The sequence below is a fragment of the Sceloporus occidentalis genome, unplaced genomic scaffold (assembly GCF_023333645.1).
Source record: "Sceloporus occidentalis isolate IW3139 unplaced genomic scaffold, rSceOcc1.0.p SCAF_18, whole genome shotgun sequence".
Lineage (NCBI taxonomy): Eukaryota > Metazoa > Chordata > Lepidosauria > Squamata > Phrynosomatidae > Sceloporus > Sceloporus occidentalis.
In genome coordinates this window covers 16,197,203-16,269,291 of record NW_028316998.1, presented here as the reverse complement: position 1 = coordinate 16,269,291, position 72,089 = coordinate 16,197,203, and the positions used below count along the sequence as shown (strand labels likewise).

Sequence of the window (72,089 nt, the reverse complement as noted above, 5' to 3'; positions counted from 1 at the left end):
AGAGTTCCCCGCACTGGTGCCGCACTGGTGCGGGGAACTCTGATCTCTGACAGCCGGGGAAGGTATGCGCGACGGACGCAGACAAACCCCCGCTGCCAACTCCACCTCCTTCCAGCTGCAGCGGAAGGAGACGTCAACCCGCTGCCCCGGCAATACAGCACCGGTAAGTGTGTGTGTGTGTATGTTAAATGGGGGCATAGGGCATTTCTGGAATGCCTTATACCCCTATATGCCACTCTGGCACTTAGGGGGTTAAAAGGCATATTATGGGGCAGAGTGGCATATAGGGAGGTATAAGGCATTTCAGGAGTGGCGTTAAGGGAGCATTTAATAGAGCACTCTGCCTCCCTATATGCCACTCTGCCCCATAATATGCATTTTAACCCCCTAAATGCCAGAATGGGATAAAGGGGTATAAGGCATTTCTGGAGGCAGAGTGGCACATAGGGGTCAAAAGGCATACCATGGGGCACAGTGGCATATAGAGGGTTAAAAGGCATATCATGGGCCACAGTGCCATATTGGTCTGGCAAGCCTGGGGGCAGATGTGCGTAACTGGGGGGCAGGTTGGAAAATACAAGGAAATAAAAACAAAAAAAATATTTTTCTCAATCATAGCTTTTATTTAAAAAAATAGTTTACATGAATTAACATTTACTGGTAAAACTTTTTTCCTTTAGGGTCGTCTTATATTCAGGCTTTTTCTTTTTTTCCTAAGTTAATATTCAGATTTTGGGGGGGTGTCTTATAATCAGGGTCGTCTTATAATCGAGCAAATACGGTATTTGTCATTCCAGTACTTATAATTTGCCATAGATGTTATCATTCTCTAGCTTGGTTTGTATCAATCCCAATGTTAAAGGTACTCTTATCTAAGACATCTTCCAGGTCGATCTATGCATTGTTTAGCAAGTATATATTTACATATATATGTGTAAAAAAAAAGATTTCACCCGACTGCCATTTTGAATGTTTAGGCCCCATCCAGTAACTCAGAGCACTTCTACTTGCTGACAAGTAGACTATCGGCCTTAAAAATGGTACACAAAACCTAACAAACCAAAATCGGTCTTAAAAATGGTACACAAAACATGTGTGGTATATGCACTAAATTGTAGAGGTACCATCATGCCTTCAATGACCAGACCAAAAAAGTATGGAAAATAAGATAGAATTCTTCATCATGGACTTAACCTAAAGCACCTCAAAGTTAAGGGGAGAAGTCCCATGGAAAACAATCATGAGCTTAAAATGCAGTGTTATGTGCTGTATTACAGGTTAACATTGACAAAAACCTGTTTTTATCTTTTTGTTCCAATCAACCTCGTTTATTTGCAACTTTATAGATTGGAGAATGTATATTAAAGTACCTACAGAGTACTTTAATGTGGATTCTTTCTTAGTAAGACTGCATGGGGTCCTGGAATGCCCCTTTAACTGGAGAACTGTTAGCATTGGAGTATGGGGGATGGTGACTATCCAGTGCCACTGGGAGTATCCTGATCCTTGTTGAATATGTAATTTAAGTCTTGCTCTGCAAAGGAGTATCACTTAACAAAAGGCTTACATTTTTCCCAAGGGGAAGTGTTGAAAAATATACAGATCTGTTGCATGCAGGCAATGTATGTAAAGAATAGTGAATGGGTTATCTAATTAATTACCTACAGGCAGATATCAAGACAAAAGTATTGACTTGGTAACCAGCAGTGCTTGATAATGAGGAAGCCTATTGTCCTACCTATCAGTCATCGATGACTCATGTATGCTTTCCTGGTGCCTATTTATAAGCATGGATCAGAACTTTTGAAGTCCTGGAGAGCTTAATGATACTGTACGGTAATGTATGATTTCATATCCAAGCCTTTTGTGTTATTGGGCTCAACACCTGGACTGCGAGGAAGCACCCCATAGACATCTTGCACCTATTTTAATTGGTTCTTGGTATTGATTTATATCTAAGACAGAGACTTGTGCTGGCAACTCAATTGTTTTACTCTGTGGGCACCTGTTGATGAATGCTTCAGCAGGAACTTGGGTGCCCTTGTGTGATTTCAACTCAACAAACTGATTTTTATCAATAACTTTTAAGCTTTGTGATAAACATCTCACTAATAGCCCAATAGGTATAAATTACTTCAATAAGATTTGCCGCAGACACTGATGGAGTCTTACATCTAATGCTGTTACACTTGTGATTGGAGGTCTTCTTAATATATACAGTATCTCACAAAAGTGAGTACACCCCTCACATTTTTGTCAATATTTTTTTATATCTTTTCATGTGACAGCACTGAAGAAATGACACTGTGCTACAATGTAAAGTAGTGGGTGTGCAGCCTGTCTAACAGTGTAAATTTGCTGTCCCCTCAAAATAACACACAGCCATTAATGTCTAAACCTTGACAACAAAACCCCTAAGTGGAAATGTCCAAATTGGGCCCAATTTGCTATTTCCCCTCCCCGGTGTCATGTGACTCATTAGTGTTACAAGGTTCTAAGGTGTGAATGGGGAGCAGGTGTGTTAAAATTGGTGTTATCGCTCTCACATTCTCTCATACTGTTCACTGGAAGTTCAACATGGCACCTCATGGCAAAAAACTCTCTGAGGATCTAAAAAAAAGGATTGTTGCTCTACATAAAGATGGCCTAGGCTATAAGAAGACTGCCAAGACCCTGGAATTGAACTGCACCACAGTGGGCAGGACCATACAGCGATTTCACAGGACAGATTCCACTCAGAACAGCCCTCACCATGGTCGACCAAAGAAGTGCACGTGCTCAGCGTCATATCCAGAGGTTGTCTTTGGGAAATAGACGTATGAGTGCTGCCAGCATTGCTGCAGAGGTTGAAGAGGTGGGGGGTCAGTCCGTCAGTGGTCAGATCATACGCCGCACATTGCATCAAATTGGTCTCCATGGCTGTCGTCCCAGAAGGAAGGCTCTTCTAAAGATGACGCACAAGAAAGCCGACAAACAGTTTGCTGAAGACAAGCAGACTAAGGACAGGTGAAGAGTACAAAGACAATTGTGTCTTGCCTACAGTCAAGCATGGTGGTGGGAGTGTCATGGTCTGGGCCTGCATGAGTGCTGCCCAGCACTGGGGAGCTACAATTCATTGACGGACCCACGAATGCCAACATGTACTATGACATACTGAAGCAGAACATGATCCCCCTCCTTTCGGAGACTGAGCCACAGGGCAGTATTCCAACATGATAACGACCCCACACAAACACCCAAGACGACCACTGCCTTGCTAAAGAAGCTGAGGGTAAAGTAGATGGACTGGCCAAGCATTTCTCCAGACCTAAACCCTATTGAGCATCTGTGGGGCATCCTCAAACGGAAGGTGGGTAGGTCTCTAACATCCACCAGCTCTGTGATGTCTTCATGGAGGAGTGGAAGAGGACTCCAGTGGCAACCTGTGAAGCTCTGGTGAACTCCATGCCCAAGAGGGTTAAGGCAGTGCTGGAAAATAATGGTGGCCACACAAAATATTGACACTTTGGGCCCAATTTGGACATTTCTACTTAGGGGTGTACTTACTTTTGTTGCCAAGGTTTAGACATTAATGGCTGTGTGTTGAATTATTTTGAGGGGACAGCAAATTTACACTGTTATACAGGCTGTACACTCACTACTTTACATTGTAACAGAGTGTCATGTCTTCAGTGTTGTCACATGAAAAGATATAATAACATATTGACAAAAATGTGAGGGGTGTACTCACTTTTGTGAGATACTGTATATTAATAAAGTAATAAATACTTTTACGTTATGTGATGTCTGATACTCTTTCTAATCGTCCTCATGTTTTAATATATTACATTATACAATTGATCTGCCATATCACTCTTTACTGTCATATATATATATATATATATATATATATATATATATATATATATATATATATATATGTATATATGTAAAAATCCATTATGCATTTAACATGCTCATTGCATTTGACCCATTCATTATCATTTTATATAATATCTGCCGGGGGCTCTTCTATACATTCATCTGCATAATGTGGCTAATGAGGTAGTAATGCAAAGGTACTTGCTTTTCCCTATAATAATATGTCAGTGGTTTATTTTAATATTTTCTGTGACAATGCTTAAGGTGCTTTAGGGAAAAAGAAAAATCCCTATAGGGAAAGCCTTATTTTGACTTCTTCCGCACATCTGTGGAAACGGTCAATGAAATCTCTGCCAGTTCCTGTAAAAAACAAAACCTCTTCTGTTACATTTTTCACGTGCTACTTCCTGCTGCATTATGTGGTAGCTTCTAGAGGCCCATTCATTACATTTCAGCAAAGGATCTGAAAGAAAATATTCAAGATTTGCATTGAATCTGCACTGCATGTTTTAGGCATAAATACATCATTAGTATTCAAACTGTTATACATTTGAAAGCCTATTTCAGGTAGTTTTGAATTGAATTGCACAACTAAAGTTTTCTGATGGATAGGTTTTGAAATGCAGGCTTCAATGTACTCAGGAAGACACTAGCAGAGTTTAACAATTTCTAACAATAACCTGGGTCTGACCCGGCCATCACTCGGGAACGCCTGCTCTTTCACTTGACTCACCCAAGCTAACATATAACGTACGTCGTATCATTCATTCTGGAATTAGTCAATAAAAAAGTTAACAATGCTTTCTATTGAAATGTAATGCTCAGTATCATGAAACTTCAAGATGGTGTCATAATGGATACTATGATATCAAACTACAATACAGAATGGGTTAGATCTCACTATAACTAGCAGATGCAGACCTAAGAAAAATAGTTTGAGCAGCATATTCTAATAAGAAGGTGTGTGTGGGGGGGGGGGGACACACCATTCAAGGCAAAGCCTTCTGAACATCTAATCCACAATACTACTCAAAAAGTAACTTAACAACCCACAGCTCTAACAGCTGTCAATGTGGAGAAATAACTGATGCTCACTGTAATTAAATTGGATATTGCAAAATAAGTGAAACTAGGAATTGCTATTAATTTAAAAGGCCTTTAGCATGATACAATTCTACAATAAAATGGCACAGTATACTATTTTCTACTGGTCTAGACCAAGATGATAGATGCTTTTACAGCCCTTGTTCTTCAACTCCATGTATGTTTGGTCTTTATCAATAAAGCAGACAACAGGCGTAGTTTTGTGCCAATTTTAAATTTGCTAGAGTTTTTCTGTAACACATACATTACATGTACCCAATGCTAAGAACTTCCCTGGCAACTTCTCCCCCCCCAAATTAATAACAAAGTCAGGAAGGGTACAAGATGAAGGGAGATGGTAGGACCAGCATTAAGTGGATGTGGTGAAGATCATAAAAACACCCTGGAGGACTGATAATCTGTTGCAATCTGAAGCCTTGTTTATTATGAGCATGAGAATGTGGTAGGTAGCCCTTTTATCATGAAAATTATACAACCCGTGTTGCTCACTGTTAACCTTTCAGGTTTGTATTTCTGGCTCTGGTGGTTGCCCTTGTGGTACATTTCATTTCTCTTGCTCAGTGGCGTCTCCAGGTTTCATATTTAGGGGGGGCACATGGGGGGCCAGGGACCAAAGTAGGGGGGCCAATTATAAAACGGTACATATACACTATATATATATATATATATATATATATATATATACACACACACACACACACGTTAGACGTGCATTTTTAACTACATAATATGCACTTATCTCTTTGAAGTAAAGACTGTGATTAAAATATGATTTCAAAATAACAGCTAAAGTGACAGTTATTTTTCATTCTTTAATATTAGCCCCTGCTGACAATATATATAAATATTAGACCCTGCTGCAGATATATAGAAATATTAGACCCTGCTGCAGATATATATTAATATTAACCCCTGCTGCAGATATATATTAATATTAGCCCCTGCTGCGGATACATACTTATATTATACCCTGCTGCCGATATACATAGAAATTATACCCTGCTGCCAACATATATTAATATTAGCCCCTACTGCCGATATATATTATTAGTCCCTGCAGCCAATATATATAAATATTAGCCCCTGCAGCCAATATTTATTGATAATAGGCCCTGCAGCCGATATATATAAACATTAGTCCCAGCTTCCGATATATATTAATATTAGCCCCTGCAGCCAATATATATTAATATTAGACCCTGCTGCCAATATATTTGCCACACTGACTGCAGATCAGGGGAAGACAGTGAGAGTCAGTGCAGTGTTCCCTCCTTCTGACTGCACCGTGACATTGAGAGGTCCTCTCCCCTGTAATCATCCCCAGAGTCCCTTTGTCCCCTCATTCACTAAACCATAGCGCTCTTTTACTTACACCCTGTAGTTCAGGTATAGATCAAATAAACAACACATGGAAACAGCACATGCAACTGAATGAGATTAAAAAAAACCTTGTATTTGCAGGTATACATAAATAATGTATGGAAACATAGCATTGCAGGTATAAACCAACAGAACACACAAACCCAGCATTGCAGGTATATATCAACTGGAAATCACATGTACACTCAGCACTGAAGGTTTAGATCAAATAATCAACACATGGAAACAGCACTCCAGGTATTGATCAACTGAATAAGACATGCAAATCCTATATTTGCAGGTAAACATTAATAATGTATGGAAATATAGCCGATACAGATGAACAGAATGACACAAAACCCAGCTTTGCAGATATAAATCAATTGGAAATTACATATAAACTCTGCATTAAAGGTATAGATAAACCCCCCTAAATTACAGGCATAGATCACTGGTCACACACCCCAAAGCCAGCCCTGGTGTCCACACTGCCCATATAGAACCTGACCAGCACCTAAGTTACACATTATGTCAACTTTGTCCCCAAACAGCTGAACGTACGCCGTTTTTGTCCCATAAAGACCTCTCCCTCCCAATCTATCCTATCTACCCCCTCTCCCTCCCAATCTATCCTATCTACCCCCTCTCCCTCCCAATCTATCCTATCTACCACATCTCCCTCCCTATCTACCACATCTGCCTCTCTATCTACCACATCTGCCTCCCAATCTATCCTATATACCCCCCTCTCCCTCCCAATCTATCCTATGTACCCCCCTCTCCCTCCCAATCTATCCTATGTACCCCCCTCTCCCTCCCAATCTATCCTATCTACCCCCCTCTCCCTCCCAATCAATCCTATCTACCCCCTCTCCCTCCCAATCAATCCTAACTATCCCCTCTCCCTCCCAATGTATCCCATCCACCCCCATCTCCCTCCCAATCTACCCCCTCTCCCTCCCAATCTATCCTTATCTACCCCTTCTCACTTCCTATCTACCTCTTCTCTCTAACCCCCTCCTAACTTTCTAACCCCCCCTTTGAAGTTCACTTACCTTGGGCTTGTCCAGCGGTGAGATCGCGAGGTCTCTGTATCCCTGGTTCTGCCGGCTTCACTGCTGGGCGCCGGATATGACGACATATACCGGCGCTCGGCTTGAAATGCCGGCACTGCGAACCAGGAAGAGGCCTCGCGGTCGCGGAGAAGAGTGAGAGGCGCCGAACGGTTGCTCAGAACTTATTCCTCAGCAACCGCTCGGCGCCTCTCACTCTCTCCTCCGGGTCTATTAAAAAAAAAAAAAAAGCCGGCGTTTCAATTGGGGGGGCACACCGGGGGGCACAGCATGATGTAGGGGGGGCCATGGCCCCCTCTGCCCCCCCCCTGCCGACGCCACTGCTCTTGCTCTCTTCAAAGTTTGATGTTACAATGTTACTACCAAGATATTTCATACATAATTACAATAATGTGAAATAACGATAGCATTTCATAATGCAGGCATAATAAAAAATACTAGATTGCGTTAATATATTTATAGGGTAATAAGGTTTCATGTGGCAACGTGTCACACAAACTTCAAGGCAGCATGTTACAAAAGTCAAAATCTGTCACTTGCTGTGCTATTGCCTCAAGTCAAAATGATTCTTTTTAGATTTATTTTTACCAAGTCCACAGACGCTGCTCTTAATTTTTCAGTAATGTAATGTTGACACCTGAAGCTAAAGAGAAGTTCTTGCAATGTTTTGGATATATTTAAGTTAATCAGATTCAAAAATATGTAGCTCTTTCAAAACATAACACTGGAAGAAATGTTACAAGGTTCAAGCACTGGTTCTTATCTGATTGATCTAAAATACATTTTTGTACTTATTTTTTCTCCACAGTTTTTTTATGTGTTTCTGCTTGTTTTTTAAATTAGCAGATTCTAAATTATGAATAGGTTTTCTTGAAACATAAACAAAATCCCAAAGGTTCTGTTTATACATTACAGATGGAGATATTTAGAATTGTAACTTAAAAAGAGTTAATGGGGCAGCTTACTGTCCCTGAGGGAGAAGCTGAAGCTCTATATCTGCCCCCCCCATCTATGGTCCAATATTTTTGGTTAGTGATTAGCTGCTTGAAGTGTTTGAAGAGCCACAATTCTATCTGACTAACCATAAATATATCCTGTGCAAGAAGATGTGTTCGGCCAAACACATCACCTGCATGATATTTTGGGGGTGGGGAAAGGGGCAAATGCATATGGAGGATACTGCGGAATCCCCCATCCATTTGCAAAAGTGACCTCTCGGGCTATCATATGCATTAATGTGCATATAATGACTGGATTGTCTCTTTAAAGCTCTGAAGATTTCTATGCTGTGGACTCCCAAGTTTTCCATATAGTGTTACGTGTTCAGTAGTCTAGCGTTTATGCTATCTTGAAACGGAGCCACAAAGGAACACATTTCCTTCCTCAACTTAATTCCTCTTCTGGTGCAGAGGAAGTATGGATTGTCATTTCCTGCTATAACGCTAAAAGGTCACTGAACTGGATCTTAGACTTTCCGCTGTTACATCATTTTGTTTGAAAAGTGACCTTATTGCTGTCTTACCTCTTAATTGCAAACTGTCTGTTCTTTTGTTCCCACCGTTTCATGACTTGGAAATTCTGTATCCTTTTCCCTTTCAATTCTTTGAACTCTACGTACGGCACTTTTATTCAAAGACAAAAACTACCCCACTCGAGTCCAGCCTTAAAAAGTCAAGATAAGATGCCTCAGTAATGACATTTTTTGGTATTTTATTGCCTCTGTGATAAAGTTGAAATGTTCGTTATAAGTACTTTCTATTAATAAACTTTATAATGATGTATTGTACACAGAAGGCTTATGATTTTGTATCCATCCTCCAGCACTTTCCCCACCGAAATACCCTCAGTTTCTTTTTTATTTGATCTTTTTTTATTTTTTTCATGTTAATTGTTTTTTTGCTTTTGTCTTCTCACCAGTACCTCTCGTCCCTAAATCCTCCACAGTCCCCACCTCAAAACCTAGTTCCCCTGGTCCCTTTGTCTATACCTATTTCTCTCTTGTGTATCTTTATACTTCTGTTGCTATCACAGTCTCTCAGTGCATGCACCCTAACTAGAAGTTTTGAGAGTCATAAAAAGTGACAAATATGTGAGTTCCGAAGAAGGAATGTTTGGCAAATTATCCAAGCACCTTCTGCCTTTCACAATTTTCTGCAGTGGTTTTGGTGGGTGCTGATGTTACAAATACAACTTGTTGAGTTTGAGCATTTTTTAATTAAGTTGTCTCCATTGTACATGCAACTTTAAGTACTTATCATACAATCTCCATTCAGGGAAATCAGTATGGATGACCTCCCAGGACTTCAAGAAGCACAAAAAGTCCACAAAAAATTGTCAAGCATATAGGTGCTTCAGTGTAGTGTGGATGAGCATTGCTTACCTGTTTCAAAAGGCTTCAAAAGGTGGATACTATTTTAGGATGCAAGAGAGAATGCTATTGATTTATCAAAATATTTTTATTAGTTTGAGATCATCACTAGAGTTGTGCATTTGTTTTCATCCACCTTAATTTTATTAAAAAATACCACATGTATCAATGAAAACAAGAGCGATCCCCAATGAAACTGATGAAAACAAACTGCAACAGGTAGAAGTAGTCCTCCAAAAAAAAATGAGGGGTGATCTCATAGATCATAGGATAGTGGCTGTGATTGATGGGTCCAACAACCTGTGGGAGTTTTTCCTTACTTTTTTCACTCTGGCCAGTCAGCCATTTACAAGGGGAAGGGACAAGCATTAAATATATAAGTGTGCTGATGCCACTTTAACTTCATTGATAAATATTGGTGACAATAAATATTGATGACAATTTAATATGTATAATATATAATTTTGGGGGAAGTCAGTCCTGCTCCACCGGGCTGCACTTATCATCTGTCAGTGTCTGCCTGTCCAGGCACAGTGCCCTTCTGCTGCTGCACCTCTTTGACCGTACCAACTACAGGGAACCTTTTTTTTTTATTTCGATAATGAAAGGTGAGTCTAGAAGGTGTCAGGGACCTCCTCCTTTGGGAAGCCTCTCAAATGTCATTCCGAATAATAAAAAAAGGTCCCCAAATTTCATCCGTGCCGAAATTCATTGCCCAGAAAGGAACTTGGCAAAAACAAAATAAATTTTTTGTCCAAGGTTATTTTGCTCACTGTACACATTACAGTCTAATTCTCACTATACACTATATTTTCCCATGTGAAGCCATTCTGTTTGAAGCCAAGCATATATATGGCATCTTTGGAGAACAAAAGGTAGTGTAATTTTAAGGAAAACGCTAACCCAACTCAGTGAGAACACTAAAAATGTATTTTATTAGCATACCAAGTTGTTCCATTATTTTATGAAATCTAAATCACCTTGCATATTCCCGTAATTTCACTTTTAGCCCTCTAGTTCTATCTTAAATACGCAGTACTGCTTTCTGATTTGCCATGAACCTAAATGCCATCCTCCCGGAACAATATCCTGGAGCATAGTTGGATCTTATGTATGTGAAAGGTGTAGGATAAACATGCATTTCAACCACCGCTCCTGATCTCAACTTAACAAGCTCTACAATAATACCTAAAGTAAATAGGGAGAAAAAAAGACACAGTGATTTTACATCTGTGAAGTTCGCTGCCCTTTAAGTAAACAAATATGAAACCAATAGGCAGAAAGACAACAGATTTATAGGAATTTATGATAATTTCCTATAAATAATTTGAGTCTTAAGTAGAATTTATAGTAGAGGACACAGAAAATGCCTCTTTGTGTATGCGTCTGTAACTTTTTTTTAAATTTAAGTAGCAAAAATATCCAAATAAATAACACATATAAATAATATCTAGTTAATTCAAAGTTGCAGGTATCCTTTCATTTTCCCTGCTATAATGCATGGAAAAAAGATGTTCCTGAAAGCGTACTCCATTATTTTATCATAGCTTATCATATTATTAGAATAAGACTTTTATTTGTATTAATGTTGTTATGCAAGATCTAATTTTGCCAGTCAGGTAAAAACTCTATTTAGCATTATAAAAACTTGATTTTCCTTATAACCTTACAAATTCTTATAATGGCTCAGCCATGCTGTGAAACAGAATGATGTAGGCTACAGTAATTTACAGAATGCACTGCTGTTTGTTTTATTGGCACATAGGAAGATTTATGTTTTAGTAGTGAATTAGTTATCTCATCCAAACAACAGACTAATGACTCTTTACTGTGCAAAGGACTAAACGCAGATTAATGTTAATCTTGTTGCTGTGACTCTTGCTGCATCTTCATAAATTGGTTCACACACATTGAGGCATGTTACACTTAGCAATATAAAATCAGCATTAAATATCTGTTGATGTTAAAAAAAAATAAGTTATTTTCTAGCCTGTTATTGACTATATCTTCCTGATTAACTGGTTGTTTCCCAGCATGCCCAATATATATATATATATATATATAACTGATTTCAGAACAATAAGGCTAAAAAGTTTATTCCACAATGGAAAACCGGAAACACAAGTGTCACAATCATACAACATATGATTATTAATGTACCTATTTAGTACGGAATAGAGGACTGCACTGGGAGGCGGGTCCCACGGGACCCGCCAAAAAACTTGCGGGCGCGGGCAGTCTTGCTGGGACTGCGGGCGGGAGCGGGCGGTCAGGCACTGTACCTGCGGGTCCCGGTAATCCCGCGCAGTCCCGCAAGGCTGCCTTCTTGCTGCTCCCTTACAGTGTCTCCTAGCTTGCTCCGCCCAGGAACAAAACGGAGTCACGTGATGTGACGTCACTTCCTGTGACTCCGCCTTGTTCCTGGGCGGAGCAAGAGAAGAGACGCCGTGAGGGAACAACTCGAGGGCAGCCGAGCGGGACTGCGCGGGAAATCAGGTAAGGAGGCGGGCATGATTGGCCACAAATGTGGCGGGAGCGGGCAGGATTGGCCACAAATGGGGCGGGATTAAAAACCGCGGGAGCGGGATTAAAAAAGTAGTCCCGCGCAGGGCTCTAGTACGGAATGTGAACACAATGAATTCTTGAAAAAAAAAATAGATATCAGTAGAAACCATAACATGGAGAAAAGTGAGTAACAAACACCATACCTTTTCACAAATAATGGTTCTTGTGCATCTTAGAGCCACACGCATGACTGAGTAGCACCAAAGTTGGTCCCTTTTTCTTGAAAGAATACAAAAGCACTGTGAATACATTTAACTTTTATTAAAGTCAGCTATGGACCGCAATACTCATAAGAGAAAACATTATATACAACCATTTGATTCTGTTGTAACAATAACACTTTGTGTTTACACATTAACTTTCATCAAAATACTTTGGTGACAGAACACACAGTAAAAATAACACCATTATTGTCGCGGTCCCGGGTCCGATCACGGTCCCGGGATCTCGTGTGCGGCGATCTGCTCGCGGGTCACGGAGACCCGAGCAAGAGAGCTCGGGCTCCGTCTCCGGCGGGCGGGCGTCCGCACGTAATATCCGTGGGGCCCGGAGTCCCCGATCTCCCTGCACTGGCAATCGGCAACCCGATCGCCGTTGCAGGAAGCAGGATGACAGGTCTGGGGATTAGGCAGCGATCAAAATAAAATCTGCTCGCTGCCTTAGGAATCCCCAGAGAGGTTTACTTACCGGTTCGCCGGTCTCCACTGGGGGTGCAGTCAGTTCTCATAGCTGGAGCCGTGAGTCAGAGGCATGACCCCTGACGCACTGTTGGGGGCATGGCTTTAGGTGGCGCCAGATTTAAAAAACCCTGTAGTACTCCTCACAGTCACCCTGTTGTGGTCTATTCTCTGAGTTTGAGTTTGTACTGCTGCTAATTTGGTTGACCATTGGCTTTCCTGACTACCCTCTTGCCTGCTGATTTTGAACCTCTGCCTGAGACTCTTGTTACCGACCCCTGGCTCGTCCAACTACCCGCTTAGTGTACCTGATCCTTGGCTTATCTGACTACCTGCATCGTGTACCTGACCCCTGGCTGTTCCTATCATCTGCTGCTTGCTGCGCCTCGCTGCTTCAGCTCAGTATCTACCCTTTTCTGCTATCACTGCGGCTTCCTCACGGTTGGGATCATCCTGAGTTACCTGGTGGTTCCCTGTTCTGAAGATCTCCTGCGGTGAGTGCCTTTTGGTGCTAGCATACGTGACATTACAACAGGGTCATGGATCCCTCTGAGCTTAGCAGGGTGCTGTCGTCCCATAGTCAACTATTGGACTCCCATGAAGCAAGATTTAAGAACATGCAAGATACTCTGGATCATATGGCCAGAGCCCTGCAGGTCCTAGTCGTCAGGTCTGACCCGGCATCCGGAGGCTCTGCCTCTTCCCCAGCCATGACGTCGGGGTCTTCTCAAGCTACAGTTCCTCTTAAATTACCTTCTCCGAGCAGATATAGCGGTGAACCAGAATCATGCCGTGGATTTTTAAATCAATGTTCAATTCAGTTTGAACTCACCCCTCATATGTTTGCCTCTGAAAAAGCTAAGGTGGGCTATCTCATTTCATTGTTGTCGGGTAAAGCCTTTGCCTGGGCTTCGCCGTTATGGGAAAAAGACTCTCCCTTAATTTACAACGTAAAATCGTTCATTTCTGCATTTCGTAAGACCTTTGATGTCCCTGGAAAAGCAGCCACGGCTTCGTTGTCTTTATTACACTCTTCTCAAGGTTCCCGCTCTGTAGCTGAATACACAATTGAATTCAAGACTTTAGCAGCAGAGGTTAATTGGTCGGATGAGGCTTTAATTGCAGCATTTTATGACAGGTTGTCTGAGCGTCTTAAGGATGAACTGTCTACTAGAGATCAACCTGTTGACCTAGAAGATTTTGTTTCTTTGGCTCTGAGGTTAGATAACCGCATTCGTGAGAGACACTCGCAAAGAGCTAAAAGATACGAATACAGATCCTATCATCAGCTACCCTCCAGCCCACCCCCCAGACCTTCGTCACCTGTCTTACCTCCAGAAGAGCCTATGCAACTGGGAGCTACTAAACCGTCTTATACGGAAAAGAATCGCCGTTGGGCGGAAGGTTTAGGTCTATATTGTGGAAAGAAAGGTCATTTTGTTCGAACCTGCCCCAACAAGCCGGGAAACTACCGTGCCCAGTCCAAGTAAAGGGGCCTTGTCTGGGTGAGCATGCTTCAGCCCCTAAATTTAAAGATTGTTTTCATGTTCCCGTTTCCCTGGAATGGGGTGGGACGAAGATTTCTTCATCAGCTATGATAGACTCTGGAGCTGCTGGCTCCTTTATTGATAATAATTTTGCTCTCCTTCATAAGATTCCGCTCGTCAATGTATTTCCTCCCATCGCCATTTCTGCCATGGATGGTCGACCGTTACAACCTTCGTTCATTACACAACAAACTTCTACCATACTGCTCTCCGTGGGATTATTTCATCAAGAAACCATATTGTTCCACGTCATTTCGTCTCCTGCATGTCCGGTTATTTTAGGCCTTCCTTGGCTTCGGCTTCACAATCCTTCATTCAACTGGCGTTCTGGGGATATCCTTGGATGCGACCAGAAATGTTCAACTCAATGTCTTTCCAGAGCTGTTTCTAGGAAAACCTCCATTTGATCTATATCGTCTACAGCGGTGCCTTGGGCTTATCAGGAATACCAGGATGTATTTGATAAAAAACAGGCCGAAGTGTTGCCCCCGCACAGACCGTACGATTGTCCTATTGAATTGCTCCCAGGCACTATGCCTCCACGGGGACGTACCTATGCCTTGTCTTTACCTGAGTCGCAGGCGTTAGAGGAATATATTAAGGACAATTTGAATAGGGGATTCATACGTAAATCTACCTCCCCTGCAGGTTTTTTTTTCATCACTAAGAAAGATGGCCCTTACAAAAAATTACTGCAGTTTTTCTGAAGTAATACTGCAGTTTTTTGGACATGAAAAAACTGCAATACTGCACTTTTACTGCAGTATTACTGCACATTTATTGCAGTTTTACTGTATTTGTACTTCACTGTACTGCAGTTGTACTGCAGTATTGCTGCACATTTAGTGCACTTTTTTTTTATATTGCAAACCTACAGTTGTACTTCAATGTACTGCAGCTTTATTGCATTTGTACTTCCGTACAAAAATAACTGCAGTAAAACTGCTTTCTTTGTTCAATGGCAACAAAAATGAGTACACCCCTAAGTGGAAATGTCCAAATTGGGCCCAATTAGCCATTTCCCATCCCTGGTGTCATGTGGCTTGTTAGTGTTACACAGTCTCAGGTATGAATGGGGAGCAGGTGTGTTAAGTTTGAAAAAAAGAATTGTTGCTCTACATAAAGATGGACAAGGCTATAAGACCCTGAAACTGAGCTGCACCACGGTGGGCCATACAGCGGTTTCACAGGACAGGTTCCACTCAGAACAGGCCTCACCATGGTTGACCAAAGAAGTTGAGTGTACGTGCTCAGCGTTACTTCCAGAGGTTGAAGGGGTGGGGGGTCAGCCTGTCAGTGCTCAGACCATATGCCGCACACTGCATCAAATTTGTCTGCATGGCTGTTGTCCCAGAAGGAAGCCTCTTCTAAAGATGATGCACAAGAGAGCCCGCAAACAGTTTGCTGAAGACAAGCAGACTAAGGATGTGGATTACTGAAACCATGTTCTGTGGTCCGATGAGACCAAGATGAACTTATTTGGTTGAGATGGTGTCAAGGGTATGTGGCGGCAACCAGGTGAGGAGTACAAAGACAAGTGTGTCTTGCCGACGGTCAAGCATGGTGGTGGGAGTGTCATGGTCTGGGCCTGCATGAGTGCTCCCAGCACTGGGGAGCTACAGTTCATTGAGGGAACCATGAATGCCAACTTGTACTGTGACATACTGAAGCAGAGCATGATCCCCTCTCTTGGGAGACTGGCCCGCATGGCATTGTTCCGACATGATAATGACCCCAAACACACCTCCAAGACGACCGCTGCCTTGCTAAAGAAGCTGAGGGTAAAGTTGATGAACTGGCCAAGCATGTCTCCAGACCTAAACCCTATTGAGCATCTGAGGGAATCTTCAAACGGAAGGTGGGGGAGCGCTAAGTCTCTAACATCCACCAGCTCTGTGATGTCGTCATGGAGGAGTGGAAGAGCACTCTAGTGGCAACCTGTGAAGCTCTGGTGAACTCCATGCCCAAGAGGGTTAACGCAATGCTGGAAAATAATGGTGGCCACACAAACTATTGATATTTTGGGCCCAATTTGGACATTTCCACTTAGGGTTGTACTCACTTTTGTTGCCAAGGCTCAGACATTAATGGCTGTGAGTTGAGTTATTTTGAGGGGACAGCTAATTTAGTTATACAGGCTGTACACTCATTACTTTAAATTGTAGCAGAGTGCCATTTCTTCAGTGTTGTCACATGACAAGGTATAATAAAATATTTACAAAAATTAGAGAGGTGTACTCACTTTTGTGAGATTCTGTATATGGTTTGATGGGGTAAAATGAATTGACCGACTTCAAAGATATCCCAAATAGAGCATAGGCCCAGGATGACAAGATGTCAAAATACCAAATTGAAAAATGATTTTCTCCCAAATGTAGCGGTTTAGCCCCCAAACAAACCTATGTATGGGTGTTATCACTGTCATTAGCAGATGTTGCTGAATACCTATAGGGGTGTTGTTTTGAAGTGGCACATACTGTACCAGGAGCTGGAAATGTACAATGTGTGTAAAAAAACCCACACAAAGTTACTACCACAAACTTTGACAAAGGCAGGTGGTAGAGTTAGTACACGGTGAAGTGTTAAACCTCATCTGAAATATCCCGGGGTATATGGTTTGATCGGAGTAAATTGAGGAATAGGACATTGGCACAGGATTGTAAGGGCCGCTCTAAGTCAGGTCCCATTCAGGCTGCGGGGCTGCTCATCTCTAGTTTCTTTGCCTTGCTTCAGTTTCCTTACCTTTCCTCAGTTCCCATGTTTTGCTTTAATCCATTCCTGGATTTCCATATTCTCTGTGCTTCTGATTCCTACATTCTGGTTCTGCTCTTTGCTTCAGCTGTTTCCTTTATAAGGTGTGCCCCACCCATTATGTTTGTCTCAGTCTGCAGTCTACAGGTATGTCTCTCTGATATGTGTTTGGATTTCATGTTTAGTAATTCTGTAGGCAGGGTTTATCGTTAGGACCCACCGAATATTGGAGTACTTTGGAGTACCTTTGGAGTAGGGTGTCCATTACTTGCGTTTAATAATGCGACAAGAGTACCTATCCTCACCCTAGTCATGAGGCCCTGCCATCCAATTTCCTTCCATCTTGGGCTGTTCTTTCTATAGACACAATTGGATGTGCACATGTGGTCTACACATAGATCACTCTTAGCAACCCACAGTAAAACAAAAATGCCAATGCCCTAAAAAACCCACAGTAGCCAGACAATATTACAGGACTGTAGCCATTGTATGCACCATTGGTATAGCTACTTACTTGTCGATAAGAACCCATGCATTTCATTTTGGTGGTTGTAAATAGTAACAATATGTCCATGAAATGCCACCTACTGCTCGATCTTTGTATACTGAGTTGAATCCAAAACGGATAATCGATAAATACTCATGGCTGCTGTACTATATTCCCTGCATAGTGTCTACAAAAGCATTTATTAGAGGTAATGGACAACATGCTGTTAATGGACACTAAGCTGTTTATGGATGTACTTCCCAATCCGTTTTCAGACATTTTTATTTAATGAGAAAATATTTATGGTTTGAGTTTTACAATGACCAATAATTCTAAGAAGGGTGTTCTCTTAAATTATCTGCCTATATCCATTACATTCTTGCAGCAAATTGGAGTAACTGAGACTTAATTACAGTTACTAAATCCAGAGCTTAATGAATAAACCCTGACATGCGTAACATACCTAATGGAGGCTGCACTGTCAGACTGGATTATGAAAACTATACATCCACAAAGCATGCAATATTCATGTACATAATCTCTCACAGATGAGTGCATAAAACAATAATTAATAGAGACAATAGAGATAACTTGGCATCTCATTGGGGCTTCACTACTGCCCCCCCAAAAAAAATCTTCATAACTTTGTAGCCACTACTGGATTTTCCATTAGCCAGACTAAGCACATCCGTAGAACACAACTTTTTCAAAGAGTCATAAAAGACAAAATGCCAGGGGCTTAATCAGAGCTCTGTCTCAAGTTCCACACATATATCAGAAAAAAAGCAGACTAGATGGGTCAAATGTTTAAGGGGGTGCCCATATGTGTACATTAATACAAATTTAGGCTATAAAAACCCTAATGGTCCATATAACATAATTTGTATTATACTGATTATTGAACTGTAGCACTTTCACAGTTTTAGCTCAATAAGGATCACCCTCAAATTCAGTGCATTATAGAAGATTCAAGTTTTGTAGTATACTCAATTCTTGTTATAGTTTGTTTAGTTTTGCTTACCAAAATAAAATATTCTGAATCATTTCATTATTCTGAATATTTCACTGTGATCCACAATTCTTAGCCTTTAAGTAATACTTTAAAATAAAGTGAAAATAAATAATGCTGTGAAAATTATAAATTCAATCTGCAAAAGCAGCCCTCAGTCCTTAAGTCGCCGTTCTACTTCTACAAAACATTAACTAGTTTGTCAACAATGCTAATTAGGTAGATCTGCCATTTTATTAGTTGCCCAATAGTATTAATCAAGAACTATTTACTTTTAGTTTTTTTGTCCCATGCAAAAATTATAAATGAGATAAAATTTTACATTATAAAAGCATTCTTTCTGGGAAATATTCTGGCATTCAGCAGTACAAGGACTATTGTTTCTGATGCCTTATTTAGTTAAATTCAGCAGAGTAGGTAACAGCACCTTTAATAAGGATAAAAGGACTTCTTGCAAGTATAACTATGAGCAAAGCAATTGCATATTATCCAAAAGTCGTTTTAGAATGTATCACCCTTTGTGGAGTCTAAAGTGATTTTGAGATATGTAATGCTTGTAATTCTAAATCTCCAACAGAAAAAGCAAAAATAATTTACACTCAAAACATTTTCTCAGAAACATTAATATTCAGTGTCATTTTAATGGTTCACATCATATGGATTTTCCATTTGTTAACGTATATTATGTCTAATGAATGAGGAATATACATATATCTTTACAGAAGATACATGCAGAGCCGGCCTTAGGTGTTCAGGTGCCCTGTGCGGACTACTCCTCTGGCACCCCCTCCCCCATCTCACAAAAAAGAAAGTAAAAATTATTTCAGCTAAAGATTATTTATGTGTAAGTGCAAACAAGTACAATAATATATAACTGGAAACACTGGTAACAATAAAATACATTAAATATAAGAAAAAAACAGCTATTCTTTGCAACGAAAACATTTTTTAAATATTGAAAAAAATGGACACCAGAAAGCATTTCCTTGGGCCCCGCTCCACGCTCCCTAGCATGCAATCACTCCCTCTGCTCCCGCACCACATAAAATACTTGCACACTGACTGCAGATTAGGGAAAGACTGTGAGAGTCAGTGCAGTCTTCCCTCTTTCTGACCCAGCTGTGACTTTGAGTGGTGCTCTCCCCCATTCCCAGAGTCCCCTCATTCCCTAAGCCACACCTCTCTTTTCCTTCCTCCCTGTGAACTATAGATCAAATAAACAACACATGTAAACAGCACTTGCATCACCTGAATAAGACATACAAACCCTATACTTGCAGGAATACATAAATAATGTATGGAAACATGGCATAGCAGGTATAGATTAAAAGAATAACACACAAACCCAGTTTTGCTGGTATAGATCAATTGAAAATCACATGTTAACTGAGCATTGAAGGTATAGATCAAATAAACAGAATCAGACATACAAATCCTGAATGTGCAGGTATACAATAATAATTTATGGAAACATAGCATAGCAGATACAGATCAACAGAATAACACACCAACTCAGCTTTGCAGGTATAAATCAATTGGCAATCACATATCTATTCCCCCTTTCTCACTATGTACCCCCTCTCCCCACTACTCACTACCCCATCTCCCCACTTCTCACCCACCCCCTTTGTAGTTCACTTACATTGAAAAAGTCTTGTGGTGGTCTTGCTGCTCTGCCGCAGCTTCACTGCTGAGCGCCGCTCCCTGCTGCCTGGGTGTATCCCCTCAGCATGGCCCTGGCCTTGGTGACAGGACAGCGCCTGGCACCTAGGGTGACCACGTTTTATTTCTGCCATTCAGGGACACACTATGAAGCGCATGAGATCACACACAGGTGTGTATATATATATATATATATATATTATGCGTTAGACATGCATTTTTAACTACATAATATGTACTTATCTCTTTGAAGTAAAGACCGTGATTTCAAAATAACAGCTGCCGATGCCCCTGCCGATATATATTCTTATTAGACCCTGCTGCCAATATATATATATATATATATATATATATATATATATATATATATCAATTAGCCCCTGCTGCCGATATCGGTGGCCAAAAAGGGCATTATCGGCAAAATACCAAAATAATCGTCAGTGGGGGCAAGGCTGCTTACTGGTGCGTTGGTCGCACACTCCCATGTGAATGCACATCACATGACTCTGCTCCGATCCTTCTTCCCCTGAAAAACTTGGATAATGCCGAGCTGGCACTGCATTTAAGACAAAGAGTGCCAAGATATATTATATATTCACCATGTAGTGAGAATGGTGGCCCTGGAGGGTAGACTTGGAGCGCTGCTTTGGGTCAGGCCTAGGGCAGTGCTGGTTAGAGGCCATCACCATATTTTAGCAAGCAAGTGCACCCCAGAAATCTAGGGAGATGGAAACCCTATGGCAAGCCTTGCTTACCAAGAGAATCTAGACTGTCAAAATGTTTCTAATCTGCAGTGAGAATTGATGTTTGTGCAAGAAGGTTGTAATACTGACTTAATAAAGCTAAAAAACATTGAAAGCCTTGTTGATAAACTTCTCTAGGGGGTATTTGCATAAAATTCTAAGTAAAAGAAATCTAGTAATGGAAATTTGAGGGCAATACATGTAATTTGCTTTTAGCCTCCACAGAAACGTCTCCAGAGATCTATATTGTTAAGCGTTACTTAGAATTTAGACTGTAAATTAACTTTGCTTAAAGGCTGATTGCTGGGATAGCAGTGAAACAAATCCTTTGAGAAATATAGCCGCAGAAATATGTTATTTTCTAGTGAGTGAATAATTAAATGCTAATAACAAAATGCTGGGAGAATTGCCATGAATTAACCAATATGGCAAATGCAAAGGTCTCCGTATACAGACTATTCTAAGTATAGCTATGTAAATACATTCGACATAAAGATGTAATTAGTTATGATGCTCCATTATATGCTTTAGTTATTAAACATATATATTTTTTGGCTTGGCTTTACATAAAATAGATTAACAAAGATGCTACCAATTTGTTGTCTTTCATTTTTGAGATTAATATAAATAGACTATGCAAAGCCACTACTATATGTGTATGCAATCATTTAGCAGTAGGGCACATTCTCTTGGAACTACCAACCTAGTCCTTGTCAGTTTAGATCAGAATACTGTAACAAAAAACAAAGATAACTCCAGCTCACCATTTAGATGTTTTGCAGAGACGCTTCAAATTGCAGGGAGCACGGGATAGAAGGCCGAGCCATATCCTCGGTTAATCCAAATGACAGTTTAGATAGAAGATCCAGCTCCACAAATAAGGGTTAACCCTTATTTGTGGAGCTGGATCTTCTATCTAAACTGTCATTTAGATCAGAATACCCCACTGAGTAGGCCTGCTAGACCTATGGCACCGTTCAATGGGCTGGATACAAGGGAGATCTCTGATTTCCTCAACTGGGCCATCTACACTATGGTGGTTTGTGGAGAACTGTGCTGAGCTGGCACCCCCAACATAAAGCTGCACATCCTTAGGAGGCAGAGAACCTACATATGATGACATATCCCTGGACTCAGCAGATATTCTGTATTCTATATTTAAGTTAAGAGGCTATTTTGTGTTCTGTTAGCAGTTACACATTGTGTCCACCATGTTACCTAGCCTAGAAAGGACTTAAAAGGGACACTCCGGGTTCCTGTGAAGCTCCAGAATGTTATAATGGCACGGAGAGCAGAGCAATACTTCATATTTAACAAGGATCAAGAAACTCCCAGATATTAATTCAGGTTTCCAAACTGACGCACCATTATTGGCGACGTGGCAAAGGTGGGGAGGGTGTGACTGGGGCAGGGTTGTCTTACCTGAAGAGCCACATCACGGCTCTTGGACTTGGAGTGTAATAAAGTGACCATGTGGGAGCTGTGATGGAGGTGAAAGACCTCTATTAATTTTACATCTCCCTGGACCAGTCAGGGAAAAGGAAAGGATCTCCTCAAATGGCCCATGATCCTCATTTCCTGTAAAAGCAAGACAGTAAATAAAATACAATAAAACAAAACTTAATTTTATTACATTTTTATGTATTAATTTAATCAAAGTAAGGGGCTTCTATATAGTGCCTTAAGGATGCACATAGCACCTAAAAAGCAAAGGAAACACAATACACTTTAGAAGAGTTTTCCAGCATCTACATATAATATCTCAGGGATCTATTCAGCACTTTGAGAAGCACAAAGCACTTTAAAGGAATGTTTAGAACCCAAGAGGGGCATCAGAAAGACTTGTATCTGCTGTTTTTTTGCACATTGTATTCATGAGCATGCTCCATTCTGAGTAGTTTGAATTGCTTTACTCTTCTTTTGTGTTACTGCACCATTAATGTGTTTCTGTTTAATTTTAAAGATCGTGGAAGTAAAGATATGCTCTTATGAAGAGCCTTTTCAGGTCTGAAGTTTTGTGAGTGCATAGACACACATTCCTCTTTTTATTTTTATTAGTTTGAATGTTCTACACTATATATTTTTTAATTATTGCCTAGCTTAGTCTTAGCCTATTGGGAAAATAGAAACCGTGTTTGACCATTGAAATAACAGTAAGTAGGTACAGTTGGTGCATTGATAACTGGGTCTATAATTCTCATGGGGCCTGCAGTTAGCGGTGCACAAGGTGGGTGTGCTGTACCACCTCCAGGCCCAATCTTATTATGGGTCATAGCCAATCTACCTAAAGATGTGCCCAAGTAACAAATTACTGAAAGTTTAGCTAAAACTTGTATAGCACCCCTTTTGCCATGCTGGCCTGACCATGACCAAATCAATCTAAACTACCTCTTAAAGGGTGCACTACTGCCATCGTTTGGACGTTCCAGTAAACAGTTTTGGCCTTGGCAGTCAAAGGGTTAAACCGCAAGCTGCCCATCACGACAATTAAGCTGAAGTATTTAATGTGCTAGTTCAAGTGCTATGCTAGTTTGCTACATTAATATTCCCTGCAGCTTTATCCTGTCCATTCTTCTTCTTTTTTTTCTTTTAATCTCTCAAAATGATCAACGAACTGATAAATAGAAAAGTATAGAAACTCTCACTCTCCCAGGACCGGAACACAGTATTGGTGGTAACATATTAGCATACTTTTTATGTGCATGACATGGTCTTCAAAAGGCAGTGACATCTCTCATTTACATATCAATGTGAGTGTTAGAACAGTGATCTTAGAACACACTAATCTTTATATTGAGGAGTAATGTAGGATCAATTGAGAATTAGCATCCCTTAGCACTTTCTAACAAATCTTTAGGTTATATAGTGAACTTATTCTTAAGTATGGTGCTTTAAACCATGCTATTGAGGATTAAAGCACAATCATGGGAATTTAACACTGTGAGTGCACTTGTGTGAAAACTAATGATCAGCTGGGCACGTAAGAAAAGCGCAAGATTCAATAAGTGGGTTCTATTTAGGAACAGTTTAGGACTTAGGAAATGTACATTGGATGCCTGTACCTGGCAGAACTCAGCAGTACTAACTGAAAATGTGTTTGGAATGAAATGCTGTATTTGCTCGATTATAAGATGACCCCTCCCCCAAAATCTGAATATTAATTTAGGAAAAAAAGAAAAAGCCTGAATATAAGACTACCCTATAAGAAAAAAGTTTTACTAGTAAATATTAATTAATGTAAACTATTTTTTCAGCTTTAATTAAAGCTACGATTGAGAAAAATATTTTTTTTAAGGGACTTAACCGTTAATGACCAATGTTGTGCCAGACACAAGCGCCGTTGTAAGGTGGTCACCTACTGGTTGGCCAAATGAGGTAAATAAATAAAGCACTTTATATGCATTATCTTGTTTGAGATTAATTTCTTCGACATTGTGGGCCTAAACCTTAACATTGTTGTTGTTGGATTATTGTTGACAGAGAAAGGGCCATATGGCCACACAAGATGTGTGTGTATATATATATATATTTGCTACAAGATGGGATATTTCTTGTGATGAATTTTAACAATGTAGATTTCCAAACATTTTAAAATAAAATGTCAACAACATTCCCTCTGGACAAGTAATAATTATTTGTACCAAAGCCTTGGTTAAGGTCAGGGCCCTAAACACACTTCCCAAATACTCTTACCAATTGTTTCTCCTATCAGGCTGGCAAACAAGATAAAATTGCTGCTTTGTCAACAAAGACAAAACCACCAACTCGAAGAAAGAGGAGGAAGAAAACATTTCTTGGCTGCAACAAGAAACAACAAGCTACAGGGAGTAGGAAGCTGCTTATAAACTGGTAAGTGGGCATCTGCTGCATGGATCCCAGGTCTGGCCTTAAGTTTATAAAAAGCATACAGTTGACTGATGCTGCAGTGTTCTACCAGACCCAAGCTGCATGAAGAGAAACAACCCATATATAAGAATTAAAGGAAAGAGTTTGAGTTAAGTATTCACAGTAAAGGTATTAGGGTTTGGCTATTTCCCTCGGACTGTCGGGAAGCACAGTGGGATAGATACAGCATCTGAGCCCAAACAAGAGAGAAAGCTGTTTCTCTTAAACCAAAACCTGCAAATTGAATGTCTTCAACATTGATATTGTATGGACATGAATAGTTCTGAAATTTAGAAATACACAGAAAGATGTGTCTAGTTTATAGTTTTTAACTGTATGTAGGTTTTTAGCAGAGCCATACTTACCTACTAATGGTACAAGGAACTGTGGATAACATAAAAGCAACAAGCCAAGTGTTTGTTGTCCTCACCCTAACCTTTTAAAAGTGTAGTCCATTTCCATTTTCCCATATAATTTAGTCTACTTTATGTCTTATACTCTCTAGTTTCATGCTGTGCTTCTGATGTATCAGGCCGTGTCCAGTGGCATTCACTAGAAAGTAGTGTAATGAACGCAAATTGAAGTATCATTCCTGAGACACCAGTGTGGCTAGCAGTTAAAGTTACAATGTAATTCAGCTGCTTTCAGAACCTCTGCTGTCTCTTTCTGACAAGCTGGTTCTCAAAATAATATGTAGCCCTAATAGTCCGATTAATGGGCTACCCATTACAATGATATTTGCTGATTACATAATATAATTAGAATATTAGAATAACTTTAAATAGATATACTGCCCCAGCAACGAGCAACAAATGATAATGTATAAATGAACATTATTATTCATATTCCTTCTTCTTTAAAACTCAAGTTGGGGTAATTATTATAACATAGTTACAAAAACACAACAAAACACTTCATAGGAGATCATTTTATTGTTTTATTATCTGGAGGAGGGATTTTGGAAGATTCTTTACCCTCCCTGAAGAACTAGTTGATTACCCCTAGGTTAACATCTGTTTTGTGAGTCACCAGAATGAGGAATCTGCACACACACCAAAGGAACTCAGGTGCTTAACTGTCCCAGGAAGGGCCAGCTCCCCAGTAGATCAAAATAAATAAAGGCTCCAGGCACTCTTGATAAAGACCTCATTGTGAGGTCGAAACATTGTTGCTGTTTTCCTTCAATAAATCTGCCTGAGCTGGAACCCTTGAGTGCCTAGAGCCTTTATTTATTAACATCTGTTTTGTGGGCACCAATGTATCCATAATGTAGCTGGTAGACAGTTTGGAGTAACTTAGAAATGAGATAAGACTCAGTTCTAAATAACAAGACAGAAAAGGCAACATCATATAGCTTGTCCTATGGCGCCCTGCCTCCAATATCTCAAATTTTTGCTCACTTGTGCCATTGCAAAAGCAAAATATCCATGAAGGATACCAGGCTGATCCAACCTTTAATAGAAGCACAGACCCAAATGCGAACCAACTTTTTTCTGTCCAAGATAAAACACAACAAAATGTTTGTTTAGCCTTCACTCACTTTGATAATGAGTTACTGTTGGTGAACAAGGGTCTGTGTTACCCTTTTAGTAAAGGGCATACAGTTTTCAAGAAAATGCAAAGGCATATCAGAAAGCATGACCTATGGTAAGTTACCCATGGTGTGATGGATATCTATAAGTAAGTTGTCAAACAATAGACATAGCTTTGTCATTGTCGCCACTTAACCTTTACTAATAACCTTGGTGAATGATCTAAGTAATAGAAAAAGTTACATACCACAAGGAGGCAGATAAAATTGAGGGCTTGTCTTATAGTAAGGGCGTGAAAAGAATGTTGCCGTAGAAATCGGTTTATTAAACAGGGATGGATTTTGATCATATATGAGCATAGACACAAAGAACATTGATGCCTGCCCATAACTATGAAATAATGGAAATAAATAAAATGTAGAGCATACAGGTGTGATTTATGATCACAGTAGGAGCTGAGTGAAAAAAGTGGAAAACAGCAGCATACCATTTGTATCTGTGTACAAACAATGCAGAAATGTAAATTTAAAGCACCTCATCAGTTTGCTAGTTTTGGGCTCTGTGTCACCTATATTTTTTCCTTTTTCTTCACCTAAATGCATAGGGGGATTCATCAGAGTCCCACTCCACGTGTGCATTTCACATTCCCATTGATTTGAATTGCATTTCAAGTTAAAAATGCATATTACTTACTAAGTACTTACTAAGTATATTATTGGTAGGTTTGACAAGATTTATTAGTGATAATATGAAATATATTTGAAAGTACAGTAATACACCAGGGCAATTGTATGTAAAAGTATGCAGAATGAGGTGGGGTGAAATATGCATTATATACAGACCGGCCATTAGAACAACTACCCGGAAACCTTCCCTTGCAGGACGCAGCCAGGACTTCTCACTGACATCAGCGGGCAGTCCCGCTGATGTTGTGGGAGTTCCCTCTGACATTGGGGGCATTCCTGCTGATGTCAGGTAAACACCCCTATTAAAAGGAAACATGGGCAGGGAGCGGGGCATGTAAAGACCCCGCTTCTGCAACCCGGAGGATTCATGTCTTGAACTGGAGAAGTGGTGCTTCACCCGGAGAACTCCGGGTCAAACCCAGAGAGTTCCCAGGTATGCCTATAGGTCTCACCAGCACCTCATGTTCCATGCTTTCCTGTTCTATGTGTGAGCCCGCTCATGCACCAGTTTCTCTCTTATTAAACAAACTAGAAAAGCTCCATCACTAAGCCTTAACATGTTTAGGAAACCCCCATCACTTAGCCCCACATGTTTAGAAATCTTGTTCTAAATACCCTAAAATTAGGGCTCCTCAACTCATTTCCTGAATTTGCCTTTATTCCAAAGGGTTCTCAACGGCAGAGGTTCCAGTGTTTAAATAAAGTCACCAATAGATGCCACCAACAAGTCTTGTCTAATGAAGTAAAAATTATTTATTTTGGAGAACTAGAAAAGGAGACTTAACTGCCCTTTTATTAGTGATACATAAAATGAGAAAGCTAAAGGACATTTCAAGGGCATTAAGAATATTCATAGGAGCAAAAATCACAATACAGTGTTCTCATTTTGTGCTAAAAAGCCTCCGTCTCCGCAGTTCATACACTGTCTATGTTTTCCTTGTGCTCAGTGCCCTACCTCTGAAGGACATGTGTTGTTCCTCTTCAATTCAATGCTTCTAATCCAAATCCAATGAGAGTAAACTCATTTTGATTTTTAGCCGAGAAAACCCTCACATATTTCTCCTTGTTGTCAAGGCTACGTGCTGGAAATGCAATCCAATGCCATTCATTTATTTTTATGTGGAGTTTTCTATTTTTGGATCTCTATCACCAACAGACACCTACTCATACTCTTTAGTTTGTGTTTTTAGATAGGACAGTTAGGGGTCATCATGATGCCACTGTTTGAATGCATGCTTGAGAGGTTACAAGGCTTTTCACAGGCATAGCTATTGTATGATAACTGTTTAAAGCAGGGGCGTCCAAGTTTTTTCTGCAGTGGGCCACTTCATCAGAATTGTATCCGTGTGAGGGCCGCACTCATTTTTCACTGTGATAAAATATGGCCTTTAATAAAATATGCAGATTAAAATAAAGTAAATGACACAAAACCTTTACTTTTCCTCTCACTGATTTCTGGGCCTAGAAAGTTTTGTGACTACAAATTCAGGATTCTGGATAAGTAAAAATAAGATAGTTCTATTTATTTTAGCGATGCACTAAAATGAAAATCTGGAGCAAAACCGAAAATTCAGGGTTCACTTAGCCGAAACTGAAAGTGACCCCCCACACACTTTTAATAAAAGTAAGTTACACACCAAAATTGTACAAAAAATTATATATTATGATTGTTAACAGCAATCTCAGGCATACCCAGATTCCAGCATGTACTGGTTGGCTGGGCATTGTATTTTTTGTCCAATTTTAGTGTGTAACCACGCTTTTATTAAAAGTAACACACCACAATTGGACCAAAAAAAATCAACAATATGACTTGGCATGATAGGAGTGTGATTGCTAACTGCAAACACACTCTTTTTATACCCAGGCAACCAGTAAATGCTGGAACCTAGGCATGATGGGACTGTGATTGCTGTTAGCTGTTAGCAATCACACTCCTATGCTGGTACAGGGTGGCTGCAATTTCAGACCCCATACTGCTGGGAGCATCAATACACAAGGGGGCAGCTAGCTAGGTTTCAGCATGTACTGGCTGACTTGGCATGATAGGAGTGGGATTGTTAACAGCAATCACAGTCCCATCATGCCTAGGTTCCAGCACTTACACATCCATGCTATCACACACACACAAATTCATTCATTCACAGATTCATTCCCTCAATCAGACATACTCATTCAAACACCCTCCCCACCCCCTTACCTGCACTACAGCTCTCTCAATGCCGATCACAGACTTCAGCAGGGGGCGCGGCCTCCCTTGTTCTCCCCACAGAGGAGGCAGGACTGGAGCAGAGAATAGACCCTCCCACAAGTAAGCAGCAGGGCTCTTGTGATCCTGGCTGCCGATCTCACGCGGGCCGCATGTTGGACGCCCCTGGTTTAAAGTATGCATGTTCTAAATTCAAATTATTTTTGTTTATGATTTATATGAAAATACATTAATTAATTTGGTGCAAGTGTCTATAGAGTTCATATAGAGCACATGGTTTTCTCAACATGACTCCACAGCATGCCGATTGACTTAAATCATGCATGCACCTGGACTTTTTTTGTCAGATAAAGCGAGACTTGGGTAAAAATAGGCCCAAGCATTTAAACACATAGGTTATTACATGCTCTCTACATTTGTCCCAGGCCTAACAGCCCACTTGCATAGCCCTATCTGCCCTATGGCGAGTCCATTTTGTTGTCATATTTTAAGTGTAAATGAAATGTGTCTGTAATGGGAGTGAATTTTCTGTGATTTTGTGTATCTGGTCTAATTGACATGTTTTGGCATGTGGTGGGTAGCATAGTGCACCCACCACACAACATCTATTTACTTGAGTAATACCTAGTAAACACAGATATAGTAAAAGAGTAAAAGAAAAAATCCATACTTCTATTATCAGTGAATAAATTAAAAATAAACAATGGTTGGCTATATTTCATATTGAAAACCAACAAAAGGAAAACATATTCAATTACCTTTAACACAATAGCTTTTACATTAAAGTTGATCAAAAAGATATTTATATAAATATATATATATATATATATATATATATATATAGTGTATCACCACAGAGGCATAATAAAAGTATGATGTGCAATGTGGTCATAGTAGGCAGACATGAAATGTTTTTCAGGGTAGGAAATGTACAATAGCTGCTATTGTCATGCCTGGAGGGTAACCTTGTAGTGTTTGGGTATGGAACCCAATGGCAGGGACCTAATAGAGGTTCAGGTAATCCAAAGTGTCAAAGCAGGAGTACTGTAGACAAACCATAGTCAGTTCCGAGGTCAAGGCAGGCAGCAGGTAGCAAAGTCAAAAGGCAAAAGTCTGGTGAGTATCTTCTACACAAAAGCTCAGAATAAACTAGCACTGAAGGCATGGTGCAGAGGATTTTTATACTTCCTGGTATCCAAGGTATGCCTCCGTTGCCAGGGAAATGGAAGGAGGAGCAGCAGTATGGCGAAATCCATAGGGTATGGCAATACCTGAACACAGGTGTCTGTTCCTCCTTAACTTGATTCTTGCGTCCACAAAATAATGGTGGAACGAATGCTTCCACTGGTGGAACACATGCGCCTCCATATTAGCCACTGGAACACATGCGTCTGCTGCTCCAGAGAAGCCGAGGTCGTTGGTGACCAGAGTGGAGGCCGTCTGGATGGGGGCAGGGATGAGAGGACACCCGCATAGGACCTGGGAGTACCAGGTAGGACCCGGCCACGGGTGTTGCAGACCCAAGGACCGCAACATCTATCTGTTGCCATCAATGTTTTACTTACATAAAAGTAGTCCCTTGCTTTTAAAGGCAGTTAAGGTATCTGCTAGAGCTTCTCTAAGGAGGCAAATATTTAAATTACTTTGGACCATAGACACTTGATTGTTCCTTTAACCATGATAACTCCTTAAACATATATTTTTGTTTATTCCCAGGATTCCTTTTTCATTTGCTGAGTCTCACTAAGTCACCTTAATATTGTTGTACATTACTGTACATACCATAGAACTAGTACTTTGCAACAGCTAGATCATGATCTATTCCTGCTACTCTGTCAAAACTCATAAAAGCACTGGTAGTTTCTATACTGGGAGAAGGATTTGTACAATGAGTATGAAGTTGGAAGCTTGACATGTAGTGTTAAAATATAATCTCTATTGCTAGACCACTATTAGCAGGAGCTCTCATCGTGCAAGAGATCTACAGAATCCAGTCCAAATTTATGATTCAGATAAAGTAAAAATTGAAATAGCAAACTTTCTCAATCAATTTCTCAATCTCTAATTAAGAAATTTTTTTACTCTATTGGCTATTGAGTATCTTCCTTTCATATTGTATAGCATGTTCTATCACAGATATCAAGTATACCGATAATTGAGTTCCTTCTCAATTCTGTATATTTTTTTATTTAAAAATGCAAACCATTATATACTGTTCTTGTTTATGAAATAGGTGAAAAAACATGCATTGTTAAGAAAGAATTCAAAACATAACGTGGATATTAAATATATTTAATGAGGGTAATATTTTACATTTCAATAAAATAGATTTTAAAACATACTGTATAAAAGAATTAAGATTTTTTTCAATAATTTATAATTATTTACATTGCAACGTAATTCCTGCTAACATACTGAGCTGAGATTTTAAAATCCTAATATTTGTGCACCAACAGGGAAACCTCTCAGCTTGCGGACACTCGGATATTAGTTTTATTAAATATCTTGAGTTGTAGATGAGATTAATACTGCACTGTTTGGTAGTTTAAACTGAGAAGTACGCCAATTATATATGGGTAGATCCAATTTGATACAACATTGGATCTTCTAATTTCACTTACATTTGACAAGTCCTTAAACATACCGATGTCCTCCAATATTAAGAAAACCCCCCACAATGTATTTTTGTTGTCAGATAGACCCCATTTTTTCACATTCAAATCACAAGCATCAGAATGCCTCTCAGACACAAAATTGTTTTGGTGTAAGTGTTAAAGAGCATTTTATGTTCTTTGCAAAAAAAATGGTTTCTCGCATTTGCAAAGCCCTATAGTTATTGTGCTTTTTAAGCATATTTTCTTCTCTGTAGGTTATAATGTAAAAAAACCAAGAAAACCAAAACGTATATGTTAATTGCAGTGATTTAAAGTTCTGTTGATCCTTTAAGCATTGAAAAAGTTCCTATCAGCTGCAATCATGCATTTCAATTGCACAAGGCTCTGCGCATGCAGAACAGGCTAGATTAAAGCCAAGGTGCAGATATAAAAAATTAAACGTTTCCATTGTTAATTTTATTTATGTCTATGTATTATTGAGTCCATTGTAAAGCACCTGCACCATGATTGTGTGAGTTGCAAATACACGTATGTTCAATTGGAAAGGCCACAAAAGACAGCAGCACTCAGAAGGAGGCTTCACTTAAAAGGCAAATTATTATGCATTCTGTCAATTCAGTCTAAGATATCTGTTTCAAATGGAACCAAATGATAGTAGGACAAATTTGTAACATATGCCGATGGGTCATCTGCGTTGTCTGGCTCTGTGGAGAATTCAGTTCCGTTTCCAAATCTGTGACCAAAAAATTAAAACAAAACCAGTCAATATAGTCTTTAAAATACATGAACAAAACAATAGCAATATCAAAATATGAAAATAGACCATATTATATTCATATATTTAAGCTTGAATTGAAGTTTTGTGGGTAGACTCATTTAAGACGGTATTTTTCATGACTTCATTTCATAAGTTGAACCTTGAATTTGATCAGCAATGGAAAGCATGAGATTGATTTGTCAAAGGTAGGGATAGTTGATCTATTAGAACAAAAGAAAAGTGTCTAAAAATTCTAAAACTGGAGACATACAATTTACACTCTTTGGTGAATGTTGCATGTAGGAAAAATCTGACAGATGAAATTACTTTACACCTGTCAGCCAGTGTGTACACACCGCTGATCTCTCTTTATTTCAATATTCAGATGGTGTAGAGGAACAATGGTCAACATACTGAACAGGTTGATGTCATTATGGTTTGCCAGCTATGTGGGTTTTCTATTAAGCCTATGTCTGCTGAAAGACAATAATACCAATAAAATGTTTATAAGTACCCTACACAATCTTAATGTCTTTTATACACTGCATTATTTTATTTCTTTCCATGCCTGGTAGTATATGTTTTAAAAAGGATTAAACAGATTGTAAGGCATATCTATAACTAGTTAGACTATCATTCTTTATTGTGGATAGAAATTTCAAGCTGTACAGAATCAAAAGTGTCTTCAAGGCAGATGTGGTTTCACAGAAGGACAGTGGCGGAACTACCGGGGTCGCAGGGGTCGCGACTGCGACCGGGCCCTTGAGTTCTGCCACTCAAGGGGCCCCAAGCAGGGCCGGACTGGCCCACCGGGATACCGGGAAATTTCCCGGTGGGCCCGCAGATTCGGCCGGCGGAGCGGGATTGGAAGCCGCCTCCGGCACCAGGGGCGGGCTGGGCAGGGGGACAATTGCCCCCCAGGCTGCCCGAAATCTAATCTAAGCGGCCGCTGGGTGCTGATGCCGCCGCCCGGCGCTACTATAATACTTGTTTTTTTTATTTAATATGGCAAGCTGGTCCGGCATCAGCACGCATCGGCTGTTTAGATTACATTCCCAGCAATCTGATGGCCGCATAGTGATGGGAGCAGCGTGAGGGGTGAAAGCTCCGCCCCCTAGCACTCAGACTGCTGGAGCACCGGATGTCGGGTCGGTGACTTCCTGTCAGGATAGAGAAGAGAACAGTGTGCAGCTACCAGAGGACGGAAGTGAAGAGAAGCAGAAGGTCAGTAAACTAATGTATTTTTTGTACAAACTGTATATTTTTTTGTATTTCTAAAAAACTAAAAAATCGGTGTGTGTATGTAAGTATGTCCCCCTATATGCCACTCTGCCTCCAGAAATGCCTTATACCCCCCTATATGCCACTCTGTCCCATGATATGCCTTTTAACCCCCTATATGCCTTATATGCCAGAGTGGCATATAGGGGGTTAAAAGGCATATCATGGGGCAGAATGGCATATAGGAGGGTATAAAGCATATCGGGGAGGCAGAGTGGCATATAGGGGGGCACAAGGCTTTTCTGGAGGCAGAGTGGACATATAGAGGGTCAAAAGGCATATCATGGGGCAGAATGGCATATAGGAGGGTATAAAGCATATCGGGGAGGCAGAGTGGCATATAGGGGGGGCATAAGGCTTTTCTGGAGGCAGAGTGCCCCATGATATGCCTTTTAACCCCCTATATGCCACTCTGCCTCCAGAAATGCCTTATACCCCCTTATATGCCACTCTGTCCCATTATATGCCTTTTAACCAGAGTGGCGTATAGGGGTATAAGGAATTTCTGGAGGCAGAGAGGCATATAGGGGGTTAAAAGGCATATCAGGGGGCAGAGTGGCAAGCCTGGGGCAGATGTGCATAACTGGGGGGGTCAGGTTGGCGAATAAAAGGAAATAAAAACAAAAAAAAAATGTAGATAGAAGGGGGTAGGGATAGGGTAGATAGCCTGAGAAGGGGGGGGAGGGGGTAGATGGTGTGAGAGGAGGGTAGATTGGGTTGGGGGGGGCCCTTAACAAATTCTCGCACCGGGGCCCTGAGGCTTCTAGTTACGCCCCTGCAGAAGGACTAAGACAAACTTGGAAGTCTCCTTTCGTTCTGTACTAGTATGACTTTTAGTCATAAATGTTTAGTCTCCCTTCATTGTAATAGCACTATGGATTATGCTTTATATATCATTTATTATACATCTTTCATGGTAGACAAAATATACAAAGTCTAAGTTTTTAAACTTATAAATAAATTAATAAAAATTTGCCTTTTAGACTTTTTGTGTATTTTGATATTGTGTATTTAGGGATTTTGTTTCCCCACGGGGGGGAGTGCCAGCAAGGGGGAGCAGAGTGGCAGCATATCTCGGGGGGGGCAGAGTGGCAGCATATCTCGGGGGGCAGAGTGGCAGCATATCCAGGGGGGCAGAGTGGCAGCATATCTTGAGGGCAAAGGGGCATATCTATAAAATGGCTATTGGTTTTCTGTTTGTATGTAACATATGTTGACTAACTGCATAATAGATACCAAAAATGTTAAAATACAGTGTGTTAGTTAGAATACTGTTTTACTATTCCACTAATGTGTATTTTTTCTAAAGATCTACATTTTTCTTTAAAAAAGCACCTATTAGGGTGCGGCCTATAATCGTGTGCGGCCTATAATCGAGCCAATACGGTATGTGTAATTGGGTGCTCCAGCACAGAACAAACCCCCCCTTTTTTTTTTTTTTTACTTATTTATAGTGGCTGTACTCATAACATAAGAAAATGCAATAGAAATATAAGTATTGTGACGGATGCTAGAGCCCTATTTTAGGAAAGGAAAAATACTATGTCTTATAATTATTTTGCACTATATATCCTGCGTATAAACTCACTTAACCATTTGTCACAAGTTGCCCTCGCAGATCTGCTTCCTTAACAATATTATCTTGGTTGCCTTCATCTAAATTTCCAAAACCTCTCATTCTACGATCTTTTAACACCAATGCAATCATTTCTCTGCAATCCATGTGCATCACCTTGACATTTACAACTGAAAGTTACTAAGATATTTCTAAGCACGTTCTCATATGAAGGCTTTTGCATCAAAGCTCGACAAGCAAAACTGTGAACAAAGCCGAGGTTGCCTGCTGCAACTATGATTACATTCTTAGAGGTTGACCGTGGCAGTTTGTCTAGATCCATTCTCTGGCCTTAAAGACATACTCGATGATTTTTCTCACTGCAATGAAAACTGTTCGTCCTTTCATTTTATTTTATTCTGCTTCTAGTTATTTTCTTTAGCTTCTTTCCTCTAATCAGCTGCACTCCTCTAGGCTTGTAGGCAGCTTGAAGTAAACAAGATGTTCTAAAATTAGACCTTAGACAGTTCTGCTCTTTTATAAAGTGCAAATAGTAGACACTTGGATTTGAAATTCTATCTGCTGTTATGCAAATTATTTGATTCCAAGGTTTCATGTTAATATGCTAGCGGAAATGCTTGATCTAAAAAAAATGACTTGTTTGGATTTGCTTCACAAATAAATCCCTTCTATAAATAACAAGATGATGTAGAAAATTAAATACTTTTTGTAAACTTGTGACAGAAACCAGCTTTCAAGTCAAATATGGACCATGTTGTCTTGTAGATGGTGTTGCTTTATGGGATTTTTCCACTCAGCTTATACTGTATTACCCCTCTTGATGCTAGTCAACTAATTATTGAAGTGACTTGATTTAGTAACCAGTTTATAAACAGGGTTACGCTGGTCAGCACCATGGACAGAAGAGAAAAACATAAGTATCCATGCCAAGAGAAAATTAAATCCTTTTTTTGTACAGATGTCAGATATTTTTTTACAAGTATCAATACATAGCTGCATACAGCAAAGCACTGATACTACATTGTCGGTACAGTACTGAAAAGTGTTATAACGATAGCAATGCAGGTTTAAACACCAAAGGTCTCAACAAGCCATTGCATAGCATGTTAACTGGAGACATTACGTAGCAATCTGACCAAATTAGTATTTATAATTCCCAAAAGCTGCAAGAGCACATATGGTGGACACTTTGGACCTGTATCTCTTTTTCTTTATTAACCCCTTAAGGACAATGGGCGGTCCCTAAACCCATTGAAAACAATGCATTTTGAGCCCGTACATGTACAGGCTTTGTCATTAAGGGGTTAAATGTGGTACACATAGTTGTCACATAGTAGTAAATGAAATGATTTTTCTTCCTCGGTTGAAAAGCCGAGTTGTGTAATAGAACGGCATGTCTGTGATGTTTTGGCTTCAGGTCTAGGTGATCAGATGTTCCTATTTTGGCACGAGTGTCGAGTATCGGCATGTTCCTCAATGCCACTACACACATTCCCAGCGATGATACAGAGTGCACAGGTTCAAACAATCTCCTGATACCGAGAACAGCAGGGATTACCACTATACAAAGGCGTCATATGAAACTCAGAAGTGCCTCAAGTACACCCAGAGGTGAATCTAGATACTGTTCTTCATGTAAGTAAACTGCATAAATACACACTGAAATGCCTTCTGTGATATTGGTCTTAAAGGTATAGATATATTAACCTGTGTAGTGTTATGTTACATGGGCTGACAAATGAAGGCTTTGAACAACAAATCACAATAAAATCCATACATACGTAACTATGTATCATGCAGGTATGTGCTTTTGTATAGGCAGTTACTGAATTGCTTTTTTCTATATTACAATGAAGCTTGTTTTGTTCTTACTCGAAGAAAAAGGAGTACCCATGACTAAGAAATCAAGCTTCACTTTTATTATTAGCAATCCCGTTTTAGCCCTCAACACTTCTGCAAGTTCATGTTTCACTTTCATAATTAAATGAGTGAGTTAGTGGTGAGGTGTTGGTGAGAAATCTGTTAAGTTTTACTTTGTTGCTGTCATTGGTTTGGTTAAATATTTAGCAAAACTCATTGGTATGACCCTTAAATAAAATGGGTTTTTTTAAGGATTTACCCAATGGTGTGTATGGCCTGACATCTGTGCGCATATATTTTTGCATGGATTCCCAGCAATAAAACATAATAAATAGTAAAATATGACATTGCTTTTTATGTACCTTTTTATATAACCTTTCTCTGTCATTAACACATAACATATATCCCCAGTCTCCTACTACATACATTTTTCATAGACCTACAGTGTCCTCCACTTATATTGGAACCCTTGGTAAATATCAGCAAAGCAGACTAGGATGAATTGTCTTTATTGTTTGAATCTTCAAATCATTTTTCTTCAAAAAAAACCCCACAAAAATACACTGCTCTCATGGAAAGCACACAATTGCAAACACAACACAGGTTTATAAAAAAAAAAAAGGTTAAATATACCCAGGCTTGCCACTCTGCCCCTAGATATGCCTTATACCCCCTATATGCCACTGTGCCCCCCCCCCAGACTTACCAATGCAACCCAGCCTTGCCCCCCCATGCTCGAGACTCCCTAGTGTCTGTGAAGGTCATGTCACGCAGGCGCGCCATCATAGAAGCCCTGGTGGAAGTGCTGGGCAGCAGTGGAGGTTATCCACCGGGTGCCAGAGAGGAGTATTCAGGTCCCCTGCAGCGCTGCGGGGGATCTGGATCTTAGTCTTATAGTCAGACCTCTATTTGAGGTTGGATTATAAGACAACCTTGAATGTAAGGGGTATTTTTCAGGGCATTTGAGTTATATTTGAGCAAATACGGTGTGTGTTCTTCTCCTATAATGCCTGATGAGGTTGGAGAATACATGGCAATACAGAATCTCTCCAGACCCTTTACATTTTGAGGAAAGATTGACATTTTTTTTTTTTGTCACAGTGTATTAAATGCCCTCAAATCACGGTATCTTGGCTTTATATAGTGTGATCAACAATCCAAATGGTGACATGCCTTTATATATATATATATATATATATATATATATATATATATATATATATAAAGGCATGTCACCATTTGGATTGTTGATATATATATATATAATGTGATGTGATGAGGTGAAAAGCTAGTCAGATTGCCTTTCCCCTGCAATGAGGCAAGAGAGGTGCCAAGTGGAAGGGACAGGAGACAAAGCGGCCACAGAACAGTCTGGTAAGATGAAAGTCTGTCCAGAAGGGAGGAAAAAGAATAAATTGTATGAAAACAAAATATCATATACTCACAAGTGATCTGTGGAATCGACATCCAAATCCGGGTCTTTTACATGTGGAAGGCTGTGGTCTATGACTATTGTTTCAGTATTGGCTAAACAAAAACCATTGGAACGCATGATTTCTAAACAAAACAAAAATGAAAAACATTAGTAAAAAACTTCTTAACATTTCTAGCTCTATAGCAAAGTAAATAGATGCTTTCCAAGAAAAAAAAGAAAAATGATTAAGTAATTTGTGGCAACATTTTATTTAGATTTACTATTGCCATTACCAACCAGTGTGCTTAAAAATGACTTATTACTCAGAGAACCAAGTCAAGCTTGACCTTTTATTTGGTCTTGCCATGAACACACATGCAGGGATACCAACACCTAACGACAACAGTCAAAAATAAGTAACAAAATAACTAAAGAACAACAGAATTCTATTATATGGAATTGTTTATTATTTTGGGTGTGCAAGAGTTAACATTCTGGCATATTCCAGGCAGAAAACACAAATAAGAACTCTAGATAGTATTTTGGCTGATTCTTATTCATAACATACACATTAAGTCAGACACCTTTTCACATTATATCTATGAGAGGAAATGGGAGCAATTTTAAAGTATTCAGACACCAAGCAATTTACAGGAAGGTATCTCTGAAAGATTGCCGTGCCATCTAAATGACAGAAAATAACTATGCTGAAAAGCACAGGCACGTTTATTAAATGATTGCAAGAATACGTATTTTAAAATCAAGCAATATAAACTGCATTCGGTTTTTTTTTCCGATGGGCTGTCGAGCAGTGCGGTGAAACCCAGGAGAAACATTGAGATCAATGAAAAAGCAGGAATTATTGGTACAAGTTTTAGGAAAGATAAACTCAGCTCTTCAGTATCTAGCTTACTCTCTGAAACTGGGAACGCGGGTGATCTGAACATCTGTAACTGCTTTACAAAAGGTAACTGTCCTTACAATTAATATACCATATATTATATATTATTATATAAACAAAGTTGAACAGTTGCCGACCACACAGGCACCATGATAATCGAAAACTTGGCCCCTCAGTTTAAATACAGCCATGTTTACGTCTATAAACATAATTACATATTTTAGTGAAGTCTAAAAAAATTTGAAAATATTTACAAAAAATGGCAAATGTTTTAGAATGGTCACCAGAGAAGTATTCATTAGTAAAGTTATTCTTGTTTGCACTCTCCCTATGACACGGTGTTTACAGACTAGCATGTGATCTTTTCCTGTTTTGCTGGTTCTGGCATATTTTTTAAAATCTTTGTAAGCAGTTTTATAACTGGTGATTCATGAGGAGGAGGTTTTTCAGTAGAGGAAAGGGTGCCACCAGTAACACTAGCGTTAACAAATCAGATATGCTGAAGGAGGATGCACAAAGCGAACCGAACCGTCTACACAACTCCAATCATTTAGTCAAATCACCTAGATGTTTGTTTAATCAGTGTGTTTATTTTTGAGATACTTGGGTTAAAGGTAGAGTATTGTTTTACAACCGGAAGTTGAGCTAAGTAGCAAAACTAGCATTTCAAGTACTTTTGTCAGTTAATTTCTCCACACCCTAATTGGTAGTAACTATATTTTTAAATCTTTACACATAAATATGTATATATATATATATATATTATATTATATATAATATATTATATTATGTATTATATTATATCAGACTTTGAAGATTTATTTGATGTGGTATTTTAACACCGTATATCATAAAGCACTACTATCAGGCAAGTTTTCTGATCTTGGCTAGAAACACATAAATGTTGTAGCTAAGACTGTGATAACGAATAACATATTGCCACTAAAATACTCATACTGATCTCATAGTCATTACTTCAGCTTTAAAGTAAGATATTTAACGTTTGTTTCAAATATGCCCTGCCATCTAGTGGTTGTATTATACGTTTATGTTAATCCTGGACAATGGTAAAAGCTTTAGGTGCGTTTGTTGTAGCGAGAAAATGCTGTAAAGGACACATCCAATTTAATCATTGCATCACCCTTCTATTAGTCAACATCAGACTGCTCTAAACGTATGCAGAGCCAGGGGCAGGGAGGGTTCATGAGCGCCTTTTGTTCCAAGGAAGGAACCTTGGAGAGGGAAGTGGAGTTACGTCATGTCTCACAGTGACATTACCTTTTTTTTTTACAACAAAAAAAGGCCCACTAGAAAAAAAACCTTCACTACCCCCAAGCCGGTACTATTAAACATAGTACACTATAGCGTAATATGTAAGGGATGGATGTGAGGTATTCCTGAAGTCAGAGGATGTTGCTGATCATGAATTGAGTTATTGTATAGCAGTGGCACCTACTGTGTGGAAGAAATCCTAAGCTAACTTGCATAATTTATTTTTAAATACGGTATTAGCAATCAGAATTATAATGTTTCAAAAGAAAGCCCTACTTGTCCGAAAATAAAGATGTCTAATTTTTGTGGGTATTCACGCATAAAGCAATATATGGTATAAATGGGAAAAATAGAGTGTTTAGGGTTCCAAAAACTCTCTGAACTGAAGGGGTTAAAGCCCCCACCAGTAGCTGACAGTACACAATATAATGCAATTTATGTATATGAGAGGATCAATCGGTTAGGCAGTGTGGGCCAGCTTTAAATATTCATACCTTAACTCAAAAAGTTCTATGAGTGACTCAGTAATGTGGATTTTTTAATGGTCCTTATGAAACTACTACTACTTGCTGCAAGCTAAAGTCACCTGGATTCAATCAGAGATGTCAATTATGATATAACTGACAAAAGCATCAGTTAGGATGCAGAATATGATGGAGTCTAATACATCACTAAAATTGCCACATCGAGGCAGTTAAAGAGGGACTGTTGCCGGCACTGTTTTGGGAATTATCTAGTAAATTGTGTTAAACCTCAGCTTTTTGTTTTTAAAACAAGTACAGGAGAATGTGGTGCAAAACCTGAAAAAGTAACTACAGCGCTTACCCTGACCTCACGCCCTTCCTCTTGGCAGTTACAGAAGAGGATTTTTTATGCAAACAGTGGGGATGGTAGAAGCTCTTTAGGAGGAATCTTGTGTTAGTAGGATCTTGGGAGTAAGGGATCCTTTAGTGCTGTGAACCACGCACAGAGAGGACCCATTTGTCAAGAGCATTGTAACATCTTGTGTTCTACATATTTAACATGTAAGTATCCATTTTTATAATTAGACAGTAACAGGATTCTATATAATCCATATATCATACCTTTGTCCGATTGATCTGCTAACTCTTATTGTAAGGGATTAATTTTTTATACTAGTAGTGCTCACCACAAGCCGGTTAGGTTTGTTTTATTAAATAATGTGAAAATGGATGAACTATATACTAGCTAAAATAATTGTATTTCCTTGAGAAGTACCGTGATATTAACAACATCGTACTTGGAAATAGCAATAATAAAAATAATGGGATCTCCTATTTGCTTACTAGGAAAACACTTTTTATGCTCCAAGAAAGTGGTCTAAAAACATATGCATCAGTTCAACACTGATTGAAAAAAAATTCAAGTGTTATCAGATTTATCAGATCAGAAAACTGATAAATGCTTAGAGAATATGTAGCCATGAAAAAAGCTCCCTACAACACACAACAGACATTTACTAAAATCATTAAATGTGTAATCATTACCATAAGAATCATTTTAAAAAGTATAACCGTGTTGTAGAAATGTGTGTGAAATCAAAATGTATTTGAGACATTTGTTGATTTTATTTAGTAGTGAAAATAATGGATGTTCTCTTTTAGAAAACGAAATAATTTATCATTTCCAATAGCTTTCACCTGTAGGTGGCGCAATAACATAGCAAGTCTACAATTTGCTACATTTCTTCTATCGATGTAAACATAATGAAATAAAACATTCCTTACCAGATATTTTAATGGGACTTTGGAAGTTTGGTTGAATCTTGTGTACATTATCATTTTTTAAGACTTGGTCCAGTGGAGACCGCTCGAAAAATGTGAGAACTACTTCAGATCTTGAATACTGAAAAAAAATGATGAAGAAAAGTGCTGTAAAACGGAAGAAAAAAAAATAAAAAATGGCAACATGTTGAGTGACGCAAGCATTTAAGGGGTTACATGGATCTTTGTATCATTTTTGGGTTTTTCTGGCAATTCTATATAAGGAGAATCAAGGAAAAAAATACATATCATTTGGTTTTAAGTTTGGAATCTGACATTCGCTATGGCTGATTTATAGATCTTAAAGGTCTTTTAACTTTGGTGGTTTGCAATTTCTGATTTTACAGCCTTCCTTATTTATAAAGGCAATTAGCAGTGTAAAGTTTTATAGTCAGTTATCAGAATTCTTTATTTCTGAACCTCATGTACACAGTAAAATGCTACTTTTATTTTTATTCACATTCCCATAACGCCCAAAATTTGAAATGCATGGTAAGAGACATAATGGGGGTCTTTGCAAACACTTTTCATGTGACTTTTTAACCTATTTATATGATTGAGTAAGACATCTAGAAGAATAAAGTGGTTTATTTACACAATTTAGTATACACACTATTAACAATTAAATTACTCTTAAGACCATTAGAATACGGTGAAACATTCATAACCTTCAAATATTCTGAACTCCTATAAGAAAGAGGGACATCTAAGAAAGAAAGATGCACAGAAGGATGGGATGCATGCATTCCTGTGCGTACACAGCAAAAAAATCCATTAGTAATAGTCATGTGCCATGTTGCGGAACTACTACTTGATGCCGGGATCACAGTGCAGAAAGCAGAGAAGACAGAAGAAACAGAGAACATGTAGTATAGCAAAGAAGAAGTGAAGATACAGAGAAGGTAGGGAGACACTGACAGTGAGCATATGGGAGATTGTGAGAGTGGGGAAAAAAAACCCAACAAAATGATAAATTCAGAGCTATCCTTTTTGTTTTTAGAGCTTAATTTTTGTTTGTTTTGTATGAATCTGAATTTAAAAGCCTACTTTAAATGCATAAGGGCAGAGTTCTCAGTCCCTTAATGTGAGCATGGAATACAAGTCTTACCCTCTACCTAAATTACTTACCTTGCAAGGCATGTTTATGATGGTCTTCAACAGTTTCTCTACTTCATTAAGTCTTGCTTCAATTTCATTAGCGTCTTTAATTGTTATAAGCCCTGAACAAAAAGAAAACAAATAATTAATATTGGGAATGTGTATATCACTGCAGCCCACATACTTAAATTGGGCGGATCATAGCTCTATAAGTTGAGAATGCACATGGACTGAAACTATTAAATCAATGAACCCTCGAGTACTGCCTGAGAACTATGAAACAGGTGTTTAATGGTGAGGAGACTTTGATTTTCCTCTATAGAACCACTTCAGTCCTGTTTTGATTTTAAGTGCAATTTATTACTACATGCTATTGTAACTGGAAAATTAGATGATTGTCTCATTTAACTCCTCCCTTGACTGCTCTATTAAAGCTGGAAACATACTCAAGTACGCTTAATGAGCATGCTCCTTAATGTTCCCACTGAAATCAATGGGAGTAGCTGCAGCCAATTACATGTATGCTAGCTGGACACTGATGTTCAACAAGAGTTTAAATGGTAAACCTGCTCCCATTGACTTCAATGTGCTATGTGCAGGAAATGTACTTAAGTATGCTTTCTGCTTTCAGTAGGGGCAGCTGAGAGTTAAATGAGGCAGAAGTCTCATTTTGTAACTTTAATAACTAAAGAATACCATGCATCGAAGCCCTTTCAAAATGGTTCCAACTATACAATAAAAAAAATATATCAAAAAAAGTTACTTCAGGACTAGATTATTCCTTACTGTACACACAAAAACTATATATTGTTTTTTCAAGACAAGAAGATACCATTTTGTTGATTATATTTAAATTACTATAAAAATAATAAAAATGTGTTGAAAATTTGAAAAAAGAACTACTTTTCTGAATTTACCCATCTATAAAAGGTAATGAAAAAACAGTTAATATATTTGTCCAGGTTTTAGAAATACCCAATGATTTTATGGGTTTTTTTGTGCAAGTTATAGGCCAAGTACAAGTAGTGTATTGCTGTTTCAAAACAATTTTTCAAAATCTGGTCACACTGCGCCTATGTCCTATTTGGGACATCTTTAAACCGAGCATTTCAATTTACCCCATCAAACCATATATTTTTGAAAACTAGACATCTCAAGATATTTCAACTCTTTCTATGCACTACTTCTACCGTCTTTGTGGGTTTTTTTGGTGTTTTTTGTATCCCATTTCAGAAAAATAAACAGCAGCTGGTGAATTTATTTAAAATATGTGATTATAGTGCAGGCACTGCAAGCAATAGCTCACTTCACATGGCTCATATTTGTTTATCTTCTTTAGATAGTCATGTTTTCCAGTTCTAAAAAGAAGCATTATTAAGTCCTAGTTTTCATTGTGATCAATTCTTCCATATTGTTACAGAATGGCCTGTCATACAGGGCCCCAAAGGTACTCAGAGATGGCTCCAGCTTGGCTGTCAAACAAAGATAGCACAGGTAGGAACGCAATTGTTGAACTAATCCCATTAATAGGATTGCTGCCAGGGGAATTGAAGGTTGGGTTGTATGTCACAAATTTAGTCACAAATGTGTTAGATTTGGCAGATTAGGAGGAGCAGCTTTTTTTTTTTTTTTTAAATGTCTCAATTTACTTAAAATACCAATGGCATCTTAAAAAATGGTGTATGCTTCTATAAACAAGGCACAAGGTCAGTAAAGGTAGCAGTGAGATCTCCAAATTGCAGTGTCCCAGGCAGTTATTCCAGTAAGGTGAACAGTCATTGAAACTTTATATAATAGTCTCTCCAGTTAACTGAGGAAACAAAGGTTCCAGAAAGCATTTTCCATTAAGAGTTCTCTGTAATTTATTTCATACACTACTATAGGATTCTTGTTCTCTAAAACGTAACCAAAGGTATTTTTGTTGATTTCTCCAAGTGATAATTCTTGGGGTTTTATCTATAACATCTTGTTCTACCCAAAGATCAGTTAATAAACCTGTAGAACATTTTAGAGAATTTATTCAGTATGAATCAAAACATTACCTTGCTACAGTAACACTAACAATGCGGTAACACTGGTACTACTGATAATGTTTTATTCTATACACCTTAGTAATTAATGTGCTGTTTTCAAATCAGTAAAATCAATATAGTATTTGAAGAGACAGGCGTATCTTGTTTAAGTACCTAAGAAAAGAGAACCTTTTAATTTCATGGTGGCTTCTGCGTCCTTACAGTCCTTACAGTCCCTTGGGCCCACTACAATCCCAATGCATTCTCCCAAGGGCTCAGGATTGTAACAGGTTATGTAATGGAAATGGGCAAATGGGTCTAGGGCAGTAATAAACACAGGAACACGTTGCAGGGCACAGAGCGGCAGAAGTGACTGCAATATTTACCTTTAAAAGAACAGGCATATAAAGCAGACCTTACTGTTAAAGATAAAAAAGACTGTTACATATATGTTCTCCATAAATGAAATAATCAAAATTCACGCTCCAAATGGCATTGATTAGAAATTAAAGCATTAACCAAAAATAACAGTTTGTAGACTTAATAAACAGGTATCCTGCTCTAATTCTGTTCTAGGAGAACGTCTTTTTATCAACTGGTAACCTGAGAATGAAACATGATATGAAGAAAACTTTCAATTTTCCCCAGCCAGCTAAGTTAAAGAATTTACAAGGAAATAGAACCTGCCAGCCAGGGATTGTACCAAGCGCTTGGTAGAAGTGAGGTCCACTGCATGAGGTATAGGTTACCATTTTTCTTAAATTTTGAGTTCTAGAGGAAGGACTAGACTTAGGGCGCTCTGGTCAGTTCTGCTCAAGCAGCCAATCAGTGTCAGGAAAGCATTCCCATTGAATTTTATAAAAGCACTTCCTGAATAGGTGCACAAAGGGGTCTCATTAGACATCGGACGCAGAGTCAGTGCTGGAGTGCTGACGGTAAGAGTATCACATGCCAGAAAATATATATGGTTGAACACATCTCCTGCATAACAAATCGTTGGGGGATGGGGAAATAGAAAATACATATGAAGGCATTCCGCAAAATTCCCCCATGTATTTGCAAAAAAACATATATGGATCTCTTAGCTAGCATATAAATTAAAGCAGTGATGTATCCTAGTTGACCTAGGCCTAGGGTGGCAGGTCAAGGGTAGTGGCAGGTCCAGTGGGACAGCAGTCTTGCAGCTGCCAAACTGGAGGCCAAATCAGGGTAATCAGGGTGGCAACGCTCAATGGGCCTTTAACAGATGCAATCTCAAATGTTTCCTCGCCAGCCCATTTTCACTATAGAGGCTGTGCTGGCCACAGCACCTTTATAATGCAGCAAAGGTGGTGGCCTAATAGAGGAAGCTAGGTGCTGCCCTGGGTTGGGCCTATAAATTAAAGGATATATAATGGTTGGGATGTCCCTTTTAATATTGTTTCATTTAACCATTTGAAACTAGGCCAATACTATTTGAGTATGACCAAAGCATAATCTAGAGATATTCTACAAATGATATAGTTTGTAAAAATAGAACATTGCCATTTTATATACTGCTTGATTTAGGATCGCATACACATTATAGGCACTGAATGGCTTCAGCGTTTGTTGTCAGTTTTTTGTGCAACTTTAGCATGTTTATTTACATCATACTAAATAATCACCAGGTTCTAATCCTTATGAATTATATACACTAAAACATAACAAAATGATCTGCCTTTAATCCATCATAAATTATGTTCAGATGTTCCTTTACTCAATTTGTTGTTTTTTTGGCAACTGTGATTTCTTACACTGCATACCTAATTAATGCAGGATTAAATACTAATAGCACTCGCATTTGTTTTTTTTCCCTTTAACCAAATATTTGTAAACAAATTTGGTTACTTGAAGCATAAGAAAAGGAACAGTGAAACCCAGTCTTAATTTATTTATAAAGAGCTCCATCAATTGACAATGATTGCCAAAAAATGCAATTATTTTTATTTCCTGTGAAAACTTCCAGCTCCCATTTGGCTCAATAGCATATAATTGTGATTAAATTATTCACAAGCTTCCAAGTAAGTCATAAAGTAGGCTCAATTATCCCTCATGTGGCAACTGTAGAAATCAGAGACATTAAATCATGCATGGTCCTGCTGAAAGAAATACATTGATGGATTAACAATGATTACATATAGATCTCAAGCTTATTAACATTTTTTTGGGACTTAAACATTAACATAAACATAGAACAGACACATATTTCTAGGAATCATATAGATTTCTCTTCTTGCTAAACAGCGCATGTAAAAAGTTGCCCTGCAGTGTGCGCAATGTATAACAGTAATTGATGAAGCTCTGTGACTTTATACATCCCACATACTGCAAGGCAGCACTTTTCATGTGCCGGTCAGCAACATCACAAATCTATATGTGTCCTGGGTATAAATCTTATACATCCCAATAATCTTAGCTTTCATAGGACAGTCACGATTTCCCCTGGTAGCTGGGTGTCTGGGCCTGTTAGGGAGATCCACAGTCCTCCCAGACTGGCCCAGGCAGCTTTAAAAAAGCTTGTCATGTGATATGTTAGAGAAAACTGAAAGGGCTTCTTACAGGTGCAGAGCATAATCAATGTTTTTGTCTAAGTGGAACCACATCTTTAGATACCCTTAAATGTCTTGGTAATATTTATTTTGAGTTTATTATTGGGTCGACTTAGCTACATTTCACCATCCTTTCCTCTTTTCTGACTCCTTTTATTCCTCTCTTTGCCATATTGTCGTTCCTGGACAACTTGTTAAAACGAGAAACATTAAGATGGATGGTTCTCAAGGCAAATCTAAAGCAAAACAAATTGCCTTGAGAAATGTAATTTTATATCAATTCAACACATTGGTTAATTTGTCACAATACCAAAATGCTTCTCTGTAAATAACAGTTAAGGTTATCGCAGGAAGAACAAATTCTCACTACTACTGTAAAAGGTATTTTTCTGTTTGCCACTCCTTTTCGTCACACCTCAATTCTGGCCTCATTCTCTTTGTCATATTCTGTCTCTTCTGTTATCGCTGCATGACTCCATCTGATTTTGCTCCTTCCCATCTCTCCTATGCATATTAGCTTACATGATATTTTATTTATAGAGCACCAGCAGATTTCATAGTGGAAATTAACAATCATATTAAAACTGACAATATACTAAATAGACAATAGCTTTAATACATGTTAAGACATACTCAAATGTTGTTGTTGGTATTAGGATAATAGACTATATGCTTTTCCAAAGAGGGGGTTTATTTAACATTTAAAGTTAGAATAAGTAGGTGAGAGCCTGGCAGAATGAGGCAGGGAATTCCAGAGAATAGATGACACACAAGTAAAACCCTAGAGATGAAAGTGGGAAGAAGGGACGGTGGTTAACAAGAGGAGCAGGTCATGGGCCGACTAAAGAGGAAGAACTTCCTCCTAGCTGTAGATCCATTTTTGTTTCTCTACTCTCCAACACACTTGTATGAATGTCTGAAAACAAAGAGAGACCACTACAAAACAAACAAAAACAAAACCTTTCCCTATAATATGTAAATAAGGTGAATGCTTACTACATAACTTTAGCTTTTTTTTTGACAAATGCATACCTTGGCTTTAGTATCCCTGTAATAAAAAAAATAAAAAATATTTCTAATGGGTCCTTTCCTAAACTCTACAACCACGTTCTACATTCAGTAATGAGAAATCCATGAACTTCACCAAGTTTCCTTGATGGTAAAAAGTAAATGCAACGATTTGCAATCTTCAGACATCTCGAGTTTCACGGACCAAAAAAAAAAAGATACTGTTTTCTGAAAAGGCAAAAAAGGACAAAGTCGACTTAAGAAGAAAAAGCATCTCCAAGCAAAGTGTAAGATATACAGAGTATCTCTGTCATCAGCTGGCATTACACGGTCATTTTCCTGCCAAGTGATGCAGGATCTCTTTCAAGTCAGCTTGAATAATAAAAATGAGCAAGCTCCAGTTTCTAGACGCTGTGACAAGTGACCACCCTCAAAGCCAAAATGACGGAAGCCGGGTGGAAGGATTTCAGGTTACAAGAGAAGCCAGAACAGGAAATTTAAGGTAAGCAGGAAGCCCTATAGTTCTAAATATTTATCATATACAGATTTATTCTTACTGTATTATAGCTATCATCCATATAGCATTTGGACTATATATTGTATTACACAAGTGTTGACAGATGCTTACATTAGATTGTTGCTGTCCAATGTTTTCCTGAATAATTGAACACTGAACAAATTTAAACCAAACCCTTTTGCCCCATAAATCTACATAGTCAAAAGTAGTGACAGAAAAACAAAGAACTTCAGGGACTGAACTGAAGATGGCAATAAAGAAAACACTTCTGCATAACTCAGGCTCTTCCATAAATGCCAGGTTTTCAATCTCTCAAGAGATCAGATTTATTCTTTAGTATTAAACAGTATGAAGTGTACTTTGGCTCTTTTGGTTTTCAGGGAGACCTAAGCTAAGGGTGCTGATTTATCTACTCCCTTTCTACCTGTTAAAAACCTAAACACTAACCAGAAAATATCCCTTATTTGTATTTTTTTCAGGAAATGCTTAATTGTCACTCGACACAAAATCAAGCACTGGTAATCTGTTGCCATAGACTGACATTTTTTAAGCTTCTTAAAGGGATCTGGTGTCCTATGAAGAATCTATAACTGAAGTCATGATCATGTTGTAAATATTATGTTTGATATGTATATGTCATCTCAATATAATTTTGCACTAAAGAGCAGACCAACGAATAGACTGTATGTTGCAGTAACGTTTGCAAAACGATTCTGGTTTTTTTTAAATAATATTTTTCTTACTCAAAGCATGTAGTTAACTTTGAAAGTAATAATTTAGCAAAAAATGGTTTGTTTTTGGATGTAGATGCATAGAGGGATTTATCAGAGTATGTGCCAGCATGCCTTGCTGTCTCTTCAACCATCTCCTTGCGCATACACATAATATGCATTCTTCATGGTGAGGCTGTATGGGGCTTTAGACTCTTTAATCAGGTACATCTTATAATGTGTAAAAATACACTAAAGCGAAATATATTATTACAAGAGCTTAAAAGATTCTGAGCATTTTTAACATAATGTTCACATAAAGTGGTTTATTATTAACATACAGTTGTCATTTGTGACATATGGAATATTAAAAATGGATCTGCCACATTGTTCAAATGGTAACTACATTTTAAAGTATACAAAAGAAATCAGTAAAAGTAAATTTGTTTTACATATGTATACATACATACATATATATACATATACACTACCATTCAAAGGTTCGGGGTCACTTGTTGTTAAGCTTGTTGTTACAATCCTTGTTGTAAAACAAGGAAATTTCTAGCTGTGTAACATAATTGCAAAAGGGTTTTCTAATCATCAATTAGCCTTTTAAACTTAAAGTTGGATTAGCAAACGCAACAAGCCATTGGAAAACAGGAGTGATGGGAGTAATAACGTTTCTCCGTACGCCTGTGAACATATCTCATTGAAGATTAGCCATAAACAACATTAACAACGTCTACAGTGTATTCATGAACCATTATTTTAATGGACAAACATAGCTTTTCTTTTAAAAAGAATTACATTTCACCATGACACCAAACTTTTGAACGTGTGTGTGTATGAGAAACACTGATTGATATGGTAACCTGGAGGAGGGAATGAGTAAATAATGCCAGGACTTTCATACATATGCTAGTTTTAGCACCGTTCAGCCTGCATCACAACATAACCCAAATACCTCCAAAGCAAATAGGCCCGTTGCAAAACAAAATGTACCAAATATATGTAGTTGTAAATAAACTTAGCTATGCAAGAAGCTATGAAGATTTCCCAGTTTAAGTATCTGTAAAATGTTTTCGCACAAGCTGAGCAAGTTTCTCCCCCATTGGCACAAAGCATTGTATTTTTACAAACTGCTGCTGAGTGGGTGAGCGATTATACTGATATCTCTGTCCTTAACCCTCTACTTGCGCAGGTCATGGTGACTCAAGCAGGTTACAGTTTTGTGTGACTAGCCTGTTCTGCCCTGCTGTGTCCAATGTCATTAACCTCTTTATCTTCAAACATGATAGCCTAATGCAATGACCCATTCCCTCCCAGTTCATAAAAAGTAGATCTATCACGCAGTATATCTATAACATATAAAACGGATCACAGCTTCTCAATCGCCATCGTTCATAACAAATGAACTCTTATAAACTCTTTCTAATCCCATAATTTGAGGAGGTTCCAGGATAGCATTGGTACATATAATAATAATTATTAAGGAACCTGTTTTCTGAACCCATAGAATTCACCTGATGATGAGCAGAGATCACGTATTTATACTAACTAGGAGAGTTAAGATAAAGCAGTGGTAGGTTCAAGTAGTCATGTTAGGCTGCCAGAGGTATAATTAGAATATTACTTGATAAAGTTCTATTATTATAATCTATCTTTTAAAAATATCCTGTGATAATAAGTATTGTGTTCCTCATTTTATTTTTGTTAGACTCTTGTAGTATAGATAAGACCTACCCCTGAATCGTTCTGCTCAAGGCTACCAAAAACCTTGACCTGCTCCTGTGGGTCACAGAATTCTGTGGCAAGAAGCTATAAACACTGGTTGCCACCTTATTGGAATTTTATAGATGCTGTTGCATTTAGACATTACATTAATTGCACTACCTAGTATGTTAAGCAAATGAAACTTATCTTTTGTGGTTCCTAGGAGTATTTAATTCCAAAGAAATTATTAACAAACTTTTTCTGTTTCTATGCCAACAACCTATCACCGTCTACTTCTGTGTCACATGACGATTAAGTGTTCCCATTAAAAAAAATCTAAATTAAAAGAAATAATTTATTAAACTATATTACAACTAATTATGTTGACAAGCGCCATAGTCATGTGGCTCTATATACCCATTCCACTAAAGGAGGTACAACTAATTTCACAAAATAACAATGACTGGGTTTTATATAATGTTCTTCTACCTGTCCATTGATAAAAAGATTATACCTTTTACTTTTTATGCATAATGTCTACTCGGGCAATGAAGGTAAGAAAGCCGAGGTGAGAAATATTTTGCCCGCTCCAGCTGAGTCTGATCCAGTGACTAGAATGAAGAATGTTACGTGTTTGTGGCCAGTAAGAGCACACCTGCTGTGCACCTGGACTTTGCAGACAATTAGACAATTATCTGTGCAAATTACAGAGAATGTGGAGTCTCGTTTTCAGTCTTTCATTTTAGTGCAGCAATGATTCACTTTTGTTCCAGAGAATCACAGCTGGATTTTTCTGGGGTATGAGCCACATTTGTAGTTATGTCATCAGTACAGATGTACTAATAGTACGTGATGGCTCTTTTTAACCACCGAGAGTTCCTATGTATGAAAATGTAGCGTAATTATACAAGTTGCAGCTGGTGCAAATGGCCACCAAGTCCCAAGGGAACAGCCAGCCTCCATACAAAAAAGGTGCACTAGTAATAAATCTCTCTTGCTCCTTCTTCAGCGCCTGGTAGGAAGGACCTGAGCTGCAAGGGTAAGGTTATATAGAGCTGGAGAGAGAGCTACTGACAGCGATGATGAGGGTTCTAGATGTACAGGGTGGGCAAAAAGTACAGGTATTGAGAACAATGGCAGGTTCTAGGGATGTGGCACCTACCTCCTGTTGGCCCACTCTTTATATTAATAGATGGGAACTCATGGGTACTCCGACTTTTACCTACCACGTAAGTCACAGAGAGACACAAGAGAGGCACGTGATTATACATGTGACATCTAACATAGCATGATGCCGTTTATCTTGGGTTTACTGAACAAAATATTCTGAGACTAGTTCAACCGAAACAGGCAAACGCGGGCAATAGCTTGCCTTCTAGCTACCAATTTTCCTATGAAGGAAAGTGTGCAAAGCAAATGCAAATGTAAAAGAGTCTGAGACTAGACACAAAGCAAATGTCATATGCTAGAAAACCAGCCTCCCGAGAAATGTTTAGGACCCTCCTAAGACTTGATTTACCATTTGAGGTTGAGCTGCTGTCAATTTGTCTTTTTGAAAAATCTTAGTTTTTTTGGTTTGATTGGGTTTATTCAAGGAATTTTACGGTGGAGCCGGCTCCCTGAAGGCAGGAGGATGGACTGAAGACTTTGGTGATTCCCTTCTTTGGAGGGGGACCAAGAGGATCCAGCCCTTCCTTGGCATCTTCACCTATCTTCACTGATGCAGTTAAACACGATACCTGTTTTTTTTAACTGAAATCCCATTGAAATCAGATGTATGTGTGGGGTTGTTTGTACCTGTCAAATAATATCTAAATATATTAAGAATTAATCTTACAAGAACTCTCTTATATAAACGAATTGACATAATGACCAATTAAGATATGACTGTTATCAGTATGTTTCAAATGCAAAAACAATTTTTTTTTAACTTTATGACCAATTTTGTACACAGTACAAAAAAATCATTAAATGGCAGAGAAGTCTTGTGCTATAATGTCGTAAAAATGTCACACTTTTCCAACTTTTTAAAATTCTTTATTCTTTATGACAAAATCACTTCACACTATGTGTTGAAGCTAATGATGTCATAATTCCTCTACTTTCCCACAGTGACACCGTATAAAGTATATGCATGGATAGAACAACCCAGTAATTGAGCGTGGATCAATTGCTTGAGTATAAGTTCTCTAACTTACGGTACTTACCACTGTTTAGTAAATTTCCCCTACATTTTCTGTACCTTATATGATGTTTAAGCACACTTCCACAATCTCAAGAAGTGCTGATTTCGAGCAATAATGGGAATTTATTCTCAGACAGAAATGTGGTTTTTGATGTCAGACAGTAATCACGCTGAAGATTTACACAATGCTGAGACATAGAAAGCAGGATGTAAGAGGAACTTCATACAACAATCCTACACTTCTTTAAATAGGAAGCGGAAGAATAACTGATGACTTTGTGGGAGGACAGACTAGTGGTAAAATCAGCTGATGTGGAAAATGTATGAAATAGTTATCACAATATTGATGCACTCCATGCAGATCTGGTTATTTAATTAACTAGTTTACATCTATTATAATGCACACATCCATTTGGAATACAAAGTGTTAAAGAAGAAGCCAGTTTTTGCATGTAATGCGAAAATAGAGAATATAATAAGAAATTATATAATAAACTGTGGGAAATCATCTTCACAATGTAAAGCATCTCCTATCATCACAGCTCAGAAAAATATATGCTGGTGTTCTAGCTGTTGTGAACCACGACTCCCATCATGCATATCCAATGAAATGTGGTTAAATTGTTTTTACACGTCATAGCATAAAACTATTCACTATTCTATTTCTAAACATTACAATGTAAATGGAAACATTAGGCACATTAAACCATGACGCTGATGAAAGACAGGACGCCTCTCGCATTTTAGCTGCTGTGCAGTGCAACTCACATCGCACTCAGCCAGGCCAAGGCTGCATATGGGATTTTACTTTGCATGGAGTGCCAAAGATATTATTCAGGGTTAAAATATAAACTAAGCCCCTTTCACAAGTTCTTGCTTTTACTCCACAGAGTTTCTGCTACATAGTACCAGCCTAGAGTGAAGGACCTACCTTTGAGCAGAGATGATTGTGACAGTTCTCCATGATCTTCAGGGAAGGACTCCAGCAGCCTCTTAAAGAGCCTCCCAAGGTCCGAGTAACTCCTGTGTAAATATAAAATATTCCTGTCTGACCACTCAGTCCTGATCTCAAAAAACTCCTCCTCGTCTCCTCTCCGGTTGATGATGAGTCTCCTAATTCCGTTCACCCAGCAGTCCTTCACATACATGTTCACCAGGGAGGTGCCCTCAAACACAGCTGATGCCATCCTTAGCCTTTGCCACACCCTGCCACCCTCATCCCAAAAGCAGGCACAGAGGGATCAGCCTCCCGAACTCCCTGTAATGCGTGGCACCTCTTCTCAGTCCTAAAATGTGACTCCTTCACAGATGCGGCGCCCCGATGGGACCAATTTGAAGACAAATGACACTGTTGCCAAATTCCACACACGCTTCCAACGCTTTATCTGATTGTAGAGTAACTAGATCCGGAGCCAGAGAACAATCATCGCTATCAGCGTCAGGGGTGACACCGGAGAAGATCTGGTCACCCTCTGCTACTCAATGTCTGGAAACTTGCAGACTTCTGGGGTCAACAAACAAGGACATTCCGAGCTCTTTGTGCCCCAAGTTTATGTTTATTCTGCAGTGGGGCTCTAAACTAATCTCAGCTGAATTGACATCTATAATGTCCATTCCAATTTAAATACAGTCTACATTATAGATGCCACATTAACAATGTCAAAGGAAAAACAAGTCAAAAGTTTGCAGCCGATCACTTATCTGCAAAGCCGGATCTGCGGGTTAAGGAGATGCGGTGGATGTCGCTGTCAGGATGAGGGCTGTGGCAGCCTCAGCTACGTGTCCTCCTAACTTCTTGCTTCCCACCCACTGGCTGCCTGTGGATGTCTTGCGTTACCGAAAACACTGTTCCACCCTCTCTCGCTCTCCCACATGCTGCTCGGAGCAGAGCCCTGGCAGGAAGACGGAGGCTGGCTCTGCACTTTCTACATTACACAGAGAGGCTGGCTTTACAATGCGAGGAATGCAGCTGCTGATCAGTCCACACTGGGGTCACAGACACACACAGAGCTGTCACATGCCAGGGTACAGTCAGAGGATACACACTGCATCGCCCCTCCCCCTACACCCTCCCCAAATATACAGTCCCCTCTCTGTTCTCAAACAAGGGCCACTGTGGCTAAGGGGTCGCCCTTCCTCCATCCAACAGAGCATGCAAGGAGCAGAAGAACTTACAAACACTACCAGCCATTAGTTCATAACAATTTGGGTGACATCGGCTTGTACAGATTTGTTAAAAGTTAGCAAGACAGAGGTTTCCTGCTGCTTTAACCACATCGGTGAAGATGCCTGTACCATTGTAGGGCCACATCAAAACACTGGGTCCCTAATGTTGTTCTTCTGGGGCATGTACCCTATAAAGGGATATGCAGACAGATTTTCAAGGCCCCGCTCCATAAAGGAGAGCCACTTAAGTCTTAAAGGAGATATGTGAGCCAGAAGGTTGAGCCACAACCCGTACAAAGAACAGTGCATAGGGAAAAAAATAAATAAATAGATATGTCATTTCTATTGCACGTATATTGTAAATCATATATATATAAAGCGGTACATTGGTTGCTGCGGTTTGCAGCCACTGGAAATGCCTGGCCGAGCGTAAAAAAAAAGCGGTTTGTGAGCGTAAAACCGTAATACGTGGCCTGTTATATGCAGCCTATGGCCCCACTTAGGTCAGCTGCTGGGCTTTAAGCACCAGTGCTGCCTTGTCACCCCCAGTCTGGCCCTTATTATAACATGATATATAATTTATAGAGAGCCATATCATTCTATAAGAGGAGAAAACTTTATTTACAGTAATGTTAAAATGAACACACAAAATAAATAACATCACTTAATTACTAGGCTCTGGGATAGAGATTTGTCAGCAGCATTATAGAACATTGCAAATGAAAAAAGAATGTATTTTGGTGTAGCGTCAGAGCAAAATGTTGATTCCAAACATGCGTATAAATTCCAGCTGAGAACCACTAACAATTCATAACATGTATATATAACTGTGATTCATTGTCTCCTTTAACTCGATCTAAAAATAGCAATATGCTAGCAAACATAAAATGATAATTAATGAAAAATACTTGCCGGCTGAATATCGTGCAGCACACATTGCGAAGAAAAAGGCTTTGTATACTTTTCCTATACTTTTTAGGTCAATTCATTGAAGTCTAGTGGTAAAGCTTAGGGTTAAATCGACTTATCAAACTCAAGTTCACTCCCATGTTATTTGTAAGTGCATGCAACTTTAAGGTATGCCCTTGCCTGTAACTCACACAATGTAACCCCCACAGTACTGCACAATATATGTAAAATAAATTCTAAATATATTACTAAAATACTAGGCATGGGAGGTAAAATGTTTAAATCTCAAGCACCTTCCACCTCCTTCCAGTAGTATTTTTTCAACTTTCATGATGTTAACCCTTTAAAACAAATATCTTCAAAGCAATATTATGTCTGACAAACAAAAAAGCCTAAGTTATAGATAGTTTTAATGAAGTCCTTTAGATATGTTAAATCACGTGACAACTGTTTTTTTAAGTAATGCTTTGTTCTTGTGTTATAGAAATTTATATTTACCAGTTCCGATATTACATTTGTCTCCAAAAATCTAAATAACATTTCCGTAACTCTGTGACGTATCAAACACAACTGTCTTCTTGCTAAAAGCTATTTTCACACATATCTTAGGTAACCCCAAAAAATGGTCCCTGTTCAAGTGAAAATAACAGAGGGAGAGGGGACATTTTATATTATTAGTCAAAGGGAAAAAACATGATTAGTTTGTGTTATATATGTGTAAGAATTAAGACTGAGGATAACCTGGAATGTGACAAAAGTACACTTATTTTTGTGCGTAGTAATTGATTAAAACATTAAGATTCTCATTGTTCATACAATAAGGAAATAAATGTAAAAACAAAAAAAGAGAATTGCCTTCACAATGTTGATAGACATTCACTGATCGGAACAACAGATTCATGCATCTCCATAGCTTAAAAGTGGTAGAATGAACAATGGCTTTACTAGTATAGTACATTGTTGTCTAAGACTTCCACAAAAGAGTTTGTACACATCCTGTCTCCTGGTATGGGGCAAAATGTTAGTCCTACTCAGTTTTGCCCCACAAACCACGAATAAAAGGCATTGTAGGTGAGGTATATGTAGCAATTAGGAAGAACATTAAAAAAATAAGTGGAGCAGCCTTTAAAAATGGCAAATACAGCCAAATGAGCATTCGGTGCTGAATATCGTCTTGTGGAAAATATACTTCCTAAGAGACTGTACATAGAATGTCTATAATGCATACAACCACTTGTTGCTTGCGGCTGTGATATATGTAAAAATGGGTGGGTATATGTCATAAATACAAAAAAGGCTTGTATTTCGATGTTCTCGGGCAAAGCATGGTCTAAAATAGGAAGAGGTTTTTGCCTCTAAAGAATAGTTCTAGGTGTCCACATTACCATACGGTGGTCCAATTTTATTTAGAGGAGTCTTGAATGTGTCTTTGATAAAATCATTTTGTATTTGCTATATTAAAATGTAAACATAACTTCCTACATTTTAGCCTTGGCAATGGATGTACAACCTAGTGACCATCAAAAGTCCTCTGTGCGCAGTAGGTCATTGATCCTGTAGCAGCACAGGAAACCTTCTTCCTGTACTAGAGTTCCTTATTTTCCCTTTCTCATGGAGCTATTGTATTATGAATTATAAATACTTGTTGAAAGATTAAAAAGACCCAAGGATTCTCCATTAAATGCGAAGAGGCTGTGTTTTCCCACAATAACGCGAAAGAAAATGCAACTTACAGGGGATCAGCCTAGTATGTTATTCCGAAGCTGGGTGTGCACTGCAAATTGTTGATATTATCAGTTTTTCCAAGGAGACTGCTTGTCATTCATTATTAATAGGTCACTCGAAAGGCATTCCATCGAGTGTTCCTTTCGAAGTCAAGATTTGATGTTAGGTAGACACTGTCAGATGTTGTCTGCTTTAGTTTACTGTAGTACACTTAAATGTTCATTGTTATGTCTATGTAAAATAGTTTTCAAGAAACATATTAAATTATTTATAGTTGGAAAGTTCTGATACTTTTTTATTAACCTTTTCAGCACCATTAGAGAGTGTTTTGAAACTTGGAAGGTAAGGCCGTCATCTCCCTCGTGGCACCAAAATGGACAATGATCATGCTAAAGTCTAACCCTTCACACTATCTGATAACCTTTATTATAAACCAACAGAATAAAGAAAATTTTGTCTTTTTTCTCAATTTAAATGTCGATCATGACACTTCTTGTGACGCAATTTGAGAATCTATAAGGTCATCTATGGAATTTCAGCAGCTTTGTTCTACTATTAATGGGAGAAGACAAAGCATTGATTTCTTAAATATCCAAGCTTAAAAAATGTACCTGCATGATAAACATTGTCTTGTAAAAAAATCATATCTCAACATCTTATCTATATGTACTTTGTAACTGTTTTAATCAAGAGTTCCAGGTATTTTAGATTCATAATGATGATGCACGTCTTCATTTTCCAAATAGTGTAAGTTACTGAATATAGCAGATAATGCATTACTGATTATTTTTAAGTTGTAAGTTAGGAATATGTTTACAATTTTAGATCTGGTATTTTAGCCTGTGTGGTCCTTACACCCAGCCAAACACACTCTGTTGAATAATGGGATATATATATATATATATATATATATATATATATATTGTTACAATAGAAAAACTGGAATTTGCAAGCTATGGTATTGTCAGATGTAAGATATAATTAATAAACTAAAACTGTAATTTACTATAGTCGGTATGTGATTTTTAGCTTTTACAAATGCATTAGTGTATTGTAGGAAATCACTGAAAACCCAAATAGCATCATGAGCTATTTCCGTAATGAAATTAGTCATTTAAAAGACAGTTTAGTTATTTACTCTATGCATGCATTTACGACATTTTAATATAACTGTGCATTACAGGTAAGAGCTCATATAACCATTAGTACTCATCAGACATTCTAAAGCAGTTAAGTAAAGGATGACTGTGCCACAAAAAGCTTCTGTTGGTCCCTGTTGGACAATAAGGGTTTATAAAAATAGACATTTTGTCATCTCTTTTTGTTAATCTACAAAATGCTATACAGTTCCTTTAGGATATTTTTTTTTATCAAAACAATGTAAATCATTATATGATTATTATTATTATTATTTATATGGCGGTAACAACTCATGCGGCCCTTATGTTTCATTTTAGATTTCATAAGTGTGAAGAATGACCGTACCTATAAATTATCCTCTCCTGGTCAGTGTCATAGGTTAATTGGAATTATCAATACAAATATAAATGTATGAGAACTTTAATCCATTAAACACATCTTTGACACAAATACTGTTCATGTGCTCCTGTTTTAGAACATGTAACCCTTCATACCGTAGGTGGTAATATCCTGTACTGGCAAACTGATGGTACAGTGTATATGTTCATAATATAAATCATAATCCATCACCTACCAGCATACAGAAGCCAAACATAATCACAATAGGGGACCACAGACCTCTTCCAGTGAACCATAAATGGCTTCCTTTGCAGGTCAGTCAATTACAGATGTCCTGCTGGCCAAATATTCTTTTTCTTGAACTAATGAAGGCAAGCTGAGTCCAAACAGTGATACCTTTATTAGATCACATACATTACATTACATTTATTTATAAAGCGCGGGCAGATTCCGCAGCGCTGTTACAGTCAGTAGAACAATTTCACATACAAAAAGGACATACAATAACAAACTGGTGCAAAGGAGAAGAGGGACCTCCTCTTGCAAGCTTACAATCTAGTCGGTGGTTGAGGGGAGTGAAACAATAGGAGAGGACTGCTTGGATGGGGATGAGTTGATCTGGTTCCGATGGTGTTGTAGCCGCTTTCTGAGGTGGTACCTGGTATGTTGTTTCCCTCCAGTTTAACTCCAGTGTAACTCTTAAATATCCACTTATGATAAGGCCACAGCAGCTACATTTCCAAGCAAGCGTGTTTCCAAGTGAGGCCTAGGAATATATAGGGCTACCTCACAAGTGATCAGATAAGGTGATTGCATACAGGAGGCAGATGGTTCACACCTTGGCTAAGCTAGACTAGAGGGCACTAAATTTAACCCTTTGAGAGAAGCAGGATATGGAGACAGGCAGGATAAAGACATACCAAGTGGAAGGGTTTGAGAACAACTCAACCAAACAAACAGCCGCTTAATAGTTTGCTTTCCATAAAGGAGCATCCCAAGCTTCAGCTCACTTGTGCCATTTCGTGAACCTCAACTTATATATTATAAGTGATTATGATAACATGTAGCTCTAATAGCAAGAAAATTAATGATGTATAATAACTTTACATAGGAATGCTCTAACACATTTGTGTAGACTTTCCCTTTACATGAGTTATTAGTTGTTGTATAAAAGCTCTAAATAGTATGAGTGTGGTTATTGCATAGCATGCTTTGGTTGTTTGAGGGACTGCTAGATTCCTACTTGTGGTGTAGCCACATGCAGGAAGACAAAATATTTAGGCATGTACCAAGACAGTTCTTTTGTTGGCAGGATGTGGTTGGAATTTCAGTGGAAGTCAGTCGTTTCTTTTTGCAAGTATTTCATGTTAGTAATGACTAAGCCTTTATCCATATCTTGCCAGAGAAATAGTCATTAATGATACAGATTACCTACATTTATCATATCTGCCAGTAAAACTCCACTATAAGCATGGGAGGGCTATCAACATTCAACTTTAGCCAAATGGCTCAGTAATAAACCAGCACCAACATCTGGTAAAAAACACTCCGTATTCTCTGTTCAGTCATGTCTAAAACACATTTACAGAAAAAACAATGTCTAGAACAGCCTTAAAAAGTGGCTAAAGAAGATCTAGCCTTTATGGAAATGTTATGTAAACTCCCTCTTGCTGTAGACATCTAGGAGGCTATATATGAAATTGTTATAAAAGAACTCAGAAAAGCTTTGCACAATGGAACAAAATCTTTAAATAAGAGCAGATCAGCCCAGAGGGCATGACTATAGGCGAACATGTGCAATGTTTTCAGAGAATTCCCACACATCCTTTTTTTTTTGTTTACATCCCCACAATTCCTTTGTAAATTTCTTCAGGGCTACTTAAGGGCAGAACAGCAATTTAAAGCATGATTTGGCGTCATATTGCATATAAATTATATTTTTCCTTTTAACATTGACAAGTTTGAGAGATATTACTGGAGATTATCTGGAGGAAGTGGGCTCCCAAAATGACCAATTAGAGTAAAGGACGCTATTGACTGTATTCCATGGCTTCCTGCTGTCCTTTTTAGAAAAATGTTTGTCAATTGCATTATTGATGATACATATATATAATAATAAAACAGTAAAAAACAAAAATGCGATAAATATTTTTAGAATAGTTATATAGGTGCCAAATTTAGGATTGTGAATAAGTCGGATGATGGCTTTGAACAAAGTTTTTTTTTCTCAGGCTGATTTGTGAATTATCCATCAAACTCAATTCTTTTCAGGTTCTGCATTTTTTTTTATAATATATGCTTTCCAATTATCCTCCAAAATCTGTGAAGAATATTTGCTTGCTAAATAGACCCTGTTGACTGTATCGGACATGATGGGAAGTATTTAAGGAAGGGATTGTGCCACATTACAATAGTTTTTTTTCTGACAAATGTACCTGTGACTCATTATACCTAAAGCTTAGAGCCATGAGTAACATGTTAAGTGAATCTGTATAGAGGAAAAGGAGAAGAAAAAAAAAATGTTCTGCAAGTGTCTGCAGCACTTTTGACTTGGAGAATCATAAATGTCTCTCCATGGAATTTGAAGTGCTGGAAAACTGGCTAATGTCCAGGCCTCGTTCTCTGGGTTGTATCACCATTAAAGCCAGAGATGTATGATTCTCACTGAAATCTTTTGTTTTATAATATTTCATTCTACGTTCTCGGCAACAAATAATGTAGAATGTGTGGAAATACTGTAAATATATATATATATATATAAAATATATGTATAAATGTGTATATAAATCTATATTGTCACTTGGGCAAACAACATTCTAATGCATTGTATGTTACAATGGCATTCCTTGTTGAATATAGCATTCCAAGCAATTCCTTTAGTGATCCCAGTTTACCACTTCCTTCCTAGGAAGTCGCTTTCATAGGGGTCACAGACTGGGATAGTTGCCAGCCACTGTACCCAGCATTGGAATCTAGAACATGTTAGCACAAGCACTAGCCACACCAATAGTTACTATGACTAAGATCGAAGCAGTAAGTCTGTCTTAAGGAAGCATAAACATTGACACCTGGATATTGCCATTGTTGTAATTGCAATTATTTAACCTCCTTGCAAGACTTAAACTTAAGGGTTATGTAAGTTACTGATGTACTTCTATTTACATTCATTATGTATACTAGTAACAGTAACTGCATGGGTGAAACTAACAGGTTACGTACCACTATTACAATAGAGGGGCAGTTATTATTATTATTATTATCATATTTTATTTATATAGCGCCAACAGTTTACGCAGCGCTTAATACAATACATATAAGGGGTATGACAAGACAAGAATTGACAGACTAAGACAAACCGATACATTAGGTGGAGACAGCCCTGCTCGCGAGCTTACAATCTTGAGGGAATGGGGTGACAAACATAAGGCACAGAGAAAGGGTGAGAGGTAGTGTGTTGGTTGTATCAATGACAAGGAGTAAAAATTAACAAATAAACTGGTACAGAAGGAGAAATGAACCCTGCTCTTGTGACTGTATAGATACAGTACTGTGTAAAAGTTTTAGGCAGGTGTGAAAAATGCTGTAAAGTAAGAATGCTAATAGTTTGTTAACATGCCAACATGTTAATAGTTTATTTTATCATTTAGCAAAATGGATAGTGTGTAAACAGAAGACTACCCTTTGCCTTCAAAACAGCATCAAATCTAGGCAGGGGCGGGCTGGGCCGGGGGGCAATTGCCCCCCAGGCCGCCCTGAATCCACATTAAACGGCCGCCCATTTAAGTGGCGGATTCGGCCATGCCAGGGCCGTCTTTAATGCCCATAGCATCCGCGGTGGGCCGGCCGAACTGGCCGGCACACCGAGATGCCATTGCAGCCGATGTGGCTGTGACTCTTAAAGCGGCAGTAAAACACGCTGGCCGCTTTAAAATCATTAAGCGGCCAGTGTGCCTGCACAGTGCCGCGCAGTGTCCTGTTCTGTGTGACGCCGCCCCCTTGAGCGGCACGTCACATCGTCAATGTGATGGGCCGCTCAAGGGGGCGGAGTCACATGGAACAGCTCCTCGTGACAGCTAGAAGAGCACGTTGGAGGACAGCAGCAGTGAAGGATGGCAGCAAAAACGTAAGTATTAAAAAAAAATAAAAAATTGTTGAGGTAATAGGCAGAAGGGGAGCCATATTCAAAGGGGGGGCTGCATTGGGACAACAATTAAATGCAAAATGGGGGTGGCTAGGGGGTATAAGTACACAACAGGATGGTTGGGGCACCACATAAATCAATACACAAAGGTGGGAGGTGGGTGTCTGGGTTCAATATACATGGGTCATTGACAATGCAAAGGGGGGCATCAATACACAATGGAGGGGGGCTGGCTGGGGACATCACATAAATCAATACACAAGGGTGTTGGGGCATAATGTACAAAGGAGGCTGGCTGGGGGCACAAATCCACATGGGGCAATACACAAGGGTGTAGGGGAAATACATTAAAACCAAAGGGGGGGCTGGCTGGGGCATCAATACACAAGGGGGAAAAACAAACAGCAAACCAGTGTGGAAAGCATTTTGGATGTGGGTGTCTGTGTCGCAGAGCCTGTCCTGGTGTGTATGTGTTTGGTTGTAAGTATGGCAGAGCCTGTCCTGGTTTGTGTGTGTGTTTGGATATCGGTGTTGCAGAGTCTGTCCTGGTGTCTGTGTGTTTGGCTGTCTGTGTGGCAGAGTCTGTCCTGGTGTGTGTGTTTAAGTGTCGGTGTGGCAGAGCCTGTCCTGGTGTGTGTTTGGGTGTTGATGTGGCAGAGCCTGTCCTGGTGTCTGTGTGTTTGGCTGTCTGTGTGGCAGGACCTGTTCTGGTGTGTGTGTTTGTCTGTGTGGCAGGGCCTGTCCTGGTGTGTGTGTTTGGGTGTCGGTGTGGCAGAGCCTGACCTGGTGTGTGTGTCTGGGTGTCGGTGTGGCAGAGCCTGTCCTGGTGTGTGTGTTTGGGTGTCAGTGTGGCAGAGCCTTTCCTGGTATCTGTGTGGCAGAGCCTGTCCTCGTGTGTCTGTTTGGGTGTCGGTGTGGCAGAGCCTGTCCTGGTGTGTCTGTTTGGGTGTCGGTGTTGCAGAGCTTGTACTGGTGTCAGGGCGGGCTGTTTGGTGACAAAATTGTCTCACGCTGGGCTGTAATTTGTTAATGTTATCTGGGTGCTGGTCGGGTTCTACGTGGGCAGTGTGGACACCAGAGCTGGCTTTAGGGGTGTGCATCCTGTGATCTATCCCTGTAATTTAGGGGGTTTTATCTATACCTTTAATGCTTAGTTGTTATGTGATTTCCAGTTGATCTGTACCTGCAAAGCTGGGTTTGTGTGTTATTCTGTTGATCTGTATCTGCTATGCTATGTTTCCATACATTATTTATATATACCTGCAAATACAGGGTTTGTATTTCTTATTCAGTTGATCTATACATGCACGTGCTGTTTACATGTGTTGTTTATTTGATTTATACCTGAACTACAGGGAGTAAGTAAAACAGAGGTGTGGCTTAGTGAATGAGGGACAAATGGACTCTGGGGATGATAACAGGCAGGGGCCTAAGGAGATGCCTAGGGTCCAATTTTTCCATATTTAAATTTTATTTTGTTACAAAGATTAGCTGTTTTTTAATATATTAAACATGTTTTTTTTTTACTCCCAGTCCCATCACATTACATCAATATGGGTTAGAAAATCAGGAAAAGATGGGCATGGATGGAGTGCTGATTTGGTGGTGCAACGGGCCACTTGACTAGACTTGCCCCCCAGGCCTTAGGCTGCCAGCCCTCCCCTGAATCTAGGTACACAAAGTCAAGGATTTTGTAGGCACATAGTTAGGTGTATGAGTTAACAATAACAACCAAACAGATGATATGATCATCAATTTAATATGTAGGCTGAAATCAATCAGTAACTGAAACAGAAACAGCTGTGTACAGTATGAGGAATAAAACTGAGTTACATAGAGTCGAACTAACTAACAAGATGAGGTTGTCATGCACCACGTTGAGACTGAGCACAGAAACAAGACACAATGTAGTTATACTGCATCCACGCTTTTTTCAAGAAGCACAAAGAAACAGGCAATGTTGAGGATCATAGAGGCAATGGTCAGCAAAAGAAATTAAAGACACATTATGCTTACTTCCCTTCACAATTGGAAAATGTCCATCAGCTCAGCATTGCCAGAAAAAGTGTGACCCTGACACACCCATCTGCTGTCCAGAGAAGTCTGGCCAGAAGTGGTCTACATGCAGGACCTGTGGCCAAAAAGCCATACCTCCTATGTAGAACGAAGACAACGGTAGGCAACAGTAAAGTATTTTGGAGGCTCCTTGCAAGTTTGGGGCTGGATTTCTGCAAATAGAGTTGGGGATTTGGTCAGAATAAATGGTCTCCTCAATGCTGAGAAGTACAGGCAGATACTTATCCATCATGAAATACCATCAGGGAGGCATCTGATCCCCAAATGTATCCTGCAGCATGACAACAACCCCAAACATACAGCCAAAGTCATTAAGAATTATATACAGAGTAAAGAAGACCGAGTAGTCCTTGAAGTTATGGTATGGCCCCCCACAGAGCACTGATCTCAACATTATCAAGTCTGTCTGGGATTACATGAAGAGAAAGAAGCAACCAACGCTGCCTAAATCCACAGAAGAATTGTTTAGTTCTCCAAGATGTTTGGAACAACCTACCTGCTGAGTTCCTTAAAAACCCTTGTGTAAGTGTGAAGTAGAAGAACTTGCTGTTTTGAAGTGGTCTTGCAAAATATTGATCTGATTTAGATTTTTCCTGTTTACTCCGTTAACATTTTATTTAGGGCTGAAACAACGAATCGATAAAATCGATAATAATCGATAACGGAAATCGTTGTCAACGATTTCCGTTATCGATTAATCGAGTGATCGATTCGTTGTTGGAGCACTCGGCTCCTTTTACTTACCTCCGCGAGCGTTGACCCGTTTCTGCAGTCTCCGCCTTCTGCATACGTACGTGACGGATGTGACGCGCATCAAGAGTTTAATAAAGTTTTAGACTTGAAGCTTGAAAGTGGAACGAGTCCGTAGCCGAGGTAAGTATTCTTCATGTCTATGTGCGAATCGCTCTGTGCGAGTGGCTCCATTCGCACAGAGCGGTTCGCTCTGTGCGAGTGGCTCCATTCGCACAGAGCGGTTCTGGGGGTGGGGGTCCACGGCGGAGTGGGTGTCCACGGCAGGGTGGGGGTGGGGTTTCGGGGATGCAGGGCAGGGTGTGAGTGTGGGTGCAGGGCAGAGTGGGGGTGGGGGGGCAGGCCAGGGTAGGAGACTGAGTGCAGGGCAGAGTGGGGGTGGGGGGGCAGGAGACTGGGTGCAGGGCAGAGTGGGGATGCAGGGCAGGGTGTGAGTGGGGGGGCAGGGCAGAGTGGGGGGGCAGGAGACTGGGTGCAGGGCAGAGTGGGAGACTGGGTGCAGGGCAGAGTGGGGGTGGGGATGCAGGGTGTGAGACTGGGTGCAGGGGCACAGTGCAAAGTGCTGGGTGCAAAGTGCCAGGGCTGGGGCAAAGTGCTGGGTGCAAAGTTCTGAGTGCTGGGTGCAATGTGCTGGGTGCAACGTGCTGGGTGCAACGTGCCAGGGCTGGGGCAAAAGTGCTGGGTGCAGAGTGCTGGGTGCAGAGTGCTGGGTGCAGAGTGCCAGGGCTGGGGCAAAGTACTGAGTGCTGGGTGCAAAGTGCCAGGGGTGGGTGCAAAGTGCTGGGTGCAAAGTGCCAGGGCTGGGCGCAAAGTGCCAGGGCTGGGTGCAAAGTTCTGGGTGCAAAGTGCCAGGGCTGGGTGCAAAGTGCTGGGTGCAAAGTGCCAGGGCTGGGGCAAAGTGCTGGGTGCAAAGTGCCAGGGCTGGGTGCAAAGTGCTGGGTGCAAAGTGCCAGGGCTGGGGCAAAGTTTCTTGAACAGTAATAGTCCACCTCTTTTCAGAATGTTTGGGGTTATTTTGTTTCATAAATATTGTGTTTGGGTTCTTGTACTTTGAAAATATTGTTTTTTATTACATCATAACAAAATAAGAATGTTAATGTAAATTTTAAGTTGTTTTTTAACATCCAGTTCATTAAATTATTTTAAATAAACGAAAAATTTGCATATTTTTTTATCCGATTAATCGATTAATCGAAAAAATAATCGGCCAACTAATCGATTATTAAAATAATCGTTAGTTGCAGCCCTAATTTTATTACATGATAAAAGTAAACTATTAACACATTGCCTAAAACATTTGCACAGTACTGTATATAGATTCGGCTTTGTCTATAGTAAATCTGCTACGAGAGGTTTTAATGCTGTGCATTGCAGACGGCTCGTTCATGGGCACATAGATTGTATTGCCAAGATGCCTGAATGGAATGGAAGAAATGCACTGAATTCTAAGCACTGCTTTGGTTTATAAACAATGTCACATTGGCAGCAATGAATGTAAATGTTTGGTTGGGCAGTCATTTACAGTAACTGAGTGGAACTGGCAATCCAAAAGACAGAGACATATAAAGACTATTGGAATTATACTTATAGCATTCAACTTGTGTGTTCATAGGCATCTTACCTAGTAGCATTTGCGAAAAAGGCTATACTTGAATATTCCAGGTCTTGTAATTGTACCTGGGATCACGCAGGCTCCAGCTACCTGGAGCCGTACCTCTTCGGGATGAGGGTGGGTGGGGCCGTCAATGTCAATAGGCTGGACCGCTGATGGGAGAGGGAGGACCTACTTATGAGAGTGAGTGGAGCCAATGCTATTGTGGGTGGGACAAGCCCCAAACTCATTTAAATGGGGTAGGATGGGAAATGGGTGGGGAGTAGGTCATCCCAAAATGCCACTTCTGCAACCCAGAGATAGCATTATATAAATATATTCGGGGCCAATAAAAACCATTATGTGAAAATCTATTCATAAACAGGACTATGCATAGGATACTTGGTCATGCATTTAGACTGGAAGAAAGGAGATTTAGTTTAAGGCAAAGGAAAGGGGTTTTTTTACAGTAAGGACAATAAGGATGTGGAATTATCTGCCTGCAGATGTAGTTTTATCTGTACAGACAATTAAACAACAATTGGACGAATACTTGCAAAGACATAATATTCAGGGTTATCATTTTTTAATTATGGGGAAACAGCTTCTTGATCCAGGGGAAGATCTGACTGCCATTCTGGGGTCAAGAAGGATTGGAAAGAGCCACAACTTTTTTTTGCCTTCCTTTGGATCAATAACAAGAAATTGACAGATATGGGAAAGGCTGAACTTGATGGACGCATGTCTTTTTTCAACCTATATAACTATGTAAGAGAAGTGACACTTCACTTGGAGTCTCTGGATGAAACCCAGAAGGGCTTCCCTGGTATGCCTATGAGCCTCTCATGAAAGGTCTGTCAACTTTGCAGATTACATTTTTCTGTAAGTTAGTGAGCTTTTAAGGTGACATGTGATGTTCCATTTCAGCACACATACTTTACCAATCCACACAAGCATGAAGACAGAGATACTCTTTATCATATCCTATTTTAGAAAGAGACATTTTAGTCCTAACAAGTGGATCAGTGAGTCCCTTCAGTGTACAAGGGATGAGATATATTTCTCCACTATTTTGGAGTAGACACAGAAACTATGAGTAGTAGCTAAGCACATTAAAGGGACAATTTCATGTCCTGGACACCTCCATAAAAAAGGGATGCATAGTAAAGTAGAAGCTGCAGTCCTGGAGCTGGCCTCCTCCACTGGCCAACATTAAGTCGCTAATCAGTGGCAAGAAAGTGCTCTGATTGAACAGATTCCAGCCTGCAGCATTCATTGAGCCAGTGCTGGAGCTTGCAGTAGGTATATGACATGCAGTGAGATGTGTTTGGCTGAACACATCTTCTGCGCATAACATAGTTGAGGACAGGGTAAGGGACTAATGCCTTTGAAAGGATTCTGCAGATTTCCCAAAGGATCTGTTAAAAGAACACCAATAAATATAAAAGGATCACTCAACTATTGTATGCATTAATGTGTCTATGATTGCTGGAGTGTCCTTTTAGTTGTAATACAAAAGTTGTAAAATTATGTAATAGCACAATTGTGACCAGTAAAGAATGATCAGATATGAACTTACTGTATACTCTTATTTTATTTTAAAACATCTTAGAACGTCCTGTTATAGTGAATAAGCCCCAATGCCAAACTGCAGCATTTTATCCAGTTCTATATATATAATTGACCAGAAAAAAATGTAATTTCTTTTATAGTTGAAAAGGTTTGTACCAAAGTTGCTATTTACATACTTCTAGTGTATTAACAAGGATATCCAATCTGGGTACTATCTAGATGCAACCTAATGACGATTTAAGTGATTTAAGTAAATAAGAAGAATGATCTGGAGTATTGCAGCTGCAGTTTAATGTTGATAAATGTAATATAATGCACTTGTAATGTAAAATAGAATACAGCATCGGGGCAATGTTCTGTCAGTGACAACAAAAGGGACAGACTTGTAAATAATTATCTCTGATGACTTCAAGGTAAACAGACAATGCAATAATATGTTGGAAAAAGCAGGGGTTGTTTAGGGGTTGTTTAGCTAAAGGCATTAGTATCAGAAAGAGTCAGGTGGTTCTGCCACTTTACAGATCTCTGGTCAGTCCTCACGTATTGTGTACAGTTCTGGAGACCCCATCTGTAGAATGATATTTACATTTTGGAGAGAGTCCAGAATAGGGCTACCACAATTATGAATAGTTTGCAGGATAAAAATATTAAGAAATACTAAGGAAGCTTAATATGTATAGCTTGGAGGAAAGACGAGAGAGGGGAGAGATGAAATACTTAAATGTTAAAGTGCAGGAGGGAAGTTTATTTCATGGTAGAACAAGAGGTCATAGTATAAAACTACAGGGTCAGAGGTTTAGATGTAATGTAAGGAATATGGGAAATGCAGAAAGATATTCTGAATCTAAAACCCAAGCACAGATTAAGATCCAAGTCTTATATTCGTATC

General features: G+C 39.1%; 1 protein-coding gene across 1 annotated transcript; it reads right to left on the bottom strand.

The window, feature by feature from the left end:
* Window positions 1-32,748: 32,748 nt before the first annotated feature.
* LOC149302710 (PX domain-containing protein 1-like) lies at window positions 32,749-55,978 on the bottom strand. The gene is made up of 5 exons (XM_089482359.1): window positions 55,723-55,978; window positions 44,107-44,198; window positions 42,943-43,060; window positions 39,053-39,164; window positions 32,749-32,866 (listed from the first exon to the last, which is right to left on the bottom strand). Exons 1-5 carry the CDS (start codon window positions 55,976-55,978, stop codon window positions 32,749-32,751), a joined length of 696 nt encoding a protein of 231 aa, XP_089338485.1.
* Window positions 55,979-72,089: the final 16,111 nt, after the last annotated feature.

Bases quoted from the DNA above. Each gene is read 5' to 3' on its own strand.
- LOC149302710 (XM_089482359.1), bottom strand. From the start codon at position 55,978: ATGGCATCAGCTGTGTTTGAGGGCACCTCCCTGGTGAACATGTATGTG. The intron at 39,165-42,942 runs GTAAGGAATGTT...TGTTTTGTTTAG, and splicing joins AAGTCCCATTAAAATATCTG to AAATCATGCGTTCCAATGGT. The intron at 32,867-39,052 runs GTGAGTATATGA...TTTTGGTCACAG, and splicing joins GTCGATTCCACAGATCACTT to ATTTGGAAACGGAACTGAAT.